Below are 72089 nucleotides of genomic sequence, written 5' to 3' on the forward strand. Positions count from 1 at the left end.
TCCACTACATTCCTAAAGAAAATATAGATTTTCCCTGAGCAGGCAGGAGAGAAATATGGTCCAATTCACACACCTATCAATATAATGCGTTGTCATCCCTACTGCCTCTGATCTGGCGGTCTCACTAAATACAAATACTGTGTTTGTAAATGAAGTGTTGGAGTGTGCCCCCTGGCTGTCCGTTAAAAACAGAAATTCATGCCATCTGGTTTGCTTAATATAAGGAAATTGATGTATAGCATTTACTTGTACTTTTTACATTTACTCAAGTATGACAATTTAGTACTTTATCCACCACTACCTTTAAAACCAGATACTTTTAGACTTTTACTCAAGTAGTATTTTACTAGCCTTGGTACCAGTCTCTTTAGCTAAAATGTCACTCCCTGTACTCCATATCATTTGGCAAGGACAATGAGTGGAATGATAGCTAAAGAGACTGGTATCTTCTAAAGTATCTTTCCTTTTATTCAAGTATGACAACTGAGTACTTTTTCAACCCTTGTTTCCCCCAATCAAATTCTTTAAAGTATGTGTCTGTCTGCCCAATAGGCCTAGGCTAGGGCCCTATGCTATGTATGTCATTTAATAAAGGCTACGTCTGTCTGCCCAATAGGCCTAGGCTAGGGCCCTATGCTATGTATGTCATTTAATAAAGGCTACGTCTGTCTGCCCAATAGGCCTAGGCTAGGGCCCTATGCTATGTATGTCATTTAATAAAGGCTGTTTACCTTCTCCAAATGTTAGTTTCTTCACATTCTTTGGAGGTTAGCCCAATGCGTTGGCATTGTTCATGCTATCAGCAGCATCCAGGCCTACTTTTTTTGTTTTAGGTACAGCGTTGTCCTACACATTGTCCTGTGTGTTTTTATTCTAAAGAAAGGATGTGTGTGCACTGTTCAGCAATAGAAAAATTGAAAATTAAGAATGCATGAGAGATAAATTAGATGGAGGGAATTCAAGTGATTTCTTTAACATGCTATTGTTCATCATCTGTACTCGAGGAAATGTGGCACAGCACTAGGATTTTTCTCTCTCTTGCTTTACCAAGGTTACTGCTGAATATACAGTTGAAGTCAGAAGTTTACATAGACCTAATAGAGCCAAATACATTTAAACTCAGTTTCCACAATTCCTGACATTTAATCCGAGTGAAAATTCCCTGTCTTAGGTCAGATAGGATCACCACTTTATTTTAAGAATGTGAAATGTCAGAATAATAGTAGAGAGAATGATTTATTTCAGCTTTTATTTCTTTCATCACATTCCCAGTGGGTCAGAAGTTAACATACACTCAATTAGTATTTGGTAGCATTGCCTTTAAATTGTTTAACTTGGGTTAAACATTTCAGGTAGCCTTCCACAAGCTTCCCACAATAAGTTGGGTGAATTTTGGCCCATTCCTCCTGACAGAGCTGGTGTAACTGAGTCAGGTATGTAGGCCTTCTTGCTTGCACACACTTTTTCAGTTCTGCCCACAACTTTTCTATAGGATTGAGGTCAGGGCTTTGTGATGGTCACTCCAATACCTTCGCTCTAGCCATTTTGCCACAACTTTGGAAGTATGCTTGGAGTCATTGTCCATTTGGACATAATTCTCCTCCCTCATGATGTCATCTATTTTGTGAAGTACACAAGTCCTTCCTGCAGCAAAGCACCACCACAACATGATGCTGCCACCCCCGTGCTTCACGGTTGGGATGGTGTTTTTCGGCTTGCAAGCCTCACCCTTTTTCCTCCAAACATAAGGATGGTCGATATGGCCAGAGGACATTTCTCCAAAAAGTAAGATTTTTGTCCCCATGTGCAGTTGCAAACCGTAGTCTGGCTTTTTTTTTGCGGTTTTGGAGCTGTGGCTTCTTCCTTGCTGAGTGGCTATTAAGGTTATGTCGATATAGGGACTCTTTTTACTGAGGATATAGATACTTTTGTACCTGTTTCCTCCAGCATCTTCACAGGGTCCTTTGCTGTTGTTCTGGGATTGATTTGTACTTTTTGCACCAAAGTACGTTCATCTCTAGGAGACAGAACGAGTCTCCTTCCTGAGTGGTATGACGGCTGCGTGGTCCCATGGTGTTTATACTTGCATACTATTGTTTGTACAGATGAACGTGATACCTTCAGGCGTTTGGAAATTGCTCCCAAGGATGAACCAGACTTGTGGAGGTCTTGGCTGATTTCTTTTGATTTTTACCATGATGTCAAGCAAAGAGGCACTACATTTGAAGGTAGGCCTTGAAATACATCCACAGGTACACCTCCAATTGACTCAAATTAAGAGAAATAATCTGTAAACAATTGTTGGAAAAATTACTTGTGTCATGCACAAAGTAGATATCCTAACCGACTTGCCGAAACTATAGTTTGTTAACAAGAAATTTGTGGAGTGGTTGAAAAACGAGTTTTAATGACTCCAACCTAAGTGTATGTAAACTTCCGACTTCTTACTGCCATGGTACTTACTGTTTGATTGAATGACACAAACAGTGTCTTAAGATGATAAAGGAAGTTTCTGTTTTGCAGTGATACTAACTACTTTGTTACCACAAACAATGGTCCAGAGACAAATATCAAATAGATGCAAAGCTAGGCTTTGATGGTGTAGCAGCTAATGTATGTATTTACCCTTCAATGCGCAGTGACCTTGAGAAGAACAAATAGGCTTGTTACCATATAGACTGTATTGTTACAACCAATCAGTGGGATAACATTTGCTTTGGTTTTGGTATCAGACAACACATAGTTCTCCCATAGTACAGATAGCTTTACAAACTCGTATCAATGTATGTAAGCTAGTAGAACTGTAAAAGAGTCATACAAATTGGAAAGAAAGACACAGAATTGTACTGTATTTTTCAAAGGTTTTGGGTTTAGACCAATGATTTTTGGTTTTATGTAGATCATTGGCTTGAACCATGTACTGTGTCATGCCACCCATGCCACCCAGTGGAGACAGTCCCACATTACACAAAAACACAAGAGGTGTTCCAACCAGAAGATGTGGCGCGAGACATAGCTAGCTAATATTGTGTGTACATACAAACTTTTAAAGTAAAAATCGAATCTAAACTAGGTCCAACCACAGCAGCTATTATACGTAGTTCCTCAAGGCAAAAATGCCCCGTAGAAGACAGGTAAGGCAAATATATGTCGGAAGATGACTAGCTGGATAAGCTAACCAAGGCAAATACCGGTAACTTAGCTAGCTAGAACAGTTAGCTATGCTAGCATAACGTTGCTGAAAGGCGCGTTTCTATTGTGTCGATTTGAAAGTATTTTACGTTGTTAGCTAACGTTATCTTGTATATAAACAAAATGCATAACCATTAGTTAGCTAGCCAAGATTGCCTCTTTTTACGCTTATAAGCTAGATAACTGATGCTAATATTGTGTTGTACTAACGTTACCAGCTAGCTAGGCTGTGTTTACGGTCATATTTTATCGTGGCGCGGGTAGCTACTAACTACTTAACTGTATATTTCAATTATTAGAATTTGATACATTAACGTTAAATAATCTAACGTTGGCAAATTGTTTATTAGCTACTGATGAAGTAGCAATAATTCTACTTCTAGCTCATTTAGATAATGCCAGAAGATACTGACCCTACCGTTACGCTTGTTAACACTGAGCTGCACTGAGGTCGGAACACAATCTTGCTTACATTAAAAGCCCATGTGTACTTGATCCGAAAATGTTGGGGAGGTTCTGTATGGAGGGTGTGACTCAATTGCGCAGCCTCCGTAGGCATGCAGAGGCCAAATTGAGCTCCATACCGCATTGCTGTGCGCCTCCCAAATGTTGTAACAATGTTGAGGGCTCCTCATTGACGTGATTGGTTTACAGTAGGTGGGTCCTGTATAAACACAAACTCACTTCCTTGACTTCCTTCACCACACAAGAAGTATGAATGCCCTGACTTCTGCAGAGGCCGTATCACTTTAAATGCTGGGATTTATGTTTCTAGGACCGTACTGCAATTGAGAATCGATTCCCGTTTAGATGGAGTATTTGCCTGTTTTGACTTCCAAAGCCAATTCACCCTTTAAACAGAACATGTAAGGTCCTTGGACTAAGGAGTAATGTTAGGCTCCTTTAGTCCAATATTGGGCTAAGGTGAAGCAACAAACAATGGACGTAATACAATAATTATACAAAAAAAACGCAGTAAACAAATCTGTTTTCACTAAATGTCAATAATGTGGTCGTCAAAATACATGATAAATCATTTGAAAACAACGTGGCAGTTGTTAACCATGTCTTAAAATCCAAATACTGTACGTTATGATATTAACATGATATGAGCCTAAATTTAAAGCAAGCGCCGTGCTAAGAACGTTCAAATCTGGTGGACAGCCTTTTTTGTGAAACCCTCGAAATCGGTGTGTTCATATTTGCTCTTTGCGATGGGTATTCCTCAATCTATCAGAGTAAAATTGATGTCATATTGTATTGCCAAGGAGTATGGGAAAGTCCTAAGGGTGTTTCAGGGTCACCGGACATCTTTTGACTGAAAATATCATTACAATGTAACCCAACTCAGGTCTAGGCCTACCAGAAGTAAGCAATTTTATAGACTGGTAGCCTTCTGTGTTACAGTTCTGACTTAGTGAGAAGTGGGCGTCTGTGTTAGGCTGTGAGTGTCTGTTGGTGGGGGTGCTGCTGTGTGAGTGTGTGGGCTTGCTGAGAAGTGTGTGTCTGTGTAAGGCTGTGTTGGTGGGGGATGATGTGTGTGAGTGGGTGGGGATGGTGTGTGTGTGTCTGATTTGCATAAAGTAGTATTCTAGTTTCATAAAATGTTTCAAATGGTTACAAACTCAGTTTTGCATAAATAATGAAGATTTGTTAATAATATGACAAGCCTAGCTTAAATGATTGGTCTTAAATGACTGTAATTATGTATTCCGTACTGCCTAATTTGCATAATAGAGCATTTTAATTGAATAATTTGTTAATAATATGACCACCCTATCTTGAGATATTGAACAAAATGTGTAGAAGTTAAGAATCCTATCCTCATGAAATAAAGTATTATGTGTTCCTAATAAGCTTCTATATAACATGGAATACAAAATATAACACCAGAACCCCAGTTTCATTTTGTTCCCTAACACCCAACCAGTAGCCACAGAATCCATTACAGAATGGCACGTTGCGTTTAACAACAAAGGAGCTGATTGGCTGACACTGCCATTCCAAAATGGCTGTGGTGGCTACTGCTAGCTAGCATGAGGACAGCAAGGGTAGTTTTCCAGGAAAACTAGCAGTACTTCAATCTTGTCAGTGTGGATAAAGGTACATTTTGGAGTACAGTGGCATATCCCATCCCTGCATTGAGGTACGCTTTCCAGCTCCATGTCTTAATGTATCCACGGTTGCGTTCCGACCTCAGGGCAGCTCAGTGTAAACAAGCTTAACGGTAGGGTGAGTATCTTCTAGCAAGCTAACGTATAGCTAACGTTAGAGCCACCATGGAAAGTAAATGGCTAGCTATCTTCTGTTCTAGCATTAACCTTACTAATCCTGCTTTATTTCATTTTCTCACAGAGAGTGCATGTGGGGAGCGGCTCTGATGGGACTGAAGATTCAGACTCTTCTGCTGAGCGGGAACAGACGAACAGCTCGGAGAGTGATGGAAACATACCCAAGAGAACACGCCTCACAAGAGCATCTCTGCGCCTCAGCCAAAGCTCACAAGGTAAAGCCATGGGATGGATGCTTTAGCTGTGAATCAAAACCTACATTGCAATTGAAATAGTTAGGCTAGCTAACAGTGAGACAGTCACCTGTCGAGGAGACCTTGTGGGGGCTAAGAATTGCTAAAAGATTCCATTATTGTATCCTACATTGTAGGGTGTCCACCCACCAGGATTTCTGTTAGGAAAGAGTCTGTCCGGACATGTGACCGGCAAAATAAAAAGTTACCGGACAATGAAGACATGTACCAGACACATATGCATTGGGTGGGTAACCTGATTAGGGGGTCCAACCACTGTGCTCCGAATGACAGAAATCATATTTAGAATATGGTAGTTCATCAACTGGGGGAAAAAAACAGCTCTGACTGGGGGAAAAATAGTTTTGAACGGTCATTCAACTCGGGAACTCCGACCTGAAGATGGCTGCAGCAGCAGCTCTTGCACTGTCTGACAGATTTTCCTCTCAAAGGCTCTGTATCTGTATGCTGTACGAGTCTAAAAAATAACATGGGCTACATATTGAATATACTGTATAAACTCGCCAATTTAATTCCACAAAATTATGCAAATTCACCTAGACCGATAAGCATGACCAGTCAAATTACATCGACTGGTCTTTCCATCAATGACTAGGCTAAAAAGTATTATTTCGCAATGGGACTTTTTCTTCTTCTTCTCCTGGTTATTACCTGCTAACAGAAACTCTGACACCCACTCCGCACAGAATGGAAGAAATTGCGATTTGGTGATGAAAGAGAATTATGATTCTTCATGTTCTGAATTGTTCAGTGGGGTCTTTCTCTAACACATCATTAACATTATATACAAAACTACAGATTTCGTAACCTGACACATCCGATAATAAGCACTGAGCTCTGTTGACAGAGTGCTACCGCATTCTCCTATCGACTTTTGTGGATTTTACATGTTGTGGTGGTGTCTGCATAGTTGTATCCACGGGTCGCAAAATTAATATGATATGAGCTAGATTAAATGTATGCTCAGTGCTCCGTTGACAATTCACAAAAATACGCTTGTTTTTGTGAATGGAATTTCGCATTAATATTAAAAGCGTATACTACAATATGAACATACTGCATGCCATGTCTCAAAATCAATATCTAACTTACCTCTATATTGTTTTATGTTCTTCGGATTTGAGAAGAAAGACGAGTTCAACAGTGAGCCTGTCAGTTAGCGTTACATCCAGACCGCTCACCGCATGTTGATTTTGTCCACCCACACCAGACGCGATCAGGACACGCAGGTTGAAATATCAAAATGAACTCTGAACCAACTATATTAATTTGGGGACAGGTCGAAAAGCATTAAATATTTATGGCAATTTAGCTAGCTAGCTTGTTGTTGATAGCTAATTTGTCCTGGGATATAAACATTGAGTTGTTATTTTGCCTGAAATGCACAAGGTCCTCTACTCCGACAATTAGTCCACACATAAAACGGTCATCTGAATCGTTTCTAGTCATTTGACCCCAACCGACCTCACTAATAACTGGACCCTTATGATCACTCGACTAAGCATGCCTCTCCTTAATGTCAATATGCCTTGTCCATTGCTGTTCTGGTTAGTGTTTATTGGCTCATTTCACTGTAGAGCCACTAGCCCTGCTCACTATACCTTATCCAACCTTTCAATTCCACCACCCACACATGCGATGACATCACCTGGTTTCAATTATGTTTCTAGAGACAAAATCTCTCTCATCATCACTCAATACCTAGGTTTACCTCCACTGTATTCACATCCTACCATACCTTTGTCTGTACATTATTCCGTGAAGCTATTTTATCGCCCCCAGAAACCTCCTTTTACTTTCTGTTCCAGACGTTCTAGACGACCAATTCTCATAGCTTTTAGCTTCTTTTTTTCTCATAGCTGTTCCCCTGGTGATGTAGAGGTGAATCCAGGCCCTGCAGTGCCTAGCTCCACTCCTATTCCCCAGGCGCTCTCTTTTGATGACTTCTGTAACCGTAAAAGCCTTGGTTTCATACATGTTAACATTAGAAGCCTCCTCCCTAAGTTTGTTTTATTCACTGCTTTAGCACACTCTGCCAACCCGGATGTTCTAGCCGTGTCTGAATCCTGGCTTAGGAAGACCACCAAAGATTCTGACATTTTCATCCCTAACTACAACATTTTCAGACAAGATAGAACGGCCAAAATGGGCGGTGTTGCAATCTACTGCAAAGATAGCCTGCAGAGTTCTGTCCAACTATCCAGTTCTGTACCCAAACAATTTGAACTTCTACTTTTAAAAATCCACCTCTCGAAAAACAAGTCTCTCAACGTTGCTGCCTGCTATAGACCACCCTCTGCCCCCAGCTGTGCTCTGGACACCATATGTGAACTGATTGCCCCCCATCTATCTTCAGAGTTCGTGCTGCTAGGCGACCTAAACTGGAACATGCTTAACACCCCAGCCATCCTACAATCTAAGCTTGATGCCCTCAATCTCACACAAATTATCAATGAACCTACCAGGTACCACCCCAAAGCCTTAAACACGGGCACCCTCATAGATATCATCCTAACCAACTTGCCCTCTAAATTACACCTCTGCTGTTTTCAACCAAGATCTCAGCGATCACTGCCTCATTGCCTGCATCCGTAATGGATCAGCAGTCAAACGACCTCCACTCATCACTGTCAAACGCTCCCTGAAACACTTCAGCGAGCAGGCCTTTCTAATCGGCATGGCCGGGTTTTCCTGGAAGGACATTGATCTCATCCCGTCAGTAGAGGATGCCTGGTTATTGTTTTTAAATGCCTTCCTCACCATCGTAAATAAAAATGCCCCATTCAAGAAATGTAGAACCAGGAACAGATATAGCCCTTGGTTCTCTCCAGACCTGACTGCCCTTAACCAACACAAAAACATCCTATGGCGTACTGCATTAGCATCGAACAGCCCCCGTGATATGCAACCTTTCAGGGAAGCTAGAAACCAATATACACAGGCAGTTACAAAAGCCAAGGCTAGCTTTTTCAAGCAGAAATTTGCTTCCTGCAACACTAACTCAAAAAAGTTCTGGGACACTGTAAAGTCCATGGAGAATAAGAACACCTCCTCCCAGCTGCCCACTGCACTGAGGATAGGAAACACTGTCACCACCGATAAATCCACTATAATTGAGAATTTCAAGAAACATTTTTCTACGGCTGGCCATGCTTTCCACCTGGCTACCCCTACCCCGGTCAACAGCACTGCACCCCCCACAGAAACTTGCCCAAGCCTTCCCCATTTCTCCTTCTCCCAAATACAGTCAGCTGATGTTCTGAAAGAGCGGTCAAATCTGGACCCCTACAAATCAGCCGGGCTAGACAATCTGGACACTTTCTTTCTAAAATTATCTTCCGAAATTGTTGCCACCTCTATTACTAGCCTGTTCAACCTCTCTTTCGTGTTGTCTGAGATTCCCATAGATTGGAAAGCAGCTGCGGTCATCCCCCTCTTCAAAGGGGGGGACACTCTTGACCCAAGCTGCTACAGACCTATATCTATCCTACCCTGCCTTTCTAAGGTCTTCGAAAGCCAAGTCAACAAAGATTACCGACCATTTCAAATCCCACCATACCTTCTCCGCTATGCAATCTGGTTTCCGAGCTGGTCATGGGTGCACCTCAGCCACGCCCAAGGTCCTAAACGATATCTTAACTGCCATCGATAAGAAACAATACTGTGCAGCCGTATTCATTGACCTGGCCAAGTCGACATCATTCTGTTTACTTCTGGCCCTTCATTGGACACTGTGTTAACAACCCTCTAGGCGCGCTTCAATGCCATTACAACTCTTTCTGTGGCCTCCAATTGCTCTTAAATAGAAGTAAAACTAAATGCATGCTTTTCAACCGATCGCTGCCTGCACCTGCCCGCCTGTCCAACATCACTACTCTGGACGGCTGTGACGTAGAATATGTGGACAACTACAAATACCTAGGTGTCTGGTTAGACTGTAAACTCTCCTTCCAGACTTACATCAAAACATCAAAACATCTCCAATCCAAAGTTAAATCTAGAATTGGCTTCCTCTTTCGCAACAAAGCATCCTTCACTCATGCTGCCAAACATACCCGTGTAAAACTGACCATCCTACCAATCCTCGACTTCGGAGATGTCATTTACAAAATAGCCTCCAATACCCTACTCAATACATTGGATGCAGTCTATCACAGTGCCATCCGTTTTGTCACCCAAAGCCCCATATACTTCCCACCACTGCGACCTGTATGCTCTCGTTGGCTGGCCCTCGCTTCATACTCGTCGCCAAACCCACTGGCTCCAGGTCATCTACAAGATCCTGCTAGGTAAAGTCCCCCCTTATCTCAGCTCGCTGGTCACCATAGCAGCACCTACCTGTAGCATGCGCTCCAGCAGGTATATCTCTCTAGTCACCCCCAAAACCAATTATTCCTTTGACTGCCCCTCCTTCCACTTCTCTGCTGCCAATGACTGGAACGAACTATAAAACTCTCTGAAACTGGAAACACTTATCTCCCTCACTAGCTTTAAGCACCAGCTGTCAGAGCAGCTCACATATTACTGCACCTGTACATAGCCCATCTGTAATTTAGCCCAAACAACTACCTCTTTCCCTACTGTATTTATTTATTTAGCTCCTTTGCGCCCCATTATTTCTATCTCTTCTTTGCACATTCTTCCACTGCAAATCTACCATTCCAGTGTTTTACTCGCTATATTGTATTTACTACGCCACCATGGCCTTTTTTGCCTTTACCTCCCTTATCTCACCTCACTTGCTCACATTGTATATATACTTATTTTCTACTGTATTATTGACTGTATGTTTGTTTTACTCCATGTGTAACTCTGTGTTGTTGTATGTGTCTAACTGCTTTGCTTTATCTTGGCCAGGTCGCAATTGTAAATGAGAACTTGCTCTCAACTTGCCTACCTGGTTAAATAAAGGTGAAATAAATAAATAAATAAACATTCTAGTCCTCCTTCCAGGCTTTTACTTCTTTGGACTGTATATGGCAATTGGCATCTAACTTTCATAATAAGGTGTATTACCACAACCGACCGACCTCCGTTCATCTTTCAATCACCCACCTGGGTATAACCAATGAGATGGCATGTGGGTATATGCTTCTAAAAGCCAATGAGGAGATGGGAGAGTTGCAGTGCGTTCTGCAGCCACAAATAGAACCAACTTCTATTTTAGCGCTTGGCAACGCAGACGCTCGTTGGTGCGCGTGAGCAGTGTGGCTGCAATGATTGAATAACATGTATGTGTACATTTATTTTGCAACGCATGTGACGTGAGCGGTCTGTTCAGCATGACAATTCTCACAAAGAATCCAGTCTAACTGGCGCAATGATATTTTCCAGATTTTTTACTGCTTTTTTTCTCTAGCCTTTATTATTCACCCACATTTTGGCCATCCTACAAGGGTTAAAACTAAACTAACTTTTGAACAGATTATGATAGACATGGAGCATTGGTTTTCTTAGAGGAGTATCTACACATTTAACATGGTCCCATCATTTTATGTTTTTATTGGACACCCTATACATTGCCTTGTAGCTAAATGTTGTGCCGTTTCTCCCACCTACCCATGTAGACACACTTGATGTGAAGCAAGACGAGTCCCCACCGTTGACGCCTACAGGCAACGCCCCGTCGTCTGAGTCTGAGCTGGACATCTCCAGCCCCAATGCCTCCCACGATGAGAGCCTGGCCAAAGACCCTGCCCTCAGAGACTCTGACAAGGACCTCTCCCACCGGCCCAAGCGCCGTCGCTGCCACGAGACCTACAATTTTAACATGAAGTGTCCCACGCCGGGATGCAACTCATTGGGTAAGATAAGTCACCATTTGGTTAGTGGCGCCACTGCTAGTTTACTGGATGCTCAACAAGACTTGTTATGATTCTAGTCAATTAAATGTATTCTCTGTAAACTCATTGCTTTTCTTCCTCTCTTGTTTCTCGCAGGACATCTAACAGGGAAACATGAACGGCATTTTGCGGTATCAGGATGCCCACTTTACCACAACCTCTCTGCTGATGAATGCAAGGTATATGTCAAAACAATATTTTCCATTGGTTATGTGTTTTTTGAGGTACATTAACTTAATTGTCTCTTACGATGAGAGCCACAGAGAGAATCAAATCCCCAATAAATGTATTCCTCCTTTTTATTGACAGGTGAAAGCAACCACTCGTGAGAAACACGAAGAAGAGGCAAAGGTGCAGGAGGAAAGCAACAGACACGCCACACGACACCAGGTAACATTAATATTGAATACTTTTTAAGGTGATACATTTTATCATGTTGGAAGTGAAAAAAAATCGCAATGAATTTCTGTTGTGTCCACCAGGCGCCCACTTCAAGACAGACGAGATACAAAGAGCAGGTGACTGAGATGAGGAAAGGGAGAAACTCTGGGTTGACTAAGGAGCAAAAGGAGAAATACATGGTGAGACATATTCAAATGACTAAAGGGACAATTATGTTTGCTATGGAGATCTTACATTTCGGTGTCTTAGAATTTGAAACGTATTTCAAAAGTCGTTTTTTGTGATGTTGTCATGTAGACTTGGTTTATTGACACAATCAACACTTCATCACCCAACCGTTTTATTTCTCCATCTCGTCCACAGGAGCATCGACAGAGCCACGGCAACACCAGAGAACCTCTTCTGGAGAACATCACAAGTGAATATGACTTGGAGCTCTTCAGAAAAGCCCAGGCACGTGCATCTGAAGATCTGGTAAGAGAAAAACCTCGGTGCACCTACCTCCTTCATTCATAATTAACCAATAAATAGTGATATAGATTGTATTGTAGATAAGGTCATCTTGGTTGTTTAGAAGAATTTCATATTTCACCTCTCTTGTTTCGCACTTATTGAAAACGCCACAGGAGAGGCTGCGGATCCAGGGCCAGATCACAGAGGGCAGCAACATGATCAAGACCATCCTGTTCGGCCGCTACGAGCTGGACACCTGGTACCACTCGCCCTACCCCGAGGAGTACGCCCGCCTGGGACGCCTCTACATCTGCGAGTTCTGCCTCAAGTACATGAAGAGCCAGACCATTCTGAGACGACACATGGTAAGACAAGGAAGAGCCAGGCTTATCACCTCTTAGGCTTGTGTTACACAAAGCAACTTTCACACAATTTTAGTTGCAGTTGCAGGTTACGAGTGACATCTTCTCAAGCCCTGCTGGTGCACAAAACAACTCAAATACGATTGAAATAGCATGCAACAGCCAATCAAATTTAAGCTGCTTTTGTCATATGTTTGGGAGTTCTAAACTTACCCAATGTCATCTGTTGCGTTACATTGTGAATTCACAAATTATTTGTTTATCCAACCGTTTGGTTTTTGTATATGGATCGAGTTAGATAAGCTGGCTGTACAATTTAGCTAGCTAGCCAAAATAAAATTGCCAGCACCGTTTCAGCACCGCTACGAGCTAACCAAGCTAGAACGAGCTATGCCAACTAATGCAGTTCATGTTGGACAATTTCAGTTGAATCTGGTCAAAGAGGTCTGGGTTAACATAAGAAATTATGTTTATTGACTGCCAAACCATGTACATAAATCTTTATTAGCCATGATGACAATATTTATTTATACAGCTCCCGTTGGGCTTAATGTCTCTTCTGTATTGCTTCCCGCAGCACTGGCAGCTGTGTTGACATGACAACATAGTTCGAACCTTGGAATGGATCATATGACAAAATGATTTGTTTTGATTGACTGTTTCTTGCAACTAGTTGCACAAAGTTGAATTGTTTGCAACTGGAATCAACCAAGTCGCAGATGAATTGCTTATCAGTAGCAGGGGGTGTTGCACGAATCAATCCTAATGCAACATAGTTGCAAGCAACTAAAGCTGCGTCCAAGTTGCTACGTGTAACTACACCCTTAAGGCATGAACAGATCACCAAGACTGTCGGCTGCGGTACACCTCTGCCCAGAATGTCAGTTAATGCTTTTTTTGTGTACACATTAGTGATGCATGGGCTGATTCATAACTCGCAGTCTCCGCGGTTATATCCGTGTGCCGGGCGGGTTTAGGGTCATGAAATATTGTGTGTATTAAAGGTGGGTGGGTAGGTTAAATAAAGAGAGAACAACGCATTAAAAAACCCAAATGTAGAATTCTTGTGCAATTCATATCTATAGGCTACATTTAGTTTTTTCTTTCTGAATTTTTATCTGGAGTTGGTCCATATGCCCTAAAGTTTAGGCTTAACTGTATGCGTGCCAAATAATCGCCATTTGCCAAATGCTTTTGGGCAGAAAAAGTTAACATCGATCCAAGATGAAGCCGTTCTTGCAGTAAAATGTTACACCAAATGTACATTTTGACTCGGGAACAGGAGTAGAGAAATATAATATATTTATTTCAGAATCTTGAGAGAATAAATGCGCTGTTAGAGAATGTATCTAAAGGTTCTATCTTTATCAGCATCATAAAAGCTGCTAGTATTTCAACCACATAAATTATACATCCAACCTGAACTAAAATCTTATCGGAAATATGTTGGAGTGTTTTCACTGCTTTTAATTCCCTTTAAACTGGTCAAACTAATGCAGACCTGCTAACCTGCACGCATTTTGCATACCATGCACGTAATTTGACGTCAAAGTATGCTGGTACAAAAAAAGGACACCAAAAATATGCTTCTCGTCGGAACATTGTGTCTGAAGTTGGTGCTGAGCTAATCGGAGGACTTGGGCAAGGAGAAAAATGTCTAGCTCTTCAGTCAGGCACTCCCCGTATTCGTAGTACTATTTTCAGGGCCAATGGAATATATGTGGCGAGGCAGTATTTGCCGCAGCACTAGTTTAATAAAATATATTGATGGAAAGCGTTAAAAATAGGGGCAAAGTGTTTTTTTTTTTTTTTTACCAATTTGCCTCATGGTTTGTGAACTTGCTCACAATGTCTGTCCTTCACATCAGAGTCCTGCTGCAGGCTTTTTGAGTACGTTTAAATGCACACTAATAATGAAATACTCTGCTTATCTTAATCGGCATAAGGTCAAAATCGAAGTAAGCATACGCCAATTAAAACATCTGGTTTTCTGAGCAGTCTTTCGAATGATTAGGACATGTAAACACCTTAACCGATGTCCAGCGGTGTATTTGATCAGTGCATGTGCTACAGTAGCACCAGCTGATCAAGCCTCCCTCTTTAGTGCGAGTAAAGTAAATTTGGAACAACTGAATGAATGCGTCTTAGAAGTCATTTTCACATATAAAGTTGGTATGTCCAAACTCTGTGTTAAAATGTTTATTTTGATTGGCGATTTTCAGCATTTTCAGAGTGCCATCAGGTAGCCTTATTTCAGATGTTGCCATGTAAACAGGATTTTTAGGAAAATCATTCTTGCAAGGTATGTAAGTGTTTTAATCAAACTATTATATTAATCTGACTATCCACAATAATCAGATTATTGTGTGCATGTAACTAACTGCACTCTGCGTGTCTTGACCAATCAGATTCACAGAAATCGCAGGTCGCGCGGATCGTGTACAAAGCGTGCTCTCCACTTTCCTCCGATATTTATTTAGCAAGCTTGATAACACATCATTCCCGACAGACACAAGCAAAAACTCTTTCATAAATGTAGCAGTTTATACACCTAAACATTAGCGATCTGACATGCTGTATTGCATGAAAACAAAGACTATTTTTCAGACTGATCAACTGTAGGCTACTAACAACAGCTGCTGTATAGTCTACCCCAGGGTTTCCCAAAATCGGGTCTGGGCACCATCCTCCACAAGGCCAGGAGCTTTTTTAAAACCATATGACCTGATTAGTAAAAACTCTGGTCCCATCATAGCCCATTTTCAACCTTTTTACGACAGATTAATCACATCATACCGTTTAAGTTCCAGGGTTTTACCTGGGTAGGTTATCAGATCAGGAAATTCTACTATTCTTCGCCACATCACTCTGGGACATGTGGTGCCACCTCTGACTATTTTCCTCCCTCGAGCTAGATGGCAGCTCTCCACCATTGATATCACTGATGTGTGAGGAAAAGGGGTAGTGAACATGGAGAACGAACTGTTTGCGAAATCCATTTTCCAAAATGTAAGGCTCCCGAGTGGCGCAGCTCCCGAATGGCTACAGACCCTAGTTCGATCCCGGGCTGTATCACAACCTGGCGCACAATTAGCCCAGCGTCGTTCCGTGTTAGGGGAGGCTTCGGCCGGTGTAGGCCGTCGTTGTAAAATAAGAATTAATTCTTAACTGACTTGCCTAGTTAAAGGTTAAAATAAATAAAAAATGTGTTAGTCAAGCACAACCACTATTTCAGAGTTAGCTCCTAAACCAAGGTGTCATTACGAAGAAGGTAGTTAGCTACAGCGTTTAGTCAACGAAGCGAAAGCACTTTCTTGCCCGCACATGCTTTGATCTCCGCCACCATAGTAGGCACGAGCGCATTGAAAAGCAAGGAAACGTGCGGTGTTGTGGTAGTTCAGTGTGCACCTCTGCCTGGATGGAAAGGCCGAGAGAGTTGTTCAGCTAATACGACCTTCACAGAAAGTTATGTTAGACGGTGAAAGATTAGTAGGGGGATGTTAATGAACCAATTCTTGATCTGTCCTCTTGATATAGCTGTATGGTCAACAGTAGATTGCCAATGATGTGATAATAGCCAGTTCACCAATGACAAGGCATGTTGAATGAATGGTAGCCTAGTAGTCAGACCTAACTTGATGGATTAGGTCAGGAATGGAAATCTGGAACAAGCTAGTTCAGTTGTTTCATAATATTCCAAATAGCCTAGAGTAAGCTAGACTACTACATTGCATTCAGTAATTGAATTAATCCGAATGTAGCAGCACATCTGCCACGCTGATCCTTAACACTGGAGCTCCCCAGGGGTGTGTGCTCAGTCCCCTCCTGTACTCACTGTTCACCCACGACTGCAAGGCCAGGCACGACTCCAACACCTTCATTAAGTTTGCAGACGACACAACAGTGGTAGGCCTGATCACCGACAACGACGAGACAGCCTATAGGGAGGAGGTCAGAGACCTGGCCGGGTGGTGCCAAAATAACAACCTATCCCTCAACATAACCAAGACTAAGGAGATGATTGTGGACTACAGGAAAAGGAGCACCGAGCACGTCCCCATTCTCATCGACGGGGCTGTAGTGGAGCAGGTTGAGAGCTTCAAATTCCTTGGTGTCCACATCAACAACAAAGTAAAATGGTCCAAACACACCAAGACAGTCGTGAAGAGGGCACAACAAAGCCTATTCCCCCTCAGGAAACTAAAAAGATTTGGCATGGGTCCTGAAATTCTGACCGGTTGCATCACTGCATGGTACGGCAATTGCTCGGCCTCCGACCGCAAGGCACTTCAGAGGGTAGTGCGTACGGCCCAGTACATCACTGGGGCAAAGATGCCTGCCATCCAGGACCTCTACACCAGGTGGTGTTAGAGGAAGGCCCTAAAAATTGTCAAAGACCCCAGCCACCCCAGTCATAGACTGTTCTCTCTTCTATCGCATGGCAAGCGGTACCGGAGTGCCAAGTCTAGGACAAAAAGGCTTCTGCCAACATCATTATTAGGCTAAAAAAGGTGCATTGCCTATGATTTGACCAGTGGGGGTGTCGCAAGTGCACCGTTGTGGGGTCCGGTGGTGCCGCCGCCACACTGAAGTGGTACTCATCAAAAATATTCAAGGTTGGCATGTCTGCTGATGTCATTTGAACATTTTGCACGGTTGATCTTTCCCCCTTTTTTTGGATATTGTATTCTCTCCCTGGTCTCTAAATCTCTTTGCTGTGTGAGAGAAGCCGACGTAAAAGAGAACTTTACCGATGTCAACTAGATTTAATAATTCATTTTATTGATGTAGGGTAACAAGTAATGACAAGTGACGCTGCAAGTATCTAATTATAGACACGTTTATCAAGTAGCCTACCAAAATGTTGAAAATTATAAGCAGAAACATAGGCCTATCCAAATTAATAATCATAATAATCCCGCACCCCCTGTCAATAAATTGTTCTGGCATCTCTGACTATATAGCACATTATATTTGTGGGTTAGGGTCAGGTGCTGCGGGCCTGAGCTTTTCACTTTATCACATATAGATGGGCGGTTGAACAGCTGACCCACTAATACATATAGAAAGTATTCACACCCCTTGACTTTTCCCAAAATGTAGTGTTATAGCCTGAATTTAAAATGGATTATATTAACATTTTTTTGGTCACTTTCCTATACACAATAACCCATAATGTCTAATTAGAATTATGTTTTTAGTTTATTTTTTTTAAATTAGTAAAACATGAAAAGCTGAAATGTCTTCTCAATAAGTATTCAACCCATTTGTTATAGCAAGCCTAAATAAGTTCAAGAGTAAAAATATGTTTAAGTCACATAGTAAGTGGCAGACTCACTCTGTGTGCAATAAATTTGTAAGGTCCCTCAGTCGAGCATTGCATTTCAAACACAGATTCACAAAGACCAGGGAGGTTTTTTCCAATACCCCACAAAGAAGGGCACCTATAAATAAAAAAAGCAGACATTGAATATCCCTTTGAGCATGGTGAAGTTATTAATTACACTTTAGATGGTATATCAATACACCCAGTCACAACAAAGATACTTCCTTCCTAACTCAGTTACCTGTGAGGAAGGAAACCACTCAGGGATTTTACCAATGGTAACAGAGTTTAATGGCTGTGATAGGAGAAAACTGAAGATGGCTCAACAACATTGTAGTTATTCCACAATACTAACATAATTGACAGTGAAAAGAAGGAAGCCTGTACAGAATACAAATATGCCAAAACTTTCTGTTCTGTTTGCTACAAGGCACTAAAGTAATACTTCAAAAAATGTGGCAAGCAATTAACTTTTTGTTCTGAAAACAAAGTGTTCTGTTTGAGGCAATTCCAATGCAACACATTAGAGTGCCACTCTCCATATTTTCAAACAATGTTGGTGGCTGCATCATGTTATGGGAATGCTTGTAATCGTTAAGGACTGGGGAGTTATTCACAATAAAAATGAATAGAATGGAGCTAAATGTAAGCAAAAAAAAGGCCAAATCTACACTGGAGTTGCTTACCAAGTGGCAGAGTTACAATTTTGACTTATATCTGCTTCAAAATCTATGGCAAGACCAGAAAATGGTTGTCTAGTAATTATCAACAAACAATGTGACAGAGCTTGAAGAATTTTGAAAAGAATAATAGGCAAATGTTTCACAATCCAAGTGCGGAAAGCTCTTAGAGACTTACCCAGAAAGACTCACAGCTGTAATCGCTGCCAAGGTGATTCTATTGACTATTTATCTAATCAAGATATATTAATGTTTTATTTATTATACATTTTTTTTACAAATATAAGAATTTGACTTCCACTTTGATATTGCGGAGTATTTTGGGGAGATTGTTGACAAAAAATGACAAATCAATTTGAATCCTACTTTGTAACACAAGAAAATCTGGAAAAAAGTGAATTGGTGTGAATACTTTCTGAAGGCACTGTAGTGCTGTACATCGGGGTTCAGCCTGGTTAAAATACTCCAGGCCAGAAGGTGGCAGTAGCGTTGCTTTCGCGTTGTTTACATGTCAAATATGATAATTTCCCCCCCATCGTTTTACTACGTACACTGAACAAAAATATGAACGTAACGTGCAACAATTGAACTATTTTACTGAGTTACAGTTCATATAAGGATATCAGTCAATTTAAATAAATAAATTAGGCCCTGATCTATGGATTTCACATTACTGGGCAGGGGGGCAGCAATCGGAATGAGTTTTTCCCAACAAAAGGGCTTTATTACGGACAGGAATACTCCTCAGTTTCATCAGCTGTCCGGGTGCCTGGTCTCAGATGATCCCGCAGGTGAAGAATCCAGATGTGGAGGTCCTGGGCTGGCGTGGTTAGACGTGGTCTGCAGGGGCGAGGCCGGTTGGACGTACTCCCAAATTCTCTAAAACGACGTTGGAGGTGGCTTATGGTAGAGAAATGAACATTTAATTATCTGGCAACAGCTCGACCCCTCAAAACTTGAGACATCTTTGGCATTGTGTTATGTGACAACTGCCTTTTATTGGCCTATTATTGTCCCCAGCACAAGGTGAACCTGTGTAATTATCATGCTGTTTAATCAGAGATGTATGTAAACACATTTGAGCACAACATTTTAGAGGAATCTGCTTTGTGCGTATTAAAAGTATTTTATTTCAGCTCATGAAACATTTGACCAACACTTTACTTACATGTTGCGTTTATATATTTGTTCAGTATACATCACTCCTATACATCATTGATTTATATGATTATAAGGCTGTAAATATCAGACTAGGTCAGTGGATAATTGGATTTGAATTAGCAAATCAATGGTGTTGTCTCCCTGTGTGTTTGTTAGGCCAAGTGTGTGTGGAAGCATCCACCCGGAGATGAGGTCTACAGGAAGGGAGCCATCTCTGTCTTTGAAGTGGACGGCAAGAAGAACAAGGTGAGGGGCCTATACATTTTCTCTAACCCTGGACTCATACTTTACTTTGTCTGTTTTTTTCCTCAAAATAGGTGTACTGGTCTAAAGAGCAAGGAAATAATCATGGTTTAAAAAAAAAAAGAAACGTCTCACACTTCTTCAGCCTATGGTCCCTAACCCCAGGGGTGCCTGGCTGTCCTATAAAACAAGCTGTATTATCACTGGCAAGGCCCTTAGGGAATTTAAAAGGTGTGGTTTCCTTTTCCAGATCTACTGCCAGAACCTGTGTCTACTCGCCAAGCTCTTCCTGGATCACAAGACGCTGTACTACGACGTGGAACCCTTTCTGTTCTACGTTATGACCGAGGCAGACAACACAGGCTGCCATCTTGTAGGATACTTCTCTAAGGTAAATAACATTTAAAATAAGACCAAGGCACCCATCCACTGTACTCCTTCTACAATGATAGTGGTTGCCTGTATATATTCAGAGCCATATCCCTGTAATGCTTAGAGAAGATCACGTCAAGTGTTATTGAAGTGTTGTGGTTGCAGGTTCACCTGCCTCATCTAAAGCCTATTATTTTGGGGTGTTGCTATAGGTCAACAAGTGCTCACAGTCAGTATCTAAATAATGTGTGTGAAATGCTTGATAGTGTATGTGATGTAAACAGAGAGGTCTACTTTCTTGGGGGCCTGAATATTGACTGGTTTTCATCAAGCTGTCCGCTCAAGAGGAAGCTTCTCACTGTAACCAGTGCCTGTAATCTGGTTCAAGTTATTAATGAACCTACCAGTAGAACGTTGTTCTAAAGCTGTATCTTTACCCATTAGGTGCAGTGATCACAGTATAGTAATTATATCCAGGATAGCCACATTTCCAAAAGTTGGGCATTCAACTCCATCTTTCATCAAATCAAATGGCTTATTCATCACAAAACTGTTTGATGTTGCCAATTATTGTAATGATGACTTAATTGGCAAAGTGGGCAAACTTCGCCAGGAAATGCCAATAACGAACAGTGAGCCATCATATTCATGCATAAAAAACAAATAATGAAAGAAAAGCATTGTAAGCTTTAATTTTAAGTTAGTGTGGAAAAATTATTGTTATCGATCAATAATGACAAACCTCCTGGCATTGACAACTTAGATGAAAAGCTACTGAGGATGGTGGCTGACTATAGCCACTCCTATCTGTCATGTCTTTAATATGAGCCTAGAGGAAAGTGTTTGCTACCAGCTCTTAGCAAACTGTTGGGAAAAAATGTGTTTGACCACATACAATGCTATTTCTCTGTAAATAAATTAACAACAGACTTTCAGCATGCTTATAGAGAAGGGCACTCAACATGTACTACACTGACACAAATTACTGATGATTGGTTGAAAGAAATTGATTGTGGGAGCTGTACTGTTAGATTTCAGTGCAGCCTTTGGTATTATTGACCATAACCTGTGTTGAGAACTTATGTTTTATGGCTTTTCAACATCAGCTCTAAATGCACGGTACGGCAAGCTATCTAATAGAACTCAGAGGGTTTTCTTTAATGGAAGCTTCACAAATGTCAAACATGTAAAGTGTGGTGTACTGCAGGGCAGCTCTCTAGGCCCTCTACTATTTTCTAGTTTTACCAATGACCTGCCACTGGCATTAAACAAAGCATGTGTGTCCATGTATGCTGATGATTCAACCATATATGCATCAGCAACCACAGCTAATGAAGTCACTGAAACCCTTAGCAAAGAGTTGCAGTCAGTTTTGGAATGGGTGACCAGTAACATCTCTACAACTAAGAGCATTGTATTTGGTACAAATCATTCCCTAAGTTCTAGACCTCACCTGAATCCAGTAATTAATGGTGTGGCTGTTGAACAAGTTGAGAAGATTAAATTACTTGGTGTTTCCTTGGATTGTAAACTGTCATAGTGAAAACATATAGAGTCAATGGTTGTGAAGATGGGGAGAGGTCTGTCTGTAATAAATAGATGCTCTGCTTTTTTGACACCACACTCCACAAAGCAAGTCCTGCAGGTTCTAGTTTTATTATTATTATTGTCCAGTCATATGGTCAACTGCTGCAAAGAAAGACCTAGTTAAGCTGCAGCTGGCCCAGAACAGTGCGGCACGTCTTGCTCTTCATTGTAATCAGAGGGCTAATATGAATACTATGCATGCCAGTCTCTCTTGGTTAAGAGTTGAGGAAAGACTGACTGCATCACTTCTTGTTTCATAAGAGACATTAATGTGTTGGAAATTGTGTGTATGTACTGAAATGTGACCTACTTGTTGTGTGTATGTACTGAAATGTGACCTACTTGTTATGTGTATGTACTGAAATGTGACCTACTGGTTGTGTGTATGTACTGACATGTATGTGGAACTGATAGATACACTACATGGTCATGTTTTTAAATATATGTCAATTGTAAAGTCTTTTGTCTGTAATGTTTTTTTACGTTATTTGTCGGGCCCCAGTAAGACTAGTTTTTCCCATTAGCGTTAGCTAATGGGGATCCTGATAAATCTTTCTCCCATGACGTTTTGATACGGTTTATGCTAGAGCTTTCTTGTTTTTTATTACGAAGTCTCTGTCATTACTTTAGTTTTAAAGATGAGACTCATACACATATTCTCTGTTCTTACAGGAAAAGAACTCTTTCCTCAACTACAACGTCTCTTGCATCCTGACCATGCCCCAGTACATGAGACAGGGCTATGGGAAGATGCTGATTGACTTCAGTAAGTCGCTCTAGGCAATTTGTTTTACCTCTGTTCTCTCTTATTAACTACAGCCAGGTGGAATTTCTAGATTATTATATTAAGCCCCCAGGAATGAAAACAAAGGGTATTGGTGATTTTAAATGCACAGTCAACACTGAAAGGGCTGACACAAAATTCAGCTGCTTTAATATGCCCTGATAGCAAGTTCTTTGTATTCACATTACGTGGCTATTAGGGCTGGGCAATACAGACTAAAAGTCAGATATCTATTTTTTTTTTCAAATTTAAGGGTGATTCATGATATAGCTAACAAAAAATATATAATAATAATAATCTCAAAATAAGCCTTTTGTACAATTAAATGTCAAATACACTGCATTTCAATCAGTCAGCAATAATCTAATGAATTCAGGCCTTGTAAAAATTATACATAGGCTAAATATAAGCTTTAATGTTGTAAATGACTATTGTAGCTGGAAACGGCAGATTTTTTTATGGAATATCTACATAGGTGTACAGAGGCCCAATATCAGCAACCATCACTCCTGTGTTCCAATGGCACTTTTGTATTAGATAATCCAAGTTTATAATTTAAAAGGCTAATTGATCATTAGAAAACCCTTTTGCAATTATGTTAGCACAGCTAAAAACTGTTGTTCTGATTAAAGAAGCAATAACACTGGCCTTCTTTAGACTAGTTGAGTATCTGGAGCATCAGCATTTGTGGGTTCGCGTACAGGCTCAAAATGGCCAATAACAAAGCACTTTCTTCTGAAACTTGTCAGTCTATTCTTGTTCTGAGAAATGAAGGTTATTCCATGCGAGAAATTACCAAGAAACTGAAGATCTCGTACAATGCTGTGCACTACTCCCTTCACAGAGCAGCGCAAACTGGTTCTAACCAGAATAGAAAGAGGAGTGGGAGGCCCCGGTGCACAACTGAGCAAGAGGACACGTACATTAGAGAGTCTAGTTTGAGAAACCGACACCTCACAAGTCCTCAACTGGCAGCTTCATTAAATAGTACCTGCAAAACACCAGTCTCAATGTCAACAGTGAAGAGGCGACTCCGGGATGCTGGCCTTCTAGCAGAGTTGCAAAGAAAAAGCCATATCTCAGACTGGCCAATAAAAAGAAAAGATTAAAATGGGCAAAAGAACACAGACACTGGACAGAGGAAGATTGGAAAAAAGTGTGATGGACAGACAAATCTAAGTTTCAGGCATTCGGATCACAAAGAAGAACATTCGTGAGACGCAGAAAAAATGAAAAGATGCTGGAGGAGTGCTTGATGCCATCTGTCAAGCATGGTGGAGGCAATGTGATGGTCTGGTGGTGCTTTGGTGGTGGTCAAGTGGGAGATTTGTACAGGGTAAAAGGGATCTTGAAGAAGGAAGGTTATCACTTCATTTTGCAACGCCATGCCATACCCTGTGGATGGCGCTTAACTGGAGCCAATTTCCTCCTATAACAGGACAATGACCCAAAGCACAGCTCCAAACTATGCAATAACTATTTAGGGAAGAAGCAGTCAGCTGGTATTCTTTCTATAATGGAGTGGCCAGCACAGTCACCGGATCTCAACCCTATTGAGCTGTTGTGGGAGCAGCTTGACCGTAAGAAGTGCCCATCAAGCCAATCCAATTTGTGGGAGGTGCTTCAGGCATGGGGTGAAATCTCTTCAGATAACCTCAACAAATTGACAACTAGAATGCCAAGGGTCTGTAAGGCTGTATTTGCTGCAAATGGAGTATACTTTGATGAAAGCAAAGTTTTTGAAGGACACAATTATTATTTAAATTAGAAATCATTATTTATAGCCTTGTCAACTTCTTGACTATATTTACTATTCATTTTGCAACTCATTTCATGTATATTTTCATGGAAAACAAGGACATTTTTAAGTGACTCCAAACTTTTTTGAACGGTAGTGTACATCCCCCAAATTCCCCACTAATAATGACCAACTTCTTGTAGCAGGCATTTTAGAACATTTTGAAGACGGACAGGGTGTGTTCATAACTGTCTATCTTGTTAGTTATCTGATACATCCAAGTTGGCTAGATTTTAAATATAAATGTTAGCGGGCATTACAGGTCTCATAAACACTCTCTCAAGCATGAGCCCACATGCTAGTGAATAGCCAGCTAATCTTTATATTTAAAGTCTAGCCAACTTGGATCTATTAGCTAGCTAACATGGTATAACAGTTGAACTGCTATGAACACACCCTGTCCGTCTCCAACTGTTTTAACAGCAGGCTAGCCTGTCCACTTAGTTCAGATGTTGAAATCAAGTGCCCTACCCTATTTCTCAGAATGAGAACGAGTTGCCAATTCCTTATTTAAATGGGTATTTTTATGCTCATTTATAAAACACAGACTGGACAGTTGGCACAAGTATGTGGCAAAAATGGTTCTATCGGACTGTACGTGGTACAGCAAAGCTTTAGCAGGGTCTGCTCTCCGTACATTACGGGATTGGAGACAAAACAAAAAGTTATAGTTAGATAGGTTAAGTTACTATTACTGTAAATGTGTGCAATGTGTTTCAGGATCCATGTGATCCATTATGTTGGACCAAACCTCAAATGCAAATAGTGAGTTGAAACTGCTTGTTGTCAGAGAGGAAGAGTGGATGTTTCTACTGTGAGTGGCAGCGGCAGGGGCTTGGTGTGTGATTGGCAAGGTGCACAAAGCCCAGAAGGAGCAAGAGAGACCAGACTAAAAAGACAACATGAACAAGTGGACATAAACGCTAATGAAAATGTTTCAAACATTCTTACGATACAGGCTAAAACATAAATTACATTTCATCAAATTCATTTGGTGTATCGCCCAGCTCTAGTAGCTATTGTAGTAGAGTAAAACTACAGTTCATTTTGAGGTTTTGCTTTTCTCCACTCATTGCTATTTTAGTGCAATCTCATTGTTTATTTGAACTGCTACTGACCACCCTGCCTACCCTATCCCCTTTCTATAGGTTACCTGCTGTCCAAGGTGGAGGAGAAGGTGGGCTCCCCAGAGCGGCCCCTCTCGGACCTGGGCCTCATCAGCTACCGCAGCTACTGGAAGGAGGTGCTGCTGCGCTACATGTACAACTTCCAGGGCAAGGAAATCTCCATCAAAGGTGATAGAGAGGACTTTACATAGAACTGCATTTTTCACACAAAAAAGGTGTGTGCTTAATGCCACACTTTAATGTGTTAAAAGGATTTGGTAAGAATGTACAATTAGTTTAGTTTCAAAATGACACCGTCAAATGATGTGGCTTGTTCAGGTTACACACACACACACACTTTACACACACTCGCACACATACATCATCCAAAGTGTTCCTTTTCAATTGTTACTATGTTACTATATCCTTCTTATATTTCTTCTGTTACAAACATTATAGTTTGGGCCTGTCCAAATAGGGCAATTCTCCTCTCATAACTCATGTGTCTCTAGGCGCATCCATCTGCTCAACATACACTAAGCACTTTAAACCTGGGAAGACAACCGGTACCCTTGAGTTTGCACAGTTTTTAGCAAGTATTTGCTGTTACTTGTGCGTATGTAGCATTTATCTGTTTTATGTGGTGGTTGTCATCTGTGCCATGTTGTCTGTAAATGTTGCTGATTTAATGTTGTTAATTATGTGGCTTCAGGTTAGCCTAAATTTCATTTGAACACGTTAGCAGATTTCCTACCAAGCATTTGAATGGTTAGGAATAGCATATGAAATGGTACACGCTTGGCAGGATTCTCTTTTTTTGAATGAGTGTGTGAAGAGCTGTGTGTTATGTTTGTGTGTTCAGAGATCAGCCAGGAGACAGCCGTGAACCCAGTGGACATTGTCAGCACCCTGCAGTCCCTGCAGATGCTCAAGTACTGGAAGGGAAAGCACCTCGTCTTGAAGAGACAGGTACTGTATGTGTCCCCTTCATGAAGAAGATGTGTGTCATGACAATATCAACATTGGTTAACCCTTTGTACTCAAAATGGGTGACTTGGTCACTGATAAGTGTTTTAAAGTGGAACGCAGTGGCTGTACAGTAACAAACTATAAATTACGTATTGGGTCTCCGCTTTACAAGGACGTATAGCTTTCAACTGACAAATGTTTTAAATGGGACCACCACAAATGTGCTTGCTTCAGTTCCTCCAAAGGCACAGCCAGGAGATAAAAAAGGGAACTATTTAAAGGCTCTACCCCTGAGTAATGAAAGTGTATTGAAATGACTGTGCACACTTTGAAGAGGTGTGGCCATTTGGAGACACCAGTTAGACCTGTCACTCAAACCCTTGTATTTTTTATTTTTTTATTTCAGTTGAGAACAAGTTCTCATTTACAACTGCGACCTGGCGTTTTGTATTTTTTGTCTTGTCGTATGTTGTATCTACCCCAAGTTTTGGCATGAACTATTTCCACATTTCGTTATCGACAAATGGTTGCAAAAAGTACAGTAAAGGTAAAATGCACATAAAATCAACAGTGTAATGTTTGAATGTGGTTCTGTCTCAGGTGAACTGTCCTCACCTTTGTTCCCATTCAACAGGCACTAGACTAGACACTTAACCTGGGAAGGAGAAGTCCTGTGGACATTTGAGCTATCCTTGGTTTTGCACTGTATCTATCATGTACAGTGCCTTCGGAAAGTATTCAGACCCCTTGACTTTTTCCACATTTTGTTACGTTACAGCCTTATTCTAAAATGGATTAAATAAAACATTTTTCTTATCAATCTACACACAACACCCCAACAGGTTTTAGAAATGTTTGCTAACTTGTTAAAAACAAAAAAACAGACATAACTTATTTACATAAGTATTGAGACTCAAAATTGAGCTCAGGTGCTTCCTGTTTCCATTGATCATCCCAGAGATTTTTCTTCAACTTGGAGTCCACCTGTGGTAAATTCAATTGATTGGACATGATTTGGAAAGTCACACACCTGTCTATATAAGGTCCCACAGCTGACAGTGCATGTCAGAGCAAAAACCAAGCCATGAGGTTGAAGGAATTGTCCGTAGAGCTCCGAGACTGGATTGTGTCGAGACACAGATTTGGGGAAGGGTATCAAAAAATGTCTGCAACATTGAAGGTTCCCAAGAACACTGGCCTCCATCGTTATTAAATGGAACAAGTTTGGAACCACCAATAATTGTCCTAGAGCAGGCTGGCCTGCCAAACTGAGCAATCGGGGTAGAAGGGCCTTGGTCAGGGAGGTGACCAAGAACCCAATGGTCACTCTGTGGAGATGGGAGAACCTTACAGAAGGACAACCATCTGTGCAGCACTCCACCAATCAGGGCTTTATGGTGGAGTGGCCAGACAGAAGCCACTCCTCAGTAAAAAGCACATGACAGCCCACTTGGAGTTTGCTAAAAGGCACCTAAAGGACTTTTAGACCATGAGAAACAAGATTCTCTGGTCTGATGAAACCAAGATTGAACTCTTTGGCCTGAATGCCAAGCGTCACATCTGGCACCATCCCTACGGTGAAGCAGGGTGGTGACAGCATCATGCTGTGGGGATGTTTTTCAGCAGCAGGGACTGGGAGACTAGGTCAGGATCAAGGGAAGATGAACAAAGCAAAGTACAGAGAGATCCTTGATGAAAACCTGCTCCAGAGCGCTCAGAACTTCAGACTGGGGTGAAGGTTCACCTTCCAACAGGACAACGACCCTAAGCACACAGCCAAGACAACGCGGGAGTGGCTGAATGTCCTTGAGTGGCCCAGCCAGAGCCTGGACATGAACCCAATCTAACATCTCTGAAGAGACCTGAACATAGCTGCAGGAACGCTCCCCATCCAACCTGACAGAGCTTGAGAGGATCTGCAGAGAAGAATGGGAGAAACTCTCAAAATCAGGTGTGCCAAGCATGTAGTGTCGTATCCAAGAAGACTCGAGGCTGTAATCGCTGCCAAATGTGCTTCAACAAAGTAAGTAAAGGGTCTGAATACTTATGTAAATGTGATATTTCATTGTTTATTTTTTATAAATTAGCAAAGCATTTATGAAAACAGTTTTTGCTTTGTCATTATGGGGTATTGTGTGTCGATTGATGAGGGAAGAAAACAATTTGTCAATTTTAGAAGAAGGCTGTAACGTAACAAAATGTGGGAAAAGTGAAGGGGTCTGAATACTTTCCGAAGGCACTGTACTTGCTGTAGCTTGTGCGTATATAACCCTATCTGTTTTATGTGGTTGTCATCCATGTCATGTTGTCTGGGAATGTGGATGACTTAATGTTGTCTTTGACTCAGTGCTCTTGAATCTGATGCAAATTCCTGTAAAAGGCCAATAAATTCTATGAATTGAACTCCCCCTTACAGGATCTGATCGACGAGTGGAAATCCAAGGAGACCAAAAGAGGCAGCAACAACAAAACCATTGACCCCAGTTCGTTAAAATGGACCCCGCCCAAAGGGACATAGGCTAAAATAAACTCTTCTTTCTTCTACCACTCCTGCCAGGATAGGAGTCCTATCATCTATCAATGCCACAGTGTTCTCTCTTCTATCGTTCTCTCTTCTATCCCTCCATCCACCCTGTATAGCTGCCCTTTACTAGGGTTTTCTTGTCTGGAGGAACTCTCGTCCTGTTTTACATTTCGACTCGTATTTATATTTTAGAAATTTGTCGCCATGTCACCATTCAATCAATTCTCGGCTTAAATATTGTTAAACAATGAAAGTTGGAGAATTCTAGTTGACGACTTTTGTTTTAAACGATCCACCTAAATCACGATAAGCTACGAATGTATTTACACCTCGTCGAAGCCTTGTACCGAAAGCTCAGACTCTAGTGGATCACATAATGAATGTTTTGCTTCTTTGTCCTCATAAAAAAACCACATACTTTTGACCTGCTGCAGCATTCCTGGCCTTTTATTCCATTCAACACAGTGGCAGTTGTTTGCAGAGACAAGTGCTTTTTTGGGGATAATACACAATAATCATCGGCATGAACTTGGATACCTTAAATTAAAGACATAGCATTTTTTCTTAAAAGTATGAGATACTGTTGTTTCTTTTTTTTTATGCGTTGATATCAACATTGTATATAGATGATGTAAACATTCAAATCTGAATCTTTTTTATTAGCTGTAGTCATACAGGAGTTGGTCCCATGCCTCTTGTGAATCTGCCAAGTGAAGAAGTACAAATAGTACAGAATACCAGTTAAAATGTTTGGTTTGCATTTAGTCATCATAAATACAGGTTTAACATGTATATTTAACAGTTTCAAATGTTTTACTGTGCAAACTACATTACAATGTTACAAAGTGCTCTCAGGTTTTAACCATAACATCAATGTGGAAGAAATACCTGGTTGTGTGTGTGATCCTTCGGCGATATCGATCGCAGTGCTTGTAGCATCTGGAATGATTCTTGTGAGCGATTCTGCAGCAACAAAAAAAGCATTTGTTCATGGCGCACGACTGGAATTGTTGGTACCTGTTTTATTGTTTAAACCTTTTGGTGTTACTTCTCTGTGCTGTGTTTTTGTCATTCTTCTTTTGTATTTTTAATAAAATAACCTTGAGATTTTATATGGAGTTGAATTATTCTTACCCCCACTTGATGCTCTTCTTCCCATAAGTCCAACAAACATCTCCCCTTTATCTCCTGTTGAAGACAAAATCAGGAAAGGAGATGCATTGTTCAATTTAAAACCCGTTTTAAATCCATGTAATGCAGAAGAATTGCTCATACTGTTGGTCTGCTGACAGGATTTAGACACTGAATAATCTAATAGTGTGTGAACGGTGGACCACAGAGTTCTGTTTAGGCCACCACTATATTCCAAAAAAGGGTTTGTCATTACTCCAATGTGTTCTATACTTACGTCTTCTATTCACTCCAATAGGCTGCGGCTGATCATCTGTAATAAAAGGTACCTGTTAAGCACTCAAATTTATTTGAGTTTAAAAAGACAAGCGATTTGCTTTGCTTATTAATTAGATATAATACATACTGAACATAAATACAGTACACAACATAAAATGTGTATTCTAGTCTACCTTAATCCTGTAATAAGATCCCTTTTACAGATTTGCACAGGAAGAACGTTAGTGTTACCTGAGCGTTTGCCCATGAGCCCGTAGAACTGATGGGCTTTAGATCTCTTAATCAGACTAGCCACTTGGCTGGCCAACCTCTTCTCCAGTGGCTCATCGTGGGGAAAAGATTAAAGACAAGATTATTATTTTGTTGTTGTTGATTAATTTGCCTGATTTATTTTCTCCACAATTGTGACAATTATTGCTATGTGATAACGTGTTTGGTTCAAATCATGAATAGATCAACTATATGAATCTCACTTACCTGCCAGTCTTTGGATACCCAGTGTTCCTTGTCAACACTAAAAGACAATCCCTGACATGTATACACCAGGGAATACAGGGTAACTATTACCAGCTGGAATTTCCAAATATCCATTGAGGGTAATGATTCCAGACAAAGCTGTATTCAAATAAGCCTATTTTACTTCAGAAATATATATTTTTATTAAATAATAATAGTTTGCTGTTGAGTGAGCTCAGAAAATATCTATTTGTTCAGATGGATAGAGGGCTGTGTCTATTCCTTCTCTGACTGATCCTCCACTGACTGAATATAATGTGCATTTTATACTACAGTACCCCATACAGCCTCATGTCCCCTCCCCCTCAATGCCATCAAATCCTCAAGCTCATACGATTATTACGCAGTATCTACGAAATATGGCACATTTTTTACGTCATGCAAAGAGTTGCATGAAATAGATTTTTGCAAACCTATATGTACATAATTGAGTGTAAAAAAAATTGTGAGGTAAATGCAACAAGCTGTACTCCAGTTTGATCACTTGGGCTGATGATATGCATAATGCTCAATATCTAATTTACAAAAATGTAATTGTACTACTTATCCATGGTTTTAAAAGTTATACCTGGTGCTCAACTCATTTTCCTTGGGTTTGATTGTAATTGTGAACTGTGTTTAAATTGTGTAATTGATTTTCCTCATATTTCCTATAATGCACTGTCTTGAAAGCGCTCTTATCTGATCTGTATGTATGCAATTCACAGTTAAATATTTGCTTTTTTTAAATGGATTCTGTTATTTCCATGTTTGTCATAACCGGATCTCAATATTTGCCAGAAAAAAGCAGCCTCATTTGTGACCTTTTGATCTTTCTCTTTGATGCGAGGGGGCATGAAAGCAGGCACCTGACGTATTTGAACAATGACTTGTAAATAATGCCTTCTATTCCGCAGTCAGGGGTTACCTGTTCACCAATTGACTTAGTGAATCATGCCTGTCTGTACAGGAGGACAGACCAATATAGACCTATAGGTCAAAAAACCACTTAAAAAAACAAACTGAGTGGATTTGCTACATGGCTCGTTCATTTGTGTCTGTCTTGAGAAAGCAGTGTGCACCATGGTATACTATCCTGAGTGATAAGGGGGGGATACATCTCTGTGAAATTGCCTCGTGTTGGCCGACGTCAGATGAACAAAGCACCAGAAAATCTGACACCCTCATATGGGTTCTTCAATTATAAGCCACATTTTAGTGACCTAGAGCACTTCAGGCTTTTCTTGAGAGATATGGCTATAGCAAGCAGATGGTATTTCCTAACAGCACTGAGGGTAGTGTGATACCCAGCTGAGAGAGATGCTCTCAAACCACAATGTCATGCTGTGCTGCAACAGCTGATTTGGTTTTTATATACACACACACACACAGTGGGGAGAACAAGTATTTGATACACTGCTGATTTGGCAGGTTTTCCTACTTACAATGCATGTAGAGGTCTGTCATTTTTATCATAGGTACACTTCAACTGTGAGAGACGGAATCTAAAATAAAAATCCAGAAAATCACATTGTATGATTTTTAAGTAATTAATTCGCATTTTATTGCATGACATAAGTATTTGATACATCAGAAAATCAGAACTTAATATTTGGTACAGAAACCTTTGTTTGCAATTACAGAGATCATACGTTTCCTGTAATTCTTGACCAGGTTTGCACACAATGCAGCAGGGATTTGGCCCACTCCTCCATACAGACCTTCTCCTGATCCTTCATGTTTCGGGGCTGTCGCTGGGCAATAGCTATCTCCAAAGATTTTCTATTGGGTTCAGGTCTGGAGACTGGCTAGGCCACTCCAGGACCTTGAGATGCTTGTTACGGAGCCACTCCTTAGTTGCTCTGGCTGTGTGTTTCGGGTCGTTGTCATGCTGAAGACCCAGCCACGACCCATCTTCAATGCTCTTACTGAGGGAAGGAGATTGTTGGCCAAGATCTCGCGATACATGTCCCCGTCAGTCCTCCCCTCAATACGGTGCAGTCGTCCTGTCCCCTTTGCAGAAAAGCATCCCCAAAGAATGATGTTTCCACCGCCATGCTTCACGGTTGGGATGGTGTTCTTGGGGTTGTACTCATCCTTCTTCTTCCTCCAAACACGGCAAGTGGAGTTTAGACCAAAGAGCTCTATTTTTACCTCATTAGACCACATGACCTTCTCCCATTCCTCCTCTGGATCATCCAGATGGTCATTGGCAAACTTCAGACGGGCCTGGACATGCGCTGGCTTGAGCAGGGGGACCTTGAGTGCGCTGCAGGATTTTAATCCATGACGGCATAGTGTGTTACTAATGGTTTTCTTTGAGACTGTGGTCCCAGCTCTCTTCATGTCATTGACCAGGTCCTGCCGTGTAGTTCTGGGCTGATCCCTCCCCTTCATCATGATCATTGATGCCCCACGAGGTGAGCTCTTGCATGGAGCCCCAGACCGAGGATGATTGCCCATCATCTTGAACTTCTTCCATTTTCTAATAATTGCGCCAACAGTTGTTGCCTTCTCACCAAGCTGCTTGCCTATTGTCCTGTAGCCCATCCCAGCCTTGTGCAGGTCTACAATTTTAGCCCTGATGTCCTTACACAGCTGTCTGGTCTTGGCCATTGTGGAGAGGTTGGAGTCTGTTTGATTGAGTGTGTGGACAGGTGTCTTTTATACAGGTAACGAGTTCAAACAGGTGCAGTTAATACAGGTAATGAGTGGAGAACAGGGGGCTTATTAAAGGAAAACTAACAGGTCTGTGAGAGCTGGAATTCTTACTGGTTGGTAGGTGATCAAATACTTATGTCATGCAATACAATGTAAATTAATTACTTAAAAATCATACAATGTGATTTTCTGTATTTTTGTTTTAGATTCCGTCTCTCACAGTTGAAGTGTACCTATGATAAAAATGACAGACCTCTACATGCTTTGTAAGTAGGAAAACCTGCAAAATAGTCAGTGTATCAAATACTTGTTCTCCCTACTGTGTGTGTGTGTGTGTGTGTGTGTGTGTGTGTATATATATATATATATATATATATATATATATATATATATATATATATATATATATATATATATATATACACACACACTACATGACCAGAGGTATGTGGACACCTGCTCGTCGAACATCTCATTCTAAAATCATGTACATTAATATAAAGTTGGTCCCACCTTTGCTGCTATAACTGCTGCCTCCACCCTTCTAGGAAGGCTTTCCACTATATCTTGTTACTTTGCTGCGAGGCCTGGCTCAGTCGGCATTCCAATTCATCCCAAAGGTGTTCAGTGGAGTTGAGGTCAGGGCTCTGTGCAGGCCAGTCAAGTGATTTCGGCAAACCATTTCTGTATGAACCTCGCTTTATGCACTCGGGCATTGTCATGCTGAAATAGGAAAGGGACTTCTCTAAACTGTTGCCACAAAATTGAAAGCACAAAATCGTCTAGAATGTCATTGTATGCTGAAGAGTTCAGATTTCCCTTCACTGGAACTAAGGGGCCTAGCCCGAATCATGAAAAACAGCCCCAGACCATTATTTCTCCTACACCAAACTTTACAGTTGGCGCTATGCATTGGGGCAGGTAGTGTTCTCTTGGCATCCGTCAAACCCAGATTCGTCTGTCGGACTGCCAGATGGTGAAGCGTGATTCATCACTCCAGAGAACGTGTTTACACCACTCTAGCCAACGCTTGGCATTGCACATAGTTACACTTCTCGGCCATGGAAATCCATTTCATTAAACTTCCAACGAACACTTGTTGTGCTGACGTTGCTTCCAGAGGCAGTTTGGAACTCGGTAGTGAGTGTTGCAATCAAGGACAGACTATTTTTTACACGCTATGCGCTTCAGCACTCGGTGGTCCCATTCTGTGAGTTGTGGCCTACCACTTTGCAGCTGAGCCGTTGTTGCTCCTAGACGTTTCCACTTCACAATAACAGCACTTACAGTAGACCGGGGCAGCTCTAGCAGGGCAGAAATTTAACAAACCTGTTGAAAAGGTAGCATCCTGTGACAGTGCCACGTTGAATGTCCTTGAGCTCGTCAGTAAAGCCATTCTACTGCCAATGTCTGTATGGAGAACCCATGGCTGTTTGCTCAATTGTATACACCTGTCAGCAACGGTTGTGGCTGAAATAGCCTAATCCACTTATTTGAAGGGGTGTCCAAATACTTTGTATACATATTGTACAGTTGTAGTCAGAAGTTTACATACACTTAGGTTGGAGTCATTAAAACTCGTTTTTCAACCGCTCCACAAATGTTTTGTTAACAAACTATAGTTTTGGCAAGTCGGTTAGGACATCTACATTGTGCATGACACAAGTAATTTTTCCAACAATCGTTTGCAGACAGATTATTTCACTGTATCACAATTCCAGTGGGTCAGAAGTGTACATACACTAAGTTGACTGTGCCTTTAAACAGCTTGGAAAATTCCAGAAAATGAAGTCATGGCTTTAGAAGCTTCTGTCAATTGGAAGTGTACCTGTGGATGTATTTCAAGGCCTACCTTCAAACTCAGTGCCTCTTTGCTTGACATCATGGGATAATCTGAATAAATCAGCCAAGACCTCAGAAAAAAATGGTAGACCTCCACAAGTCTGGTTCATCCTTGGGAGTAATTTCCAAACACCTGAAGGTACCACGTTCATCTGTACAAACAATAGTACACAAGTATAAACACCATGGGACCACGCAGCTGTCATACCACTCAAGAAGGAGACATGTTCTGTCCCATAGAGACGAACGTACTTTGGTGCGAAAAGTGCAAATCAATCCCAGAACAGCAAAGGACCTTGCGAAGATGCCTGAGGAAACAGGTACAAAAGTATCTATGTCCACAGTAAAACGAGTCCTATATCGACAACCTGAAAAGCCACTCAGCAGGGATGAAGCCACTGCTCCAAAACCGCCATAAAAACGCCCGACTACGGTTTGCAACTGCACATGTGGACAAAGATCATACTTTTTGGAGAAATGTCCTCTGGTCTGATGAAACTGTTTGGCCATAATGACCATCGTTATGTTTGAAGGAAAAAGGGGGAGGCTTGCAAATCAAAGAACACCATCTCAACCGGGAAGCACGGGGGTGGCAGCATCGTGTTGTGGGGGTGCTTTGCTGCAGGAGGGACTGGTGCACTTCACAAAATATATGGCTTCATGAGGAAGGAAAATGATGCGGATATATTGAAGCAACATCTCAAGACAGTCAGGAAGTTAAAGCTTGGTTGCAAATGGGTTATCCAAATGGACAATGACCCCAAGCATACTTACAAAGTTGTGGCAAAATGGCTTAAGGACAACAAAGTCAAGGTTTTTGAGTGGTCATCACAAAGTCCTAACCTCAATCCTATAGAAAATGTGTGGGCAGAACTGAAAAAGCATGTGCGAGCAAGGAGGCCTACAAACCTGACTCAGTTACACCAGCTCTGTCAGGAGGAAGGGGACAAAATTGACCCAATTTATTGTGGGAAGCTTGTGGAAGGCTACCCGAAACGTTCGACCCAATTTAAACAATTTAAAGGCAATGTTACCAAATACTAATTGAGTGTATGTTAACTTCTGACCCACTGGGAATGTGATAAATGAAATAAAAGCTAAAATAAATCATTCTCTCTACTATTATTCTGACATTTCACATTCTTAAAATAAAGTGGTGATCCTATCTGACCTAAAACAGGGAACTTTTACTCGGATTAAATGTCAGGAATTGTGAAAAACAGTAACAGTATATGTAGGTGTTTATTTTTATATATAAGTGACACAAAGTGACTAAATGTTTTGCAAAGGCCATCCATTTATCTCTAGAGGTTAATTATGGTGTAATGGAGCCTTTTATATGATATTTGGTTAGTCCCTATAAAATGCTTGCTTTTTTACTTCAATCATATAACCTTTTATTGTGAGCAGTATATTTTTTCCAGCATAATCTGGACATAAAACGTATTCGAGGAGCAATTACTTGTCAATTGGGTGTTCTAAGGACATCCTCTAGAAATCTGGGTGACACACACATCAAATGCTTTGAACTCTGCACAGGTGCTCCACAAAGCAAGATAAACATATGGCAATTTGAGCCGAAAGGCAATTACACCAGAACGAACAGCCCTTGTGTCGTGTGCCCACAGACTAAAAGACGGCTAACGTTGAGTGGTGAATCAAAAGGAATCAGACGTCCTTCATTTGCATGTGAAATGGCTTCATACAATGGGCTCCTTATAATGACTACGCCAATATTTTTTCCATGTTACACAGCATAAACCAGGGGCAGTTGAACAACCCAAGCCCAAGAGGACAGCCTGCCACTGGGCTTGTTTTTGTCTTGACATGGATCACTGCATCACTTCTGTCCATGCTTTTGAAGACATTGTATCATTACAATTTTTGAAAGTCAATAAAATGTCAACATGGTAATTGGCCATTTGCTGCGTTGTCTCAGTGTCATAGTATTTGCATGTCATCTCATCAAGTAGTAGGGCTGACATTTTCCAACAGATGCACCACTGTGCAGTACTCTATGAGCATGGCCACAGCATGTCCAGAGTCCAGTCATGTCCCTACAAGAACCATGTTCAAAATGTCCTGAATACACAACTGTCCAACAGAGAATGGAATCTCACTCTATTCATAGCTGCAAAACATGTCAATGAATACGGATGGATTCAGGGCTATTGAGGATTACTCCATAGAGAAATGACCTGATTTCAAGTATAATGTATTTCCTTTGAACCTCTTGAACCCAGTTACATAGCTGCAATAATGTTATTTTTTGCCTTAGATTACTTTCTTGGTAGTCTGCAACTTGCCCAAGACTAGAAAAAAGCTTTATATGCTTGAAATGTGGGAGTATTCTGCAGTACCTGTTTTGATATGCAGGTAGCCTAGTGGTTAGAGCATTGGGCCAGTAACTGAATGGTTGTGGGCTCAAATCCCGGAGCTGACAAGGTAAAAATCTGTCCTTCTGCCCCTGAACAAGGCCGTCATTGAAAATAGGAATTTGTTCTTAACTGACTTGCCTAGTTAAATAAAGGTTAAAAAAAGATGTCTCTTTTTGCACTGACCAAGTACGGGAGGAACAGTCTGTGCTCTCATGGAATTAGTTATCTTTCCAATAAGATTGGTTTTGTACCTGATTGGTTGCGGTCATTCACGAGACATGCAACATTTATTTGTATCCGGTAATGGCCTCCTGAGTCCTCTGGAGGTAGGCAAACATCAAATTTAAGCCCACTTTGCAGTAATGCAACTTGTGCGTTCCTGACTTCAATTGAAGTCTTTGTTTTATTTGAATGATGTGGGGGTTGTACACTCAATGATTACTTTGAGGATTTAATTTTAACCAATCAATGGAATAGTCCCAGAAGGGCAAACTCTGCCCACCCTGCACGCTGGTTGACCAAGGTCTGATCGACTAAACCTGTACTTACATCTAGATGACACTAGAAGGCGCACTATACATTCACTAAAGCAGAGCCCTTACAGATGCTGTGTGTTATCAGATGGCCACAGATAGTAAAATATTGCGAGTTTAGTCAGGCCTCCTGTCGTCACCTTAACTTTGTCTGATAGAGTTGCTTTAATGTCCCCTAAACCACACTGCATTTATTCCTCTTTGATTATCTACACATAATCTGGGATTCATTTTAACAGGGACAAATTAGTCCATTCATGGAACTAAGTGGGGATGGTTTAGTGGAATACGAGGTGACTTGAACGGAGATTTGAACGGTTTCTTTGAGAAATGTGTCTGTATAATATTTGAAAACGGTATGATATACAGTAGCGAGGCTATGCAATACCTGGCCGTAAAACCGCTTTTGTGTAGTTCAAGAGTAGGCTACAACTTTTTTTCTTTTTAATGTTAGGTTGTTAACAGGTGCAAATCTAAACATTATTCAACTAGGAAACACTCTAGTATGTTTCGTTTTAAAATGCCACACAGGATTAAAACCTGTCAAACTGGCTGTTGTGGAAGGTAGCCTTCTGTTCAGAAGGCCTGATATTATTCAAGAGGTCTTGGATAAAGTTACTGTTCTAGTAGCGCTAAATTAGTAGCGAGCTGTAGACAGACGCGCTGAGGGATTTCCAGTCTGACTCAAAACTAAGAGGATCCCTAAACCAATACATATTTGTATACCAGACTGCATTGGGACAGTAAATTGGCCCTAAGCAAAGATATATGATTAGTTTATTCCCCCTAAATCGCAACCTTAACAGTTAGAGTTGAGAATGGCAAACTGATCTTGGATCACAAAAGCACCAGTTGAATCTGCACTATACACTCCGTATACAAAACATTAAGAACACCTGTTCGTTCCTTCCATAGACTGACCAAGTGAATCCAGGTGAAAGCTATGATCCTTTATTGATGCCTCTTTTTCAACTCAATATTTGTTCTTAATGTTTTGTACATTCAGTGTATATTACTCCATACCACCTTTATTGCACAACATTTTGACCCGAAGCCTATCTTAGTCATCACGACAAACTGTTGATCTGATTGATACAATAAAGGAAATAATATAACGTCCCACTGCCTTTCACCTTTTGATTCTGTCAGGTCTTCTAGGAGTAGTGGGTTTGGAGTCAGACGCAGAGGGTTAGGACAATCGCATTTATTCCGGTACAAAACGGTCAAGCCAAAAAATCTAGGCGCATAAAACTGACCGGCCCAAAAACGAACCAAACATTCCGGAGAAAATAAAATACAAACGCACATCCACAAACTAACAGAGGAACAAGCCCGCGGGCATAACCTGATTAAATAGCCCTAACCAAAACCCAAACAAGAAACAGATATAACCAATGAGACAAAACTAACAGAAAAGGAAAAGGGGATCGGTGGCAGCAAGTAGACCGGTAACGACGACCGCTGAGCGCCGCCTGAACAGGAAGAGGAGCCACCATCGCTGTGGGAATCGTGACAGATTTTTTATGCAGAGGTTTTCACTGTTATGTTTTGTGTACTCAATGTATGTGAATGGTGTAAATAGACAGTATGGACAGTATGTGAATAGAAAATGTTTGTACAGCAGTAGTTATATAAGATAAGCCTTGACTAGAATACAGTATATGCATGTAAAGTGGGTAAAACAGTATGTGAACATTATTATAGTGTGCAGAAGTCTCTACGGTGCAGGGTAGAGTACCTGGTGGTAGCCGGTTAGTAACAGTCTATAAGGTGCAGGGTAGAGTACCTGGTGGTAGCCGGTTAGTAACAGTCTCTAAGGTGCAGGGCAGAGTACCGGGTGGTAGCCGGTTAGTAACAGTCTCTAAGGTGCAGGGCAGAGTACCTGGTGGTAGCCGGTTAGTAACAGTCTCTAAGGTGCAGGGTAGAGTACCTGGTGGTAGCCGGTTAGTAACAGTCTCTACGGTGCAAGGTAGAGTACCGGGTGGTAGCCGGTTAGTAACAGTCTTTAAGGTGCAGGGTAGAGTACCGGGTGGTAGCGGAATAGTACAGTCTCTAAGGTGCAGGGTAGAGTCCCTGGTGGTAGCTGGTTAGTAACAGTCTCTAAGGTGCAGGGTAGAGTACCGGGTGGTAGCCGGTTAGTAACAGTCTATAAGGTGCAGGGTAGAGTACCTGGTGGTAGCTGGTTAGTAACAGTGTCTAAGGTGCAGGGTAGAGTACCTGGTGGTAGCCGGTTAGTAACAGTCTCTACGGTGCAGGGTAGAGTACCTGGTTGTAGCCGGTTAGTAACAGTCTCTAAGGTGCAGGGTAGAGTACCTGGTGGTAGCTGGTTAGTAACAGTCTCTACGGTGCAGGGTAGAGTACCTGGTGGTAGCCGGTTAGTAACAGCCTCTACGGTGCAGGGTAGAGTACCTCGTGGTTGCCGGTTAGTAACAGTCTCTAAGGTGCAGGGTAACCTGGTGGTGGCCGGCTAGTGATGACTGTTTAACAGTCTGATGGCCTGGAGATAGAAGCTGTTTATCACTCTCTTTGTCCCAGCTTTGATATTGTCGTACTGTCTCCGCCTTCTAGACGGTAGCAGGGTGAACAGGCCGTGTCTCGGGTGGCTGAGCTCCTTGATGATATTCTTGGCCTTCTGTAGATGTCCTGGAGGGCAGACAGTGTGCCCTTGATGATGCGTTGGGCTGACCGAACCATCCTCTAGATAGCCCTGCGATTGCAGTGCAGTGCAGGGCGGCGCAGTTGCCGTACCAGGTAATAATAGAAGTTTGTGAGAGTCTTACGGGCCAAGTCGAATTTCTTCAGCCTCCTTTGGTCGAAGAGGCGCTGTTGCACCAGTGGAGGCTGGTGGCAGGAGCTATAGGAGGACAAGCTCATTGTATCAGCGAATATAGACCACAGTGATAAAAAAAACAGTCTCATGTGTTGGGTTGTAATACCTTGACTTTCTGTCTCACCTTCCTACCCATAGCTGTGATTTCATATTCCAAAGACAAGGCGTCGAACCAATTTCTAAAAACATTATAACAAGCCTTAGTCTTTGGAGTTATTTTATCGTAGCTTGGCATGATGAATGCATTGCAAATACCCAATTCTCAACGTGGGAGAAAATGTACCATGACAGCTAACAGATACAGTGTCAATTTCACTTTTGCAATACGGTTAATAGTCTATTAACTTGTCGACAAGTTAACAAATGATATGTTGGATTCAGGTCTCCTTCTCAACCCAAAATAAAACGTAAAGAAATAAAATAATAGGATTAAGCCAGTGGCTCAGATCTACATCTACTTTAAATGTTGATATCTGGTTGTGTTGTCAACCGAACACAGTTCAATATTACTTTGGTAAGACAGAAAATAGCCTGATGTTAAAGCTATTTTAGAAACATTTTACAAAATGTGTCAGCATTTATTCAACCTTAAAACAAGTAACAATAAATGTCTTCTTACTGTATGTAATCATAGAAATCCTGTATGTTCAGCGTGGCAGGTCTGTGGAAATCATCACCATTGCTATAATAATCTGCATAGAATCTCAAACCGCATTGATCACTTGTACCATGCACTTAATGACGTCTTGCACCATGCACTTAATGACATCTTGCACCATGCACTTAATGACATCTTGTACCATGCACTTAATGACATCTTGTACCATGCACTTAATGACATCTTGCACCATGCACTTAATGACATCTTGCACCATGCACTTAATGACATCTTGCACCATGCACTTAATGACATCTTGCACCATGCACTTAATGACATCTTGCACCATGCACTTAATGACATCTTGCAGTGTTTTTATTTGTTTCTTTTTAAATGCAGTATTGATAAATTTATGATTTAATCGTCGCAAATGTGACAGACAATTTATGTACCAACAACACTAGTTTGAATGTGTTTAGATTGAGTTTGTTGGCCAGTCTTTCCATGAATGAATAAATAAAGGTTCATTAAAAATACAAATACATTTATAAATTAATTAGATCTATAACTGCATTTATTCAGTTCTCCAGAAGGGGGCAGTCTTGTTTTAATTTTAAACCTATAATATTCCATTGACCTGACATTTGAATTCATATTTCTAAAAAAAGCCTGTTTGACAGGACTATAGTTGTTTGAATAGGTCTTAGTCTATGTGGCTTTATTTCATTCATTGTCATACATTGTAAAGAATTGAACACAACATTATTCAAAAGCAGGCTACAAAACAATGACATCTTCTGTATGTGATTAAACTGAATAGGAGGGATGAGTAAGAATGAGGCATGAATTTTAAATATAACTCCTTTGTTTGTTTGTGGTTGTGACCCTTTTTGGTGATCTCCAACTCCGAGACATCATAATGTCAGCATATTTCCAGCTCCACTTATTTCGGAGCTTTACAAAACAGACATTGCACACTTTATGAAACAACCAGGTCTCAACTTCAAACAAATATGTATACTATAATGATTTAACTTCATGAAGACAAACAACCTGTTATCTTGCTTTTCCGATCATGTAATGACTGTTGCCTCATCATGACACAAATCACTTTCTAGTATAAACCACCACATGGATTTGATGTCTATCCTAGACCTCCGGATGCAGTTACCGTTCCATCAATGAAAGTTGTGCAGTACCTCCGATGTTATCACCACACGTTCATCGCTTTCTTGTTATATAACAATCTGACACAGACGGACATTTTCAAGAGAAAGTAACGTCCTTCACAATGGTAGGCGTTGGACTAAGTCTGCTTTCGGACTATAAATTGTCATCAGTTTTCACTGTTGGAGTTGGCCTTAATGCCTCACTCGGCTCTCTTGTTCCTCAAGTTGTTTTTCTCGTTTAGTGCCCTGTGGTACTTTTCTGTGGTTTCTCTAGAGAGCCATAAATTTGGCCTTTGAGGCTCTCTGTGTCAGGGTGAAGCCCCACTGTCTGACACTGCAGGCTGGGCCAAACTGGGGCTTTGTGTGGGCTCCCGCTCCCATGTGGCATTGGGGATATGAACCACTCTGGGAATCTGTGGCTCTAGGTACAGAACTAGGATCAGTTTACCCATCCCAAAGCCACTAGGAAAGAGCCAAACTGGCCTGAGATCAGTGTCTGTAGGGGAAACTTACAGAAATGAATACAGAGCCATTGGCAGAACATTCTGGAATGGCTGTTGTATTTGCCAGAGAGAGTTTCATTTCCATAAGCTTACCATACTTCAACATGTTAAATGCTTTTGTAGGCCTTACTATGCTCCCTTGACATTCTCTTGAGGAGTTACGGGTGTTTTGTTATGCTTGACGGTCCTATTTGACACAACTAACACAATGATCAGCTTCCAAACCAAACAATCTGTAAAGAGCGGCCGTCATGGTGAAGGTAACCCCTGGCAACCCCTCTCAGACAGGAGCTGGTCTTGTGGACGCCGTATCTTACATGCTGTTTGGTAGTGATGTCAGGTGCATGCAGCCTCACTGGAGCGATACAAACACAACAAACACAAACACAGCAGTATCCTCAGTGACTGATTTTGAGCTCTCTGTCGGAGCCAGGCAAGTATAATTATTTTGGGTTCCACGTAGAACCCTCTGTGGAAAGGGTTCTACATGGAACTCAAAATGGTTCTGCCTGGAACCAAAAAGGGTACTTCAAAGGGTTCTCCCATGGGGACAGCCAAATAACCCTTTTAGGTTCTAGATAGCATCTTCTAAGTGTGTAGACCGATAGGCTTTGAAGTTGTCCAAATATTTGGAGACGCTTCAGGCCTACTTATAGCTCTCGCTGTATGCCTAAAGGCCTACCTAACTCTATGATGTGTGTGAGAGTTTTCAAGAGGCATTGGGACAACCCACAAATAGTTGCTTGGAAATGGCTTGTATTTATTTGAGCTCACATCGATGTGAAGTGTTTCAGGGTATGAAACAGTTCTACTCATAAGCTTGAAACTAGATTAAAAATAGTTCAAACAGGTCGATATAATAATAGCAGCTGTAACCTAGTTATCTCATCTCATCTTATCTCCTCTCATCTAATCCCGTCTCATCTCTTTGTTTGAGTCGTCTGTGTACATATATTTTGGCCTGATTAAGTGGTATGTCTCTTGGTTTAATAGCTTGGTAAGACCACTTGGTCTCCGGGGCCCATAATTGGACCTCTCAGAGATGTGCTTATTGCCACATTTCTTGTGGCTTCTTCCTCTCACAGGCAGCCAATGGGCTCAGCTTCATTTGGTCGAAATGGGCTTACTTTGTCTCTGAGCCAATCACATTCATTCTTTCAGAAACCCTCAGGAGTTCAAAAGCCAAGTGCATAATTACGCCTTAAATCAATCTCCAAATTTAGTGGTCTTTGAGCAGCAAACAGTTGGCCCAGATTCATCCACTCACCAGGAATGGCCATCTAGGCTTTTAGAGTCACAACAAGTTCTGTGTCTTGGAGAAAATTGCTGTTGAATTGGAGCAGATATGGAACGTGAAAGAGATTAATGTCACATGCATTTTACATTAGAGGATCAGTGTGATCCATTTCCTCAACCTCAATGGGTATCATCCTTGTGTCTTTGTGGTTGTGATGGGGTCTAGAGCCACACAGACAGTGTCCCAGAGCCTCTTCATTTTACCATTGTGTGTGTGTGCATGCATGTGCGTGTGTGTGTGTGTGTTTTTTTTAAAACCTTTCTTCATGGCCTGACTTCAGTTATCCTCTGCGTGTCTGTTTGAGAGAGAAACAGGAGACATGGAGTGTAGTTGGGGCGGTGTCGCTTAAAACAGACAGGTCTCATCTCTCTACTCTCTGTGCTCACCTTAACAACAGCTCCTATCCACACACCCTTTGATGCCCTTGGCTTTACGAACCTCGCTTTAAAACACATCTCTCTCTCTCTCTCCCTCCCTCCCATCCTCCTCTTCTCCCTGCTTTATTTGCAGGCAGCTTTAGCGCCAGACACCCTGAGGCAGCAGTAGCGCCAGAGAGTCTTCCCACCTCTGTTTTTGTGGTGGGAGATGACATGTGGAAGCTTTGAAGGGTAGGAAGAGGGAGGGAGAGAGGAGGAACACATCACTCTTTAGCAGAGGGACTGTAATGTCATGTGGCCTGCAGTCCGCCCAGATTCCCTGGCTGTCTATGTGGGCAGGGAGGAATGGCGACAGGAAGCAACCCCCCCCCCCCTCCCTTTTTCTCATTCCCTCACTCTCCGGTCTCCCCCCTGCTCTCTGTGTTTCCTCTCTTTCTCCCTTAAAGTTTTGGGCAACATTATAGCTGTGTGTAAATCTGATTTTAGACGAACGGTTGTAAAGTAGTTTTTTTTTCAGTTTTGTCATAGGCTTGTCGCTCATATCTCAATGGTGTGTGAAAGTGTAGGTGTGAATGGGCAGAACAGACAAAACATGTTGAATGCAGATCCTTAGGTATTACACAGACCTGAAGAGGATTGAAGAAATCAATAGTAAAAAGTGGAGCAAGTTTGTATTTGTTGTCACACACACTGAGTGTACAGCACATTATTTAAGATGTGACATAAACTGACCAGGTGAATCCAGGTGAAAGCTATGATTACTTATTGATGTCACCTGTTAGATCCACTTCAGTCAGTGTAAGTGAAGGGGAGGAGATTGGTTAAAGAATCATTTTTAAGCCTTGAATCAATTGAGGCGTTAATTGTGTACAGTGGGGCAAAAAAGTACTTAGTCAGCCACCAATTGTGCAAGTTCTCCCACTTTAAAAGATGAGAGAGGCCTGTAATTTTCATCATAGGTACACTTCAACATGACAGACAAAATTATATATTTTTTTCTCCAGAAAATCACATTGTAGGATTTTTAATGAATTTATTTGCAAATTATGGTGGAAAATGGAAAATAATGGAAAATAAGTATTTGGTCAATAACAAAAGTTTATCTCAATACTTTGTTATATACCCTTTGTTGGCAATGACAGAGGTCAAACGTTTTCTGTAAGTCTTCACAAGGTTTTCACACACTGTTGCTGGTATTTTGGCCCATTACTCCATGCAGATCTCCTCTAGAGCAGTGATGTTTTGAGGCTGTTGCTGGGCAACACGGACTTTCAACTCCCTCCAAAGATTTTCTATGGGGTTGAAATCTGGAGACTGGCTAGGCCACTCCAGGACCTTGAAATGCTTCTTACGAAGCCACTCCTTCGTTGCCCGGGCGGTGTGTTTGGGATTATTGTCTTGCTGAAAGACCCAGCCACGTTTCATCTTCAATGCCCTTGCTGATGGTAGGCTTTGTTACTTTGGTCCCAGCTCTCTGCAGGTCATTCACTAGGTCCCCCCGTGTGGTTCTGGGATTTTTGCTCACCGTTCTTGTGATAATTTTGACCCCACGGGGTGAGATCCTGCGTGGAGCCCCAGACCGAGGGAGATTATCAGTGGTCTTGTATGTCTTCCATTTCCTAATAATTGCTCCCACAGTTGATTTCTTCAAACCAAGCTGCTTACCTATTGCAGATTCAGTCTTCCCAGCCTGGTGCAGGTCTACAATTTTGTTTCTGGTGTCCTTTGACAGCTCTTTGGTCTTGGCCATAGTGGAGTTTGGAGTGTGACTGTTTGAGGTTGTGGACAGGTGTCTTTTATACTGATAACAAGTTCAAACAGGTGCCATTAATACAGGTAACGAGTGGAGGACAGAGGAGCCTCTTAAAGAAGAAGTTACAGGTCTGTGAGAGCCAGAAATTTTGCTTGTTTGTTGGTGACCAAATAGTTATTTTCCATCATAATTTGCAAATAAATTCATAAAAAATCCTACAATGTGATTTTCTGGATTTTTTTTCTTCTCATTTTGTCTGTCATGGTTGAAGTGTACCTATGATGAAAATTACAGGCCTCTCTCATCTTTTTAAGTGGGAGAACTTACACAATTGGTGGCTGACTAAATACTTTTTTGCCCCACTGTATGTGTGCCCTTCAGAAGGGTGAATGGGCAAGACAAAATATTTAAGTTCCTTTGAACAGGGTATGGTAGTAGGTGCCAAGCGCATCGGTTTGTGTCAGGAACTGCAATGCTGCTGGGTTTCTCATGCTCAACAGTTTCCCGTGTGTATCCAGAATGATCCATCATCCAAAAGACATCCAGACACAACTGTTAGAAGCATTGGAGGCAACATGAGCCAGCATCCCGTGGAACGCTTTCCACACCTTGTAGAGTCCATGACCTGACAAATTGAGGCTGTTCTGAGGGCAAAAAGGGGTGGAGGGTTAGGGGGCTTGTTCTTAATGCTTTGTACACTCAGTGTATGGAGGTGGGCACACCAACACCACCTGATTGTTCTGTATGAGGAACATTGTTTAATGAGTTATCTAAAATACATGTCTGTGAGAGAAAAATGAATTGCCTTATGCGAACCCAAACTTGTAGAAATGTATATAAAACAATATACAGTACAGTGGCTTGTGAAAGTATTCACCCCCTTGGCATTTTTCCTATTTTGTTGCCTTACACCCTGGGATTAAAATAGATTTTTGAGGGATTTGTATCATTTGATTTACACAACATGCCTACCACTTTGAAGATGCAAATATTTTCTATTGTGAAAAAAAAAAAAATGACAAAAAACGTGAAACTTGAGGGTGTATAACTTTTCACCCCCCCAAAGTCAATACTTTGTAGAGCCACCTTTTGCAGCAATTACAGCTGCAAGTCTCTTGGGGGTATGTCTCTATAAGCTTGGCACATCTAGAAACTGGGATTTTTTCAATTCTGACCAGTTTCCCAGTCCCTGCCGATGAAAAACATCCCCACAGCATGATGCTGTTGGATGGTGTTCTCGGGGTGATGAGAGGTGTTGGTTTTGCGCCAGTCATAGCATTTTTCTTGATGGCTAAGTCTCCCACATGCCTTTTGGCGAACACCAAACATGTTTGCTTATTTTTTTCTGGACACTCTTCCATAAAGCCCAGCTCTGTGGAGTGTACGGCTCCAATCTCCACTGTGGAGCTTTGCAGCTCCTTCAGGGTTATCTTTGATCTCTTTGTTGCCTCTCTGATTAATGCCCTCCTTGTCTGTTTTGTGAGTTTTAGTGGGTGGCCCTCTCTTTGTGGTGCCATATTCTTTAAATTTTTTAATAATGGATTTAATGGTGCTCCGTGGGATGTTCAAAGTCTCTGATATTTTTTTAAACCCAACCCTGATTTGTACTTCTCCACAACTTTGTCCGTGACCTGTTTGGAGAGATCCTTGGTGTTCATAGTGCCGCTTGCTTGGTGATTCCCCTTGCTTAGTGGTTTTGCAGACTCTGGGGCCTTTCAGAACAGGTGTACATATACTGAGATCATGTGACAGATCATGTGATACTTAGATTGCACACAGGTGGACTTTATTTAACTAATTATGTGACTTCTGAAGGTAATTGGTTGCACCAGATCTTATTTAGGGGCTTCATGGCAAAGTGAATACATATGAATACAATTTTGTAATAATTTTTTTGAAACAAGTAATTTTTTTAATTTCACTCATTTCACAAACACTATTTTGTGTTTGTCCATTACATGAAATCCAAATAAAAATCAATTTAAATTACAGGTTGTAATGCAACAAAATAGGAAAAATGCCAAGGGGGGGTGAATACTTTTGCAAGGCACTGTATATTCCATGTATAATAATGCACACAAAACAAGAAAGAGGATGATGATCGCATAGCTCATCTCCTTGGCTATAGCTTTCAGGTCTCCTCACCCATCTTTATAGTTCATCACTGTTTATCTTTCTATGTTCAGAGTTAGAGTAGATCTTTGTGTTGGGCATAAAACACCAGGGATTACAGAGGAGACAGACAGACAAGGACCATCCGGAGACGATCATCAAGCACAATTGCTGCTTTGCTCGGATGGTTTTCAGTATGGGGACTTGAATACAGAATACACACCATTAAGGTAGCACCAGAGATATCTACCAGTCATGGAAATAAAATGATGAAAGGGAAATGAAAGTCTGTTGAGTGTTTGATGTACTTGTTTTAAGTTACTTCTTCGACCACACCTGGATGTTTTAATGTGGGAAATGGCATGTTTTCAAATGGCTGTTACTCTACAAACCGATTTTGGAAAGTGAGATCCAGAGCACCACTATCCACGCTTATTAGGTTATTGTCCGTTGACAGAGACTAAACAGAGGCTGTTACAGGACCCAGACTTTGCTGTGTCAAGTGTGTGTTTATGTGTGTGCTTCAAGTTTAAAGTTTTATTATTTATTTATGTGTGTAGCATGAATGTGTGTATAGTGACTGAGTGACTGAGTGCATGTGTGCTAAGGTGCGGAGAGTCAGTGCAGGTGGTCAGTCTTGTTCAATATGTGTGCGTTTCTGTCTGTCTTTTACTAACCCATCTCCAGGCACTTGCCTTTAAACATCCAACGAGGTCGATTCCCACGCCGCAATCAATGAGTAGCCTCAAGAGAAACCCAGCAACCGATCTCTCTAAGAGCACTTCATACCAGCTATTGAACAAAGTGCCAGTCCAGACTCCTTATCTATCTCACTCAGCTGATCTCACCCCTACAGTGGTCCTTGCTACATCACTGATATCATTACAGCCTGGGTTGATATTTCAGCCATTACCACAGACAGAACGGGGAGAGATTACAGGGTAAAGCAGTCATTACACAAACCATTAGTGCGACAAGGTGTTATTATACAGTAGACGTCAGGTGAGATGTCAGACCCACTAGGCTGTCTGTGTCACTCCAGGCTTTGCATGCTCAGCACTCTCACCACAGAGGGTTAGCCTTGTGTTCTTTGGCTGAGTTCTCATGGGAATTGACAATGGCATTTGATATTAGACTGTCAATTATTCCAAATATGACTTTTTATGATACTTTCTCATTACAATATGTATTTATTCTGTTAATGTAGCACTTAATGCCAACAATCCTGAGCTGATAGTTACTTCCAGAGAATCCCTATGCTGAAGATGTAGGTATTTTGACATTCTTACAGTAATCACTGGCAACATGTGACAGAGTTTTGCAACATGTTACAGAGTTGCATTGTTTGACATTTCAACGTTGTTGAAATTTCACTTTTAGATTTCAAACCCATAACAACTCTTCCCTAAAGTGTGTTAAAAGCATCAGGAAAATGCCCACTGCCACAAATGTGAATGAGCACATAAATTACCCCGCCCCTTTTTTCCTCATCTTTCTTCTTGTTGTGTCTACATTTTCCATGGCTGGCCTCCCAACTGCTGAGAGTGCTGTTCCTTGAAACCGCAGTGTATTTTGAAACAAGGTCGAGAGAAAGCCAGTGGCTCCAAAAGCAGGCACAAGCCTCCCAGTGTTCCAGTGTTCAGGCTGAGGCTTGGCACTCGCCCTGACCAGAGGGGTCCAGCCTGAAGCGGCGCTTGCTGTGTTTGTGAGTGTTTGTGTGTGTGTGTCTCAGTGTGTTTTTTTGCATATGTGTGTGTGTGTGTGTGTGTGTGTGTGTGTGTGTGTGTGTGTGTGTGTGTGTGTGTGTGTGTGTGTGTGTGTGTGTGTGTGTGTGTGTGTGTGTGTGTGTGTGCGTGTGTGTGTGTGTGTGTGTGCGTGTGTGCGTGCGTGCGTGGACATGTTTAACTATTCTTGTGGGGACCAGAAGTCCCTACAAGAATAGTAAACCAACAAAATATTGACCAACTGGGGACATTTTGTTGGTCCACACAAGGTCAAATGCTATTTCTAGGGGGTTTAGGGTTAAGGTTAGGATTAGTTGTAGAATTAGGTTTAGGAGCTAGTGTTAGTTTAAGGGTTAGGGTTAGGAGCCAGGGTTAGGGTTAAGTTTTTGGGTTAAGGTTAGGGTTAGGTCAAGAGTACGGGTTAGGGTTAGGTTTAGGGATAGGGAAAATAGGATTTTGAATGGGACTGAATTGTGTGTCCAAGACTGTGTGTGTGTGCGTGTGTGTGAGAGAGAGAGACACACTACAATTACACACTACAATTACGTAGGTTTAAAAATAAGCTCAACTGGACACCTTAATGAGGCAATGAATGAGCTGAGAGAGAAAGCACGCAGGGCATTCTACGCCATTAAAAGCTAATTCAAATTGAAATACCTATTAAAATTTGGCTAAAAACTAATTGAATATGTCATTGAACCAATTGCACTTTATGGCAGAGAGGTGTGGGGTCCGCTTGCAAAACAAGATTTCATCAAATGGGACAAACACCCCATTGAAATCCTGCATGGAGAGTTCTGTACGATTCTCCTACATGTCCAGGGGAAAACTACAAACAATGCATGCAGGGCAGAATTAGGCCAATATCCACTAATAATAAAAACTCAAAAAAGAGCAATTAGGTTTTGGAAACATCTAAAATACAGTGACCCCCTCTCATATCATTACCAAGCCCTGCAATGCCAAGAGCTGAGCAAAGAAAAGAGTCCCCTCATCCAGCTGGTCCTGAGTTCACAAACCTGTTCTACTAACACACTGAAGCCTCAGGACCAGAACATCCAATCAATCAGGATCAACCAAATTACAACACAGTCCAAACAAAACTATATTGCTTTTTTGGGAAACACAAACACAAGCACAAAGCAAAATGCAGTGCTATCTGGCCCTAAATCGACAGTACACGGCGGCTAAATATTTGACCATGGTTACTGATCAAAACCTTAGAAAAACCTTGACAAAGTACAGGCTCAGTGAGCACAGCCTTGCCATTGGGGAAGGGAATACACAGGAAAACCTGGCTCCTTGTAGAGGAAAGGCTGTGCAACCACTGCACAACAGCAGAACCTGAGCCAGAGCTGCATTTCCTGACAAAATGTAAAAAATATAAAACAATTAGAGAGTGTCATTTTCCCAAATTTTTATGAGGATAGGCTACCCGTCCTGTTGGGGGAGGACGCAGAGAGCTGTGGGTTGGCAGCGCACTATATTGCTGCCTGCCATAAGTTGAGAGACAGTGTCTGACAGACCAATCAACCTGCACATGTACTCTACTGTATGCTTATTGTTATCGTTGAATGAATGTATGGTTATTTTGACCCTTGGTTATTGTTGTTACTGTTTGTGTGTGTGTGTCTCAGTGTGTTTTTTTGTGTGTGTGTGTGTGTGTGTGTGTGTGTGTGTGTGTGTGTGTGTGTGTGTGTGTGTGTGTGTGTGTGTGTGTGTGCGTGCGTGCGTGCGTGTGTGTACATGTTTAACTATTCTTGTGGGGACCAGAAGTCCCTACAAGAATAGTAAACAAACAAAATATTGACCAACTGGGGACATTTTGTTGGTCCACACAAGGTCAAATGCTATTTCTAGGGGGTTTAGGGTTAAGGTTAGGATTAGTTGTAGAATTAGGTTTAGGAGCTAGTGTTAGTTTAAGGGTTAGGGTTAGGAGCCAGGGTTAGGGTTGTCCTGTTGTCCCGTTGACCATTTTGATTCTCTTTTTTTTTTTAGATATAGTAAATATCCAAAATAAGCTTTGGCAATATGTACATAGTTACGTCATGCCAATAAAGCGAATTGAATTGAATTGAGTGAGTGAGTGAGTGAGTGAGTGAGAGAATTAGGCAACAACAAATTCAATCCCTTTTAGACAATTTCATTCCACTGTAATAGTGAAGGTGTACACTTGGCAGTAGAAAATCTTAACAGTATATTTGACCTCTCAGCTTACCTATCAAATCTATAAATCTCAAATAGAAAACCGAAGAAAATTAACAACAATGACAAATGGTTTAATGAAGAATGCAAAAATCTAAGAAATAAATTGAGAAACCTGTCCAACCAAAAACATAGAGACCCGGAAAACCTGAGTCGACGCCTTCACTATGGTGAATCACTAAAACAATACAGAAATACACTACGGAAAAAGAAGGAACAGCACGTCAGAAATCAGCTCAATCTAATTGAAGAATCCATAGACTCTAACCACTTCTGGGAAAATTGGAAAACACTAAACAAACAACAACATGAAGAATTATCTATCCAAAATGGAGATGTATGGGTATCTTTTTGGCGCTATAACAAAGAATAAAGAGCAAAAACATATACAGGATCAAATGCAAATCTTAGAATCAACATTTATAGACTACCAGAACCCACTGGATTCTCCAATTACCTTGAATGAGCTACAGGACAAAATAAAAACCCTCCAACCCAAAAAGGAATGTGGTGTTGTTGATATCCTTAATGAAATGATCAAATATACAGACAACAAATTCCAATTGGCTATACTAAAACTCTTTAACATCATCCTTAGCTCTGGCATCTTCCCCAATATTTGGAACCAAGGACTGAATACCCCAATCCTCAAAAGTGGAGACAAATTTGACCAGAATAACTACCGTGGGATATGCATCAACAGCAACCTTGAGAAAATCCTCTGCATTATCATTAACAGCAGACTCGTACATTTCCCCAATGAAAACAATGTACTGAGCAAATGTCAAATTGTCTTTTTTTTACCAAATTACCGTACAACAGACCATGTATTCACCCCGCACACCCTAATTGACAACCAAACAAACCAAAACAAAGGCAAAGTCTTCTCATGCTTTGTTGATTTCAAAAAGCCTTTGACTCAATTTTTCATGAGGGTCTGCTATACAAATTGATGGAAAGTGGTGTTGGGGGTAAAACATGCGACATCATAAAATCCATGTACACAAACAACAAGTGTGCGGTTAAAATTGGCAAAAAACACACACATTTCTTCCCACAGGGCCGTGGGGTGAGACAGGGATGCAGCTTAAGCCCCACCCTCTTCAACATATATATCAACGAATTGGCGCGGGCACTAGAAAAGTCTGCAGCACCCGGCCTCACCCTACTAGAATCTGAAGTCAAATGTCTACTGTTTGCTGATGATCTGGTGCTTCTGTCACCAACCAAGGTCTGCACAGATTCTGCCAGACCTGGGCCCTGACAGTAAATCTCAGTAGGACCAAAATAATGATGTTCCAAAAAAGGTCCAGTCGCCAGGACCACAAATACAAATTCCATCTAGACACCATTGCCCTATGAGCACACAAAACTATACATACCTTGGCCTAAACATCAACGCCACAGGTAACTTCCACAAAGCTGTGAACAATCTGAGAGACAAGGCAAGAAGGGCATTTTATGCCATCAAAAGGAACATAAAATTCAACATACCAATTAGGATCGGGCTAAAAATACTTGAATCAGTCATAGAGCCCATTGCCCTTTATGGTTGTGAGGTCTGGTGTCCGCTCACCAACCAAGATTTCACAGAATGGGACAAACACCAAATTGCAAAAATATCCTCTGTGTACAACGTAGAACACCAAATAATGCATGCAGAGCAGAATTAGGCCGATACCCACTAATTATCAAAATCCAGAAAAGAGCCATTAAATTCTACAACCACCTAAAAGGAAGCGATTCCCAAACCTTCCATAACAAAGCCATCACCTACAGAGAGATGAACCTGGAGAAGAGTCCCCTAAGCAAGCTAGTCCTGGGGCTCTGTTCACAAACACAAACAGACCCCACAGAGCACCAGGACAGCAGCACAATTAGACCCAATCAAATCATGAGAAAACAAAAAGAGAATTACTTGACACATTGGAAAGAATTAACAAAAAAAACAGAGCAAACTAGAATGCTATTTGGCCCTGAACAGAGAGTACACAGTGGCAGAATACCTGACCACTGTGACTGACCCAAACTTAAGGAAAGCTTTGACTATGTACAGACTCAGTGAGCATAGCCTTGCTATTGAGAAAGGCCGCCGTAGGCAGACATGGCTCTAAAGAGAAGACAGGCTATGTGCACACTGCCCACAAAATGAGGTGGAAACTGAGCTGCACTTCCTAACCTCCTGTCCAATGTATGACCATATTAGAGACACATATTTCCCTCGGATTACACAGATCCACAAAGAATTCCAAAACAAACCCAACTTTGATAAACTCCCATATCTACTGGGTGAAATTCCACAGTGTGCCATCACAGCAGCAATATTTGCGACCTGTTGCCCCAAGAAAAGGGCAACCAGTGAAGAACAAACACCATTGTAAATACAACCCATATTTATCCTTATTTATTTTCCCTTGTGTACCCTTAACCATTTGTACATCGTTACAACACTGTATATATACATAATATGACATTTGTAATGTCTTTATTGTTTTGAAACTTCTGTATGTGTAATGTTTACTGTTAATTTTTATTGTTTACTTCACTTTTGTATATTATCTACCTCACTTGATTTGGCAATGTTAACACATTTCCCATGCCAATAAAGCCCCTTGAATTTAATTGAATTGAGAGAGAGAGAGAGACAGTGTTTGAATTAGTAGTGTATGTGTATACAGTGGGGCAAAAAAGTATTTAGTCAGCCACCAATTGTGCAAGTTCTCCCACTTAAAAAGATGAGAGAGGCCTGTAATTTTCATCATAGGTACACTTCAACTATGACAGACAAAATGAGAAAAAAAAATCCAGAAAATCACATTGTAGGATTTTTAATGAATTTATTTCTGGCTCTCACAGACCTGTACATTATTCTTTAAGAGGCTCCTCTGTCCTCCACTCGTTACCTGTATTAATGGCACCTGTTTGAACATGTTATCAGTATAAAAGATACCTGTCCACAACCTCAAACAGTCACACTCCAAACTCCACTATGGCCAAGACCAAAGAGCTGTCAAACGACACCAGAAACACAATTGTAGACCTGCACCAGGCTGGGAAGAATGAACCTGCAATAGGTAAGCAGCTTGGTTTGAAAAAAATCAACTGTGGGAGCAATTATTAGGAAATGGAAGAGATGCAAGACCACTGATAAACTCCCTCGATCTGGGGCTCTACGCAAGATGATCACAAGAACGGTGAGCAAAAATCCCAGAACCACACGGGGGGACCTAGTGAATGACCTGCAGAGAGCTGGGACCAAAGTAACAAAGCCTACCATCAGTAACACTCTACGATGCCAGGGACTCAAATCCTGCAGTGCCAGACGTGTCTCCCTGCTTAGCCAGTACATGACCAGGCCTGTCTGGAGTTTGCTAGAGAGCATTTGGATGATCCAGAAGAAGATTGGGAGAATGTCATATGGGCAGATGAAACCAAAATATAACTTTTTGGTAAAAACTCAACTCGTCGTGTTTGGAGGACAAAGATTGCTGAGTTGCATCCAAAGAACACCATACCTACTGTGAAGCATGGGGGTGTAAACATCATGCTTTGGGGCTGTTTTTCAGCAAAGAATGAATGGGGCCATGTATCGTGAGATTTTGAGTGAAAACCTCCTTCCATCAGCAAGGGCATTGAAGATGAAACGTGGCTGGGTCTTTCAGCATGACAATGATCCCAAACTCACCGCCCGGGCATTGAAGGAGTGGCTTCGTAAGAAGCATTTCAAGGTCCTGGAGTGGCCTAGCCAGTCTCCAGATCTCAACCCCATAGAAAATCTTTGGAGGGAGTTGAAAGTCCGTGTTGCCCAGCAACAGCCCCAAAACATCACTGCTCTAGAGGAGATCTGCATGGAAGAATGGGCCAAAATACCAGCAACAGTGTGAAGACTTACAGAAAACGTTTGATCTCTGTCATTGCCAACAAAGGGTATTAAACAAAGTATTGAGATAAACTTGTGTTATTGACCAAATACTTATTTTCCACCATCATTTGCAAATGAATTCATTAAAAATCCTACAATGTGATTTTCTGCATTTTTTTTCTAATTTTGTCTGTCATAGTTGAAGTGTACCTATGATGAAAATTACAGGCCTCTCTCATCTTTTTAAGTGGGAGAACTTTCACAATTGGTGGCTGACTAAATACTTTTTTTGCCCCACTGTATGTGTTTGTTTATAGTTCCTCTAACTATGGAACCTAACTGATGAATGACTAAACACCAGCAACACCCTTCACCAAGTAAAGGTTTTACTCTGAGCCTCGGAGAGTCAGAGAGTCTCATGCTTGGTTTCTGTTTGAGGGTTTCTAAGTTTTTGTTAATAAGACCCCTGCTCCTCCATCCCCCATGGTGGTGGCTGCTTGTTACTGAGCTGGAGGTTGGCCCAGATGTACAGCACAGGAATTGGACCGATCTACACAGGAGGTTACAGGGGGAGCATTGCTAAAATGGTTCCATACCTTGGCTGACAGTGGTGATGTCATTGAGCTCTGAGAAGAATGGCCTACACTGTTGATAAATAGTGAGCTGGTGACAATGACACTGCCACCCCCAAATTCCATAGCTGGTCTTCGGTTGTCATTAGAGCTACAACACAACATTGTTGAAACTAGAGAGTAGCTTGTCTTGAACTATATAGTGAACTGTAAGTGATGCAGGGCCTACATCGGGTCGTTAGAGGGGGACCACAAATACAACACTGAGTCGTACCGTTTACACACATGGATATGACATTAATCCGGAAGGCTCCATAAGTATGTCACTCAGCGTCTCAATGGAAACCTATTCATCTGTCTTCGTCCTCCGTCGGAATATCCTCCCAGGGTCTGGAAGTCTAGAACGCAACACACAAAACCGCCGCGAAACATAAATAAATGGCAGTATTTCTTCTTCTTCTTGTGCTTTTGTCAGGTCAGGACACTCTGCTGTGGCGTTGCCAAGTTGAGAATCTACATTTGGGTTTGGCTGTTCCCTCCTCCCTTCTGCTCGGTCGCCCCAGAAACCACAGGAAAAGGAAGAAGACCTCTGAAGGCTCAGAAAATATTGTCCTGGGTAAAAATGGCCACTCGAATGGCAACATTCATCCCCCATCCACTACAAACAAAAGGACTTTGACAGAGAGAGAGAGAGAGATGTGCAGTTGTCTTTTTTGTTTCTGCTTTTGTAGCTACAGTTACACTTTCATTATCACTTTTATTTAACAGCTAATGTGAGTTTATGATTGATATGTTTACAGCAACTATACTTTTTTCCCCAAATGTTGTTTACTTGTGTTTGTATTCTACTGTTGTCTGCTGGTGGTTGCGTTTGTGGACTTCTAGGGAAGGAGAAACTTCATGCATAACGGGGTCAGGTCTGTCGCACTGTACCTGTAGTAGCTTAGCCATGAAATGTACTTGAAATGTGATATAACTGTAGTCAATGTCTCTCCATTGCCATCTTTTTCCATCCCACTACTATGGAACTTTATCCCCCAACAAACACACATAAAAACTAAATTTCCACCCCACACACACAGACACACACTTCCTGGGACTCAAACACAAACACTCATACACATACAAACAGCCCCCCACAAACAAACTGTCCCGCCCCCCCCACCAACACATGATTTTGGTGTCTTTAATAGAGGCTAAGGCGTGGTCTATATACAGTAGGTGGTGTGTGTGTGTGTGTCTGTATTTGTGTGTGTGTGTGTACACGTCCGTTTAAATGTGTGCGTGTGTGTGTGTGTGCTTCTGCGTGTGTTTATGTGTGCGTACATGTGTGTGTGCTCCCTCAGTGAGGAGGGCCATCTGGTCACCCCGCCATGCCGTTCGTGGTCGCTGTGAAGTGCTGTCAGCATAGCCGCTGTGGGCGACCGTGGCGACTGGAGGCTTGCTGAGCAGCACATCCAGGCTGGGCTCCCACCTCAGAAAAGGACATTTGGGTTTGCTCAAATGAAGGGGTTGCTCCTGAGCTATATACAGAACCCTGTACCAGTCCAGCACCACCCACGATATTCCACATGAGAACCTGTGTGTATGTGTGTGTGTGTGTGTGTGTATGTGTGTGTGTATGTGTGTGTGTGTGTGTGTGTGTGTGTGTGTGTGCGAACGTGTGTGTGTGTGTGTGTGTGTGTGTGCGTGCACGTGTGTGCACCTAATGTAGTGTTTGGTTCTGAAATACAATAACATAAAGTAAATAATACAAAATAAAATGGCCTATCATCACATCACTCCATTCATTAGCATTATGACTTGGCTACAGACCTGCAATGTGGTACAAGAGTCATTAGCGATTCTGAGCTCATTTACACCTTACACAAGCACTGACACATCTATTCACATGCCTTGCATAAAGCCAGGGCACACTCCAACTCATTCTTACGCCGACAATATGTACTGTAACGATAGTAAAACCACAAACTCAGATTCCACAAATCACACAAATGAAAGCATAGATCATTGTCAAACCTTTTGACGCAACATCTAAATAGCGCATACCTAAGCTGAGACATTGTCAGTCCCTTCTCGCCTTGCTTGTATAAACAGTCATTAAGGCTTCGCTGTCTGATTGAAACACTTGGTTGCAGATCAGATCGCAGATCATTTAAATATGATGAGTGGGGCAGAACAGCTTGATCCCGGAGATGAATGAGAAACCTGCTTGTAGGAAACTTTGGTTCAAGTGAGATCATACGCATTTTTCTTTCGATGCCCGTCAATTAGGTTTAGTGGTTAGCTACTGCCACAGCTCTTTAGACTGAGTAATCTGCTGAAACAGGGGCCTTGTGGATTTCCTTAGTTGCCTCAGAGTGAAGCAGTGCTGCTGTAGCCTACATTGACATCCTTAGCTACCGGACTGACTGCACACATGGTACACTGATAAACATTGCAGAAAGGGATCATAGTGATGAGACTGGGTTCTCTCGTGATTAGTCAATCAACTGCTCAACATATAATCTTTGCTGAAAATACATGTAGCTACTGCAAGTCAAATATAATTTCACTAATGTGCAGTACTCTAGCTGAAATATTGTAAGTACCTCCTCCCCTGCGTGTTTTAGATGTATCCAAGACGAAAGCAACCAAATAAACTCCCAAACGCCTACACGTTAAACAGCCAAACCACCCAAGTGGGGACAACCTCCAACAACTCCAAAGAAGTCTCTCTTGGTCATGAATATTAGGTTAAGGTTATTTTAGGCAACCCTGCCTTGCTCCAGGAGGAAATTACATTGGAGTGGTCTATTTCACTGTACAATTTCCCTGTTTCTCTTTTCAAAGGAAGCGGTATTCCATCGAGGAAGACCTGTTGAATTTACGAGCCCTCCGGGCAGAAAGTTGACCCCGGGTCAACGGGACGGGCTCCCGCCGCCCCTCTTAAAGGGCCGAGGAGACATGGCCATGGAGCTTTTCTGTCTGTCGTCTGATGGAGCCGTAAACGTTTCAGGACAGGACACTTTATCACCTCACTTAATCTCAGAAGTTATAGGGACGTGATCAATCAGATATCCTAAGGGTTTTTCGGGGGCGAAAACAGTCATCTTGCCCTTGAGATGTACCATCATGTTTTTAAAGGGCCCGGGATAAAAGTAAAACAAAAGCAATGTGTACGAATTATATATGTCACAGTTGTAACAGTTTACTGTGAGAATATGTTTTTTGACTCTCCAAACAATATATTTGAAGCAAAAATAAACTCAACCTGCAATCAATTACACTGCATGGGCCGAACGAACGTTGTTGCGTTGTCTGAACCCGGAAAAATTCTCAATATCATCTCCAGACGACCAACTGCACCAGAACTACAGCAGTTAGCTCCTCTTGCCTAGACAGGAGAAAGGCCTTGGAAGAATGAAGATGATCACTGCTTCCTCCTGTGGTGTTTACACAACCAGACGTCTACTGCTCTGCCATAATTATGCCAGTGGTGGAGAATCAAAGGTAAACTGGGCATTACTTTTGATACACACAGACAGGCGCCCGTACCTCTTCACAGACACAGACACGCACAAACACATACTTTCCTGTCCCATCCATGCTTGTGAGTTCATAAAGTCCCTCAGAAAACCATTTCATTTTATACTGCGCCTTTGATCTTGTCCCAAAAAGCACTGCTTGCTATAATTGCGTACTAAATGTCACATGATAAAATACAACCAGGGAATTAATTACACCTGAAAGTAGCAGACGTGTGGTGTGCTGACACACAATGTTAGTGATGTATATGCTTACATCACTCCCCACATAATCATCATCAATTAATTTGAACAATAATACAAATCATGCTTCATGTCCCCTGAAGGCAAGTCAATATGCTGTATATCAACGATTCCTGTTGAATGTCATGAACAGTGGGCTCTTTCCGTGTTTCCGCGTCCCGTCCCAGGGCCCCTGCCTGCAGTATAGTGAGAGGAGGAAGGGTGGACTTGGGACTGGAGCGGTGCTCTCTCTGCTGTGCTGTGCTGGTTAATTATGGGTCTTGGGTCGGGAACTGGAGCTCTGCTCTGCTGGCCTGGCTGGGTGGGTGTTGGAGCCAGTGGGTCTGGCACAGGGAGGTCTGGCCACAGACCCTGGCGGTGACGGCATGAAGTCTGGGACGAGTCAGAACACCAGCTCAGAGGGTTTGGCGCATTCCTTGCATTCCCCTCCCTCCCTCCTTCCTCCTCCCTCTTCCCTACCAGGGCTGCCTGCCTCCTCTCTAGGTTAGAGCCTCCACTGTAGAAGGAAAAAAAGAGAGCGAGCAGGGGCCTCCGTGTGTGTGTGTGTGCACGCGCACGCGTGTCCATGTATTTATGTGTGTCCACATGCATGTGTTTGGGTATTGGACATACTGTAAGTCTCAGGTGCAGAACAGTATCTGTACAGCCCAATCAAACAAAACTAGATCACTGGTTGATGCGCAAGCAGTCTGCCTGCCAAGGCATCTCACAGGGCGTGTGTTTGTTAATGTGTAGGACAGCTGAGTGGTTGCAGAAAGGAAAATAAGCACTAAATATTTCCTAGGACAAGCATCCCGTGCCTTCTAATGACTAGTCCTATGGAGATATACACGTGTCACTGGATTCAGCCTATAGTAATGGTAATGGTAAATTCAACCAAGGAAAGTTAGGCATGTGAAGACAATGTGGGATATGTTGACATGAGGTGTCTTGATATGTGGTGTGTGTTTTGGAGACGACATGCTGCAAGTACAGAGAGGTGTGTGGGCTGTGGGGAACCAGAGGCGTGGTTGCGGTCGAGATAGTAAAAACACAGATCAAAGCAGGTAGTACGTCAAACGGCTCCAGTGTGTACGCAGTCCAGAGTCGTCTTTACAAGCCTCCTAACTCTATCCCCATGACAAAACAATAAGGCATTTACCACCGTCGCAATGGAGACTAAAACATGGAACACACGTTAGCATGTTAGCTTGAAAGAGTTTAAAAACCTTTGCTGATGTTGGAAGGCTTGTAGCTTGTAGCATGTTGGCATGTTAGCATTGAAGAGTTGAATAACCTTTGCTGATGTTGGAATGCTTGTAGCTTGTAGCATGTTGGCATGTTAGCATTGAAGAGTTGAATAACCTTTGCTGATGTTGGAAGGCATGTAGCTTGTAGCATGTTAGCATGTTAGCATGAACAACCTTTGCTATTGTTGGAAGGCTTGTAGCTTGTAGCATGTTAGTGTGACATGTGGGACCTTTTAGTTGTCCACCACTGTGGGGAAGTAATGAAAGGGTTAAATGACCTGCTATCCCTTTAAAAGGCAACTGCAGTCAGAAACTTTATGAAACTACTATGGAGCCTACATCAGGTGGTTGTTTTGGTGTCCATTGTTTGAAAGGGTCCTCATGGTCAGCTTTTCAAATAAGTAAGGATATTGAAATTGTTTGTTTGAATATATGATAACGCTTTACATTACATTTACCCTTATTATAATGATTTAACTAAACAGTAATAAATGTAGTAACAACATAGTAATAGCGTAGTAGTTACAAAGGTATTGCTACTTAATGCCATGATAATAGGGTTTAGCAGTATTGTAATTACACATCCACTTGCTGAAGATTATTCCACCTGTGTAATTACTAATCATATTACACATGTATATAACAACTGCTCGTAATTGCATGTTTGAACGTCACCTGTGATTTACCATGTTAGTAACTCGAACCAAAATATGACCTTGTTACATGTTGCTACACAGTGTAGTTACACAGTAATAAGGAGCAACTTAATGTAAAGTGCTATTTTTAAATATATTAACCATGTTCAAAGTTCAACAACCTTTGCTGTTTTGCATGTTTGTTTTGCTTTCTTGTTGGAAGGAGTGTAGCATGTAAGGATATTAGCATGCAAGATGCTATGAAAGGATATTAGCATGAAATATGCCATTAAATGGTCCTCTGTAGCTCAGTTGGTAAAGCATTGTGCTTGCAACATCAGGACAGTGGGTTAGATTCCCGGGACCACCCATGCGTAAAATGTACGCACACATTAATTTGGATAAAATCGTCTGCTAAATGGAATATTATCATATTATAAACCGTTGAACTACCTTTGCTGTTGGGTATTCAACTTGCTTTCTTGTTGGAGGTCTTCCATCTTCATTTAGCAGTTCTTAACCTGATGTCAATACTCAAAGAGCTGAAGACCTTCAGTAATTTATTGCATATATAGACACATGCTATAGTTATATCATATTTAAAGCTAAACTGTTTCAGTGTATAGGTAGAAGCCGGCATGAAATAGGCCCCCGGGGTGGGGAGAGCACACAAACTTTATTTTGACAAAGCTGGGAGAAGTGGGTATATACCCTGAGTGTATAAAACATTAGGAACACCTTCCTGATATTGAGTTGCACCACCTTTTGCCCTCAGAACAGCCTCAATTTGTCAGGGCATGGACTCTACAAGGTGTCGAAAGCGTTCCAGAGGGATGCTGGCCCAGGTTGACTCAAATGCTTCCCACAATATGGTCAAGTTGCTGGATGTCCTTTGGGTGGTGGACCATTCTTGATATACACAGGAAACTGTTGAGCGTCAAAAACCCAGCAGTGTTACAGTTCTTGACAGACTCCTTGCACCTAACACCATACCCATTCAAAGGCACTTCAATCTTTTGTCTTGCCCATTCGCCCTCTGATGAATATGCTGATTCGGTGAGCGGGTTTATTAGCAAGTGCATCGGCGATGTCGTACCCACAGTGTCTATTAAAACATTCCCAAACCAGAAACCGTGGATTGATGGCAGCATTCGTGCAAAACTGAAAGCACGAACCACTGCTTTTAATCAGGGCAAGGTGACCGGAAACATGACCGAATACAAACAGTGTAGCTATTCCCTCCGCAAGGCAATCAAACAAGCTAAGCGTCAGTATAGAGACAAAGTAGAGTCGCAATTCAAGGGCTCAGATACGAGAGGTATGTGGCAGGGTCTACAGTCAATCACGGACTATAAAAGGAAAACCAGCCCTGTTGATGACCAGGACGTCTTGCTCCCAGACAGACTAAACAACTTCTTTGCTCGCTTTGAGGACAACACAGTGCCACTGACACTGTCCGCTACCAAAACCTGCGGGCTCTCCTTCACTGAAAAGATTGAAACGTGTCAACCCTCGCAAGGCTGCAGGCCCAGACGGCCTCCCCAGCCGCGTCCTCATAGCATGCACAGACCAGTTGGCTGGTGTGTTTACGGACATATTCAATCAATCCTTATTTCAGTCTGCTATCCCCACATGCTTCAAGATGGCCACCATTGTTCCTGTTCCCAAGAAAGCTAAGGTAACTGAGCTAAATGTCTACCGCCCCGTAGCACTCACTTCCGTCATCATGGAGTGCTTTGAGAGACGAGTCAAGGACCATATCACCTCCACCCTACCTACCCTAGACCCACTCCGATTTGCTTACCGCCACAATAGGTCCACAGACGACACAACCGCAATCCCACTACACACTGCCCTAACCCATCTGGACAAGAGGAATACCTATGTGAGAATGCTGTTCATTGACTACAGCTCAGCATTTAACACCATGGTACCCTCCAAAATCGTCATCAAGCTCGAGACCCCGGGTCTCAACCCCGCCCTGTGCAACTGGGTACTGGACTTCCTGACCGGCCACCCCCAGTTGGTGAAGGTAGGTACAACATCTTCACCCTGCTGATCCTCAACACTGGGGCCCCACAAGGGTGCGTCCTCAGCCCTCTCCTGTACTCCCTGTTCACCCATGACTGCGTGGCCATGCACGCCTCCAACTCAATCATCAAGTTTGCAGACGACACTACAGTGGTAGGCTTGATTACCAACAGCGAGGAGGTGAGGGCCCTCGGAGTGTGGTGTCAGGAAAATAACCTCACACTCAACGTCAACAAAACAAAGGAGATGATCATGGACTTCCTCCAGGACACCTTCACCACCCGATGTCACAGGAAGGCCATGAAGATCATCAAGGACAACAACCACCCGAGCCACTGCCTGTTCACCCCGCTATCATCCAGAAGGCAAGGTCAGTACAGGTGCATCAAAGCAGGGACCGAGAGGCTGAAAAACAGCTTCTATCTCAAGGCCATCAGACTGTTAAACAGCCATCACTAACATTGAGTGGCTGCTGCGAACATACTGACTCAACTCCAGCCACTGGAAAAATTGATGTAGTAAATGTATCACTAGCCACTTTAAACAATGCCACTTCATATAATGTTTACATACCCTACATTACTCATCTCATATGTATATACTGTACTCTATACCATCCACTGCATCTTGCCTATGCCGTTCTATACCATCACTCATTCATATATTCTTATTCATTCCTTTACGCTTGTGTGTATAAGGTAATTGTTGTGAAATTGTTAGGTTAGATTAGTTATATATTACTGCATTGTCGGAACTAGAAGCACAAGCATTTCGCTACACTCACATTAACATCTGCTAACCATGTGTATGTGACAAATAACATTTGATTTGATTTGATTTGAATGGCACACATACACAATCCAAGTTCTAATTGTCTCAAGGCTTAAAAACCTTCTTTAACATGTCTCCTTCCCTTCATCTACGCTGATTGAAGTGACATCAATAATAGATCCTAGCTTTCACCTGGATTCACCTGGTCAGCCTATGTCATGGAAAGAGAAGGCGTTCCTTATATTTTGTAAACTCAGTGTATATTGAGCTGTGTGCTGAGGCAATTCCCCAATTACAGACCGTGACTCCCCAGACTCGGAGGTGTGCTGGAGGCGGACCCAGTGGGGACATCAGGAGACCAGCCCTCTTGTAACTAACAACCTGACAGGCAGGCCTCACACCACATATTCATACACACTACCATACCACACAGTAACCAGGTTTCCATCCAACCTTTTAATATGCGAGTAAAGTACATGTCGGATAAAACATTTAATGACAGGCCTGATTGAAACAGAAACGGTAAAGTTTGAAAATGTCGACAAAACAAAATCAGCCTGACACGGTAGGAAAAATGTATTATGCGAGACATGTCGGTGGAAACTCTTTTATGCGCAAATGTTGATATAATAACCGCCATATCGAAGTAAGTAGGGCTCCCAAGTGGCGCAGATGTCTAAGGACACTGCATCTCAGTGCAAGAGGTGCCACTACAGTCCCTGGTTTGATTGCAGGCTGTATTACATCTGGCCGTGATTGGGAGTTCCATAGGGCGGTGCATAATTGGCCCAGCATCGTCCGGGTTTAACCGGGGTAGGCCGTCATTGTAAATAAGAATTTGTTCTTAACTGACTTGCCTAGTTGAATGAAGGTTACTTTTTTTTTCTAAACTTGGAGTCACGCTGGATGTTGTGTAGTCCTCCCACTGAGATTTGTCAGGAAAGAATGCAGTTTATTAGGCTTCAGATGAAATAACTTATGATGAACTTCACAGGGTGGTGAAAGTGAATTTACCCACAAAAGGTATTTTTTTGTGCACTACATCATGTGCAGCCTTTTATCTTCATCAAGTCAATTTAACGGAAACACATTTCTGGTTGGAAAATATGCATGTTGTTTATATGCTGATTGTTTAATATTCACATGAAAATCTATTGCCAATTGGATGGAAACCTAGCTACTCATACACATCCCAGGGAAAAATAGAGTGTGTGAAAATGTATAGAACAGGGCCAACCAAACTGGGGCCACCAGTGGGCCCTGGCCAAAAATAAAATAATAATTTACTGTTAAGAGATAACATAGTAGAATACCTAATGTGCAATAACAACATTTCGTAGTGTCACAGGTGTGACCGATTTGCATTCAATCTAGATGAAAAAATTGATATTGTATAATTGATGAGTAATGTGATTTGGATTCTGTTAATTTAAACCCCCCTGTATTTGTGTTCTAGGCAACCGCCCACAGGAAGTGAATGCAGTCCAGAGGCATGGTGGATCGTAGGTTTTGCTAGTGGACGTAGGGCTTCGTTTAGTGACCGCATGGCTAATGGAGGTTGTTTAAGATGAAATGGAAGTCTTGAGAAGATTGACACCTGCCTTGCAGGCTGCACCACTTCCTCTGCCCCTTTGTTTTCTTTGTTTTGGGTTAAAAGTAAATTAAATGATATTTATGGCAACAAAGCAATTGAATGGAAATGAGAAACTGGAATGTTCTGCTTATAACTATGACTATGAGAAATCTAAGATGTGTCAAATAAATGACATGCAGCTCAGGGCTCCAGTTATGCATTTGGTTTGCTAACTTGCTAGCTAGGGTGGCTAGATGTTAAAAGCAAGCTTCTTGGATACAGCAGAGATTCAATCCACATCTGGGTCAAGATCCTTGATGCCTAAATTGTCTTGTGAATCATATTTTTATACACTGCTCAAAAAAATAAAGGGAACACTAAAATAACACATCCTAGATCTGAATGAATGAAATATTCTTAAATACTTTTTTCTTTACATAGTTGAATGTGCTGACAACAAAATCACACAAAAATTATCAATGGAAATCAAATTTATCAACCCATGGAGGTCTGGATTTGGAGTCACACTCAAAATTAAAGTGGAAAACCACACTACAGGCTGATCCAACTTTGATGTAATGTCCTTAAAACAAGTCAAAATGAGGCTCAGTAGTGTGTGTGGCCTCCACGTGCCTGTATGACCTCCCTACAACGCCTGGGCATGCTACTGATGAGATGGCTGATGGTCTCCTGAGGGATCTCCTCCCAGACCTGGACTAAAGCATCCGCCAACTCCTGGACAGTCTGTGGTGCAACGTGGCGTTGGTGGATGGAGCGAGACATGATGTCCCAGATGTGCTCAATTGGATTCAGGTCTGGGGAACGGGCAGGCCAGTCCATAGCATCAATGCCTTCCTCTTGCAGGAACTGCTGACACACTCCAGCCACATGAGGTCTAGCATTGTCTTGCATTAGGAGGAACCCAGTGTAACGGTTTTCTTGTGGTGAAGGAGAGGCGGACCAAAACGCAGCGTGGTTTCTATTCATGGTACTTTAATAAAGCAACTACACATTAACAATCTACAAAACCAGAACCGTGAAAAACTAAACAGCCCTATCTGGTGCAAACACAGAGACAGGAACAATCACCCACCAAACACTCAAAGAATATGGCTGCCTAAATATGGTTCCCAATCAGAGACAACGATAAACACCTGCCTCTGATTGAGAACCACTCCAGACAGCCATAGACTATACTAGATACCCCTACTAAACCACAAACCCAATACCTAACAAAACCCCAAGACAAAACACACCACATACAAAACCCATGTCACACCCTGGCCTGACCAAATTAATAAAGAAAACACAAAATACTAAGACCAGGGCATGACACCCAGGGCCAACCGCACCAGCATATGGTCTCACAAGGGGTCTGAGGATCTCATCTCGGTACCTAATGGCAGTCAGTGGGCTGTGCGGCCCCCCAAAGAAATGCCACCCCACACCATGACTGACCCACCGCCAAACCGGTCATGCTGGAGGATGTTGCAGGCAGCAGAAAGTTCTAGAAGGCGTCTCCAGACTCTGTCACATGTGCTCAGTGTGACCCTGCTTTTATCTGTGAAGAGCACAGGGTGCCAGTGGCGAATTTGCCAATCTTGGTGTTCTCTGGCAAATGCCAAACGTCCTGCACGGTGTTGGGCTGTAAGCACAACCCTCACCTGTGGACGTCGGGCCCTCATTCCACCCTCATGGAGTCTGTTTCTGACCGTTTGAGCAGACACATGCACATTTGTGGCCTGCTGGAGGTCATTTTGCCATCATTATCAACCAACTTCGCACAGCCATTGAAGAGGAGTGGGACAACATTCCACATGTCACAATCAACAGCCTGATCAACTCTATGCGAAGGAGATGTCGCGCTGCATGAGGCAAATGGTGGTCACTCCAGAATCCAACTGGTTTTCTGATCCACTCCCCTACATTGTTTGAAAGGTATGTGTAACCAATAGATGCATAACTTGATTCCGAGTCATGTGCAATCCATAGATTAGGCCCAAATTAATGTATTTCAATTGACTGATATCCTTATATGAACTGGAACTCAGTAAAATCTTTGAAATTGTTACATGATACGTTTATATTTTTGTTTAGTGTATATATATATATATATATATATATATATATACAGTGGTTGGTTCAAGAATAAACATATCCAGGTGTTAGAATGGCCAAGTCAAAGTCCAGACCTGAATCCAATCGAGAATCTGTGGAAAGAACTGAAAACTGCTGTTCACAAATGCTCTCCATCCAACCTCACTGAGCTCGAGCTGTTTTGCAAGGAGGAATGGGAAAAAATGTCAGTCTCTCGATGTGCAAAACTGATAGAGACATACCCCAAGCGACTTACAGCTGTAATCGCAGCAAAAGGTGGCGCTATAAAGTATTAACTTAAGGGGGCTGAATAATTTTGCACGCCCAATTTTTCAGTTTTTGATTTGTTAAAAAAGTTTGAAATATCCAATAAATGTCGTTCCACTTCATGATTGTGTCCCACTTGTTGTTGATTCTTCACAAAAAAATACAGTTTTATATCTTTATGTTTGAAGCCTGAAATGTGGCAAAAGGTCGCAAAGTTCAAGGGGGCCGAATACTTTCGCAAGGCACTGTATATATATATATTCAGACTCCTTGACTTTTTCCACATTTGATTACGTTACAACCTTATTCTAACATGGATTAAGTAAAACATTTGTCTCAGCAATCTACACACAACACCCCATAATGACAAAGTGAAAACAGGTTTTAGACATTTTTAGCAGATTTATAAAAAACAAAAAACAGAAATACATTATTTACATAAGTATTCAAACCCTTTGCTATGAGACTCCAAACTTTTGAGTGATACTGTATATACAGTTGATGTTGGAAGTTTATATACACCTTAGCCAAATAGTATTTGGTATCATTGCCTTTAAATTGTTTAACTTTGGTCGAATGTTTCGGGTAGCCTTCCACAAGCTTCCCACAATAAGTTGGGAGAATGTTGGCCCCTTCCTCCTGACAGAGCTGGTGTAACTGAGTCAGGTTTGTAGGCCTCCTTGCTCGCACACGCTTTCTCAGTTCTGCCCATACGTTTTCTATAGGGTTGAGGACAGGGCTTTGTGATGGCCACTCCAATACCTTGACTTTGTTGTCCTTAAGCCATTTTGCTTTTGGAAGTAAGCTTTAACTTCTTGACTGATGTCTTGAGATGTTGCTTCAATGTATCCACATAATTATCCTGCCTTGTGATGCCATCTATTTTGTGAAGTGCACCAGTCCCTCCTGCAGCAAAGCACCCCCACAACATGATGCTGCCACCCCCGTGCTTCACGATTGGGATGGTGTTCTTCAGGCTTGAAAACCTCTCCCTTTTTCCTCCAAACATAACGATGGTCATTATGGCCAAACAGTTCTAGTTCTATATCAGACCAGACCAGACCATTGCTCACAAGGATGAACCAGACTTGTGGAGGTCTACAATTTTTTTTCTAAGGTCTTGGCTGATTTCTTTTGATTTTCCCATGATGTCAAGCAAAAATGCACTGAGTTTGAAGGTTGGCCTTGAAATACATCCACAGGTACACCTCCAATTGACTTGAATGATGTCAATTAGCTTATCAGAAGCTTCTAAAGCCATGACATAATTTTCTAGAATGTTCCAAGCTGTTTAAAGGCACAGTCAACTTAGTGTATGTAAACTTCTGGCCCATTGGAATTGTGATATAGTAAATTATAGGTGAAATAATCTGTCTGTAAACAATTGTTGGAAAAATGACTTGTGTCATGCACAAAGTAGATGTCCTAACCGACTTGCCAAAACTATAGTCTGTTAACAGAACATTTGTGGAGTGGTTGAAAAACGAGTTTTAACCTAAGTGTATGTAAACTTCTGACTTCAACTGTATATACAGTACCAGTCAAAAGTTTGGACACACCTACTTATTCAAGGGTTTCTCTTTATTTTTACATTTTTTCTACATTGTAGAATAATAGTGAAGACATAAAAACTATGAAATAACACATGGAATCATGTAGAAACCAAAAAAGTGTTAAACAAATGAAAATATAGTTTAGATTTTAGATTCTTCAAAGTTGCCACCCTTTACATACTGTATAAATATTTTATCTCTGCCCCATGTAAAATTGTTTTAGAATTGCAGAGAATCTGCGTTAAAACTGTAACAATTAAAGCTGAAATAAGCACGTTATTAGCCTTATGAACATAGAAACTTGGTTGCAGTTTCTATGCTACAATGGTAAAATGTCTAATATATCTTTAAAACTGGTAATCAGAATGTGTTAGGTGTCAGATTTTATGGTTCCGATTTTATTAATGTTTGAAGTGAAATTGTATGATTCCTTTAAAAAATATATATGGTTTCAAGACCCTAAAAAGCTATTGTTTCCCTGTTAACTATTTGTTC

General features: G+C 41.7%; 2 protein-coding genes across 4 annotated transcripts; one reads left to right on the forward strand and one right to left on the reverse strand.

Moving 5' to 3' along the window:
* The first annotated feature begins 2945 nt into the window (after positions 1-2945).
* Positions 2946-30459, forward strand: LOC110498831 (histone acetyltransferase KAT7). 2 transcript variants are annotated; one of them, XM_021575476.2, is made up of 14 exons: positions 2946-3134; positions 5548-5698; positions 11305-11541; positions 11677-11759; positions 11890-11970; positions 12063-12161; positions 12346-12456; positions 12597-12800; positions 20121-20210; positions 20458-20598; positions 22839-22932; positions 25897-26043; positions 26717-26823; positions 29240-30459. In XM_021575476.2, exons 1-14 carry the CDS (start codon positions 3117-3119, stop codon positions 29339-29341), a joined length of 1665 nt encoding a protein of 554 aa, XP_021431151.2. In that variant the 5' UTR covers positions 2946-3116; the 3' UTR covers positions 29342-30459. The 2 variants fall into 2 exon arrangements, with proteins under 2 accessions (XP_021431151.2, XP_021431152.2); XM_021575477.2 differs by having other exon boundaries at positions 12609-12800.
* Positions 29938-31566, reverse strand: LOC110498832 (protachykinin). 2 transcript variants are annotated; one of them, XM_021575480.2, is made up of 6 exons: positions 31235-31558; positions 30989-31079; positions 30756-30791; positions 30482-30535; positions 30236-30310; positions 29938-30050 (listed from the first exon to the last, which is right to left on the reverse strand). In XM_021575480.2, the coding sequence occupies exons 1-6, from the start codon at positions 31346-31348 to the stop codon at positions 30007-30009; spliced, it is 414 nt and encodes a 137-aa protein (XP_021431155.1). In that variant the 5' UTR covers positions 31349-31558; the 3' UTR covers positions 29938-30006. The 2 variants fall into 2 exon arrangements, with proteins under 2 accessions (XP_021431155.1, XP_021431154.1); XM_021575479.2 differs by having other exon boundaries at positions 29938-30310; positions 31235-31566.
* Positions 31567-72089: the final 40523 nt, after the last annotated feature.

This window comes from Oncorhynchus mykiss, chromosome 20, assembly GCF_013265735.2.
Source record: "Oncorhynchus mykiss isolate Arlee chromosome 20, USDA_OmykA_1.1, whole genome shotgun sequence".
NCBI classification, from domain to species: domain Eukaryota; kingdom Metazoa; phylum Chordata; class Actinopteri; order Salmoniformes; family Salmonidae; genus Oncorhynchus; species Oncorhynchus mykiss.

Excerpts from the sequence above, each read along its gene's own strand:
- LOC110498831 (XM_021575476.2), top strand. Across the intron at positions 22,933-25,896 it reads GAAGATGCTGATTGACTTCA|GTTACCTGCTGTCCAAGGTG; the intron begins GTAAGTCGCTCT and ends CCCTTTCTATAG. Across the intron at positions 26,044-26,716 it reads CAAGGAAATCTCCATCAAAG|AGATCAGCCAGGAGACAGCC; the intron begins GTGATAGAGAGG and ends TTGTGTGTTCAG.
- LOC110498832 (XM_021575479.2), bottom strand. The coding sequence starts at position 31,348 with ATGGATATTTGGAAATTCCAGCTGGTAATAGTTACCCTGTATTCCCTG. Across the intron at positions 30,792-30,988 it reads GCTCATGGGCAAACGCTCAG|ATGATCAGCCGCAGCCTATT; the intron begins GTAACACTAACG and ends CTTTTATTACAG. Across the intron at positions 30,536-30,755 it reads TATTGGAGTGAATAGAAGAC|GAGATAAAGGGGAGATGTTT; the intron begins GTAAGTATAGAA and ends TGTCTTCAACAG.